The following is a 72,089-nucleotide window of genomic DNA, read 5'->3' as shown; positions in this document are numbered from 1 at the left end:
TGAACTCATTCATCTAAAATGAACAATGCACATTACCCATCAGCGGCAATACTAGAAGGCAATAGATAGACTCAAAATATGATGGCATAATAAAGTCTGATGATCTAAAGGAAGATAATTTGAAAAGGCCTTCAAGTTATTTGCATGTTTACCCAGCTTGGAGATGTGTCACTGGTGCCCAACCCTATGTGAGCCACATGCTTTACATCTGTAGGGAACCCAATTTCCATCTCATGTTCCTTTTGAGCTGCAGGAGAGCAACAGTTCATGTGTGAGTAGGAATTACATTCATTAATTTCTGTGATGTCTCATAGCCATAAGCACAATACTTTGAGTAGAATGATGTATCAAATCATTCATAAAATGGGTCCATAGCTCAGTGGTAGAGCAATTGACTGCAGATCAATAGGTCACCGGTTCGAACCCGGTTGGGCCCTAATTGTTTTTTTCTATTTTTTTTTTGAAGTTGTTCTTCAAATGGGAGGGGTTGGGCCCTGATTGTTTTTTTCTATTTTTTTTGAAGTTGTTCTTCAAATGGGAGGACCGAGGAACAAGAAAGAAAGATGGGATTATTATTACCAAACATGTGCGAGAATATCCTCAGCCCTTTGAAGATTCCTTTCATCTTTACCGCCATTTGTGAGGGCCTACACAAAGAAAAGCTCCTACAAGAATGGAAATGTCCAATAAGATGACAGATGCATTCAGAACAACTGTATGCTAGGATTTAAGCTGTTTTTCGCCTTCTCAGGAAATTCAGCTCGACGTGTACAGAAGAACAGAAGATAGCTTACCTCAAGACTCAAGAGCAAGTGCTTTCAAGCTGCCCGAAAGCTCCGAAAAGCTGACTTTATTTCTGAATCTTCAGAACCAGTTTCACGCTGTAGAGGAATCAAGAAAGCAAGCTAGAGCCTGATGATGGTGATGAAGAACAAGGAGTTTGGTTTGGAGGGAGGAGGGAGGAAGAGGGAGCTAAATCTTCTGAGAGGGTAGCATGACGACTGCTTAAATATGGTGGCAAGTTAGTTGGCTGCATTTCTTCTTCTTCTTTTTTTCCCTTTTTTATTCTCTAGGGGCCAATTCATGCCTGCTGACTTGTTGCTGTTTTAGCTGTACTTGGATTGTGTTCCTCTGCTAATCATTTCCTTGTACTTTGATGTTCTACTATAAAAAATAGGAAACTCAAACTGTTAGTATCAGAATATTCTTAACAAGAAGTTGAATTTTATTTTCCTGCATTAGTTTTGCAGAGCTTGTTCTGGAAAAAGGCTGGCTGTTTACTACACACAACTTCGATGTTCTATGATAAAAAATAGGAAACTCAAACTGTTAGTATCAAAATACTCTTAACAAGAAGTTGAATTTTCTTTTCCTGCATTAGTTTCTCAGTAAACTGAATGTTTTGCAGAGCTTGCTCTGGAAAAAGGCTGGTTGTTTACTATACATACAACTTGACCTCTCCACTGTCAAATTCTTTAAAGTTTCAGACCGAATTAATGGTTGCCCATGTCTGTCAGATTAAGATCAGGCATGTGGCTCATGGTCCTTAATCCTAGTGCCTTGAAAGGACATTATGTAGTCTTGCTGGTATTAGGTAGCATTGAGGTATGCAGTTAAGAGCACAACAGCAACCTTGGACCAGCTGAAATGGCACCCACAGCTCGTTTTGTACTTGGTATTTGATATTGCTGAACTAGAGGTTCTATCTAAGAGAAAGAAGATAGTAGACCTTCAGCTATGAAGTGACCTCCTTTCTTGCGAAGCAAACATCTGACCTGTTTCTTTTGCGCATGGTGATGTGTCCCATTCCATCCATCCAAGATATGTGTCTGAAGATGATTTTCTACAAATATTTGTTCTTGATAGCTTACTTTTATGCCAATAAAACTTATGTTATCTTCTTTGCTTATGCGAGTGTGCGATGAAATTTTCTAACCATGCAGCAAGTGCAGCATCAGAAACCAATCTCCAGAGGTTGCTTGTCTTACCAATTCTGCAACAGATAATACCATCATTTGCAGGCTCAGCCGGAAAAGGACATCACTACTACTCTGCAAACCAGAACCTGATGTCAATGTCCATTTGCAATATTTCAGAACTCCCACCATTTTCTTAACTCCACGGAAGACATTTTCATCAATGCAGAAATACCAGGTGTCCTTTTAGCCTAATAAAAGAGAAAAAAATAGAAATACCAGGTGTCCACCACCACCTGTCATTCTGGATCAAACCTAGTGACAAGAGCCACCGTATTTTCCTGAGTTTTTGCGGCACACAAACCCTCAATTATGGCGCATATAAAATGCCGCAATGGGCTACGAACTCATCGGTGCAAGCCAAACAAGTTAACAGTTTCTATAAGGACAGAAATGGGCACAGCTAAGCACTTCCTTTTCTTATCTAATAAACATATTTCGGGAGTGTTGCAGACATGTCGTGTGGATAAGCTGTTGCCTGTTGGATCGGGGGATCGGCGCAGAAACATATGTCTATGTGCATTGGTTGGCCCAGATCGGACAGGATCTGGTCATGCCTCGCACCTACCCCGATCGGCACCGTTGCGGTCTGGGAGCTGTTGAGATCGTGGCATGATCGTCATGTGATCGGCGAGGAGCTGTTGCGGTCTTTGGAGCCGGCCTGTCGAGTCAAAAACAAAGATCCTCAATTCCTCGTGGAAGTTGGAGATCTTCTCGTCGTCGGTTATAAAGGTTCAGAATCCGTTTTGGAGAAGAACTTTGATATGAAACTTCTTTTTTTTTACGGAACGGTTTGATATGAATCTCGGGAGAAGGGTAAAGTGAAGGCTCGCCGATCACGATAAGATTCCGGTGGAGCCCATGCGCTCCATGCGATGCTTCCCTTTACATATGGCAAAGGACCTGTTTTTTTGAAATATAAAAACGAGGACTGTCGTGATTTGTTTTTTGTGACGCCAACTCGCCGAACCACGCTTGGGGTCAACCCATCTCGTTTCCCCCTCGTTCTCTGCCCTGTTTTCAGGGAAAAAAAGAACTCGAAAGAAAAGTGCAATTGCCATCTCCTCCCAACTAGTAACACTTCTAAGAACATCCCTAAAAAAAATCTTCTAAGAACAGCTTTGATCCCTTAGGAGCATCTACAGCCAGGCGTCTCAACACCCTCCCAAACGCCTGGGTGGACGTCATAAAAATCCAACCCAGACGGGCACCACAAACGGGTCTCAAACGTCCGGGGTGACCGGCACACCTCATATCCAGCCCAAATGTAGGATAGATATGGGGATATCACGACGAGTCCGGGCGTGTCCACCATGTCAGACTCGACATGCCTATCCCACGATAAATTGCACCAAATTCACCGCCTCGATCTATTAAATCCATTTGCTCTCTCCTCTCTTTTTCCTCCTCCGCGCTGGACGCCTCGTAGCTTCGCCACTACCCTTACTTCGCAGCCGTTGCCAGCCTCAACGCCGTTAGCACCGGCACAACAGTCCTCCCTACTGTTCTCGCCACTGCGGACATCGTCACCGGCTCGGATTCCACCACGGTACGGTACGCCCGGTAACTATCGGCTACCCCTTTGTGCTCTGTGTGTTCGACACATTATCAGACCCAATTTTTTGTGATTTATTCGTTGGGAAAATGTGGATGCCGATGCTTCGTCGGACAAGGAGTATAGACGGGTGGAGCTTGATAAAATGATTGAAGATGAGTTCTTCGATTTGTCAGATTCGGACGAAGAAATGGACATGATCATGCTCATGATCATGCAAGAAGAAATGGACCGGCAGGTGAAGTATAAGTGATCAATTGGGATAGGGTCTCCGGAGCACGTCTATTGCGCAAGGACTACTTTGCTCTGGACCAACTTTCCTGGATGATCTATGGTTTCGTCATTGTTTTTGTATGCGCAAACCATTGTTTTTGCGTGTTTTGGAGGTAGTGGAGGCACACAATGACTAATTCAAGCTCAGAAGGGATTGATGTGGCCAACTATCTTTCTCTACTGAGCAGAATGCACGGTTGCTCCAAGCATGCTTGCACTTGCTACTGGCATGGATGTCGTTGGTGAGATGATCCGAATGAGGGAGAGCACATGCGTGGAGACTACTGTCAGGTTTGTCCGCGCTGTGGTGCATGTGTTTGGAGCAGAGTATCTGAGGGAACCAAATGTGCAGGACACAAAGAAGTTTTTTGCCTATTGAAGAGGCCAGAGGGTTTCTGGGAATGCTCGGATCAATTGATTGCATGCATTGACAATAAAAGAACTGCCCCAAAGGTTTGCGGAGAATGTATCAAGGTCACACCAAAGAGGTCACCATCATACTAGAAGCAATGACATCACATGCCTTATGAATTTGACATGTTTTGTTTGAAATGTCAGGTTCTCACAACGACATCAATGTGATTCAACGATCTCCCGTGTTTAGGAGGCTTTGTATGGGGAATCGTTGTCGTGCAACAACGCTGTCAATGGCTGTGACGATAATATGGGATACTATCTTGCCGATGGCATCTATCCTCAGTGAGCGGCGTTTCTGAAGACCATATCAGAACCACAAGGCAACAAACAAAGCCATTTTGCAACAATGCATGAAGCAGCTAGGAAGGATGTGGAGAGGGCATTCGAGGTGCTTGAAACTCGTTGGGGAATTGTTCATGGAGCTGCAATGATGTGGAAATTGAAAACTTTATGGCAGTTGATGACGTGTTGTGTTATTTTGCACAATATGATTGTCGAGAATGAGGGTTATGGTGCGGCCCAAACTAATGATTTTGAAGCGTCTTGAGAACAAATTCAAATTCCGAAAAATCAAGATGCAAATCAGCTTATGAATTTTGTGCAGATGCATCAGAATCTTCATGATCATGAAGTGCACGCGCTACTTAGTGATCTTGCAGAGCATATGTGGGCGCACAACGAAAACTAAAGAGTTGTGCAATTAAAATAAATTTTATGTAAGAACTACATATTTTTGGTACCAATATTTGTTATTTACATGCAACATTGGCGTGTATGATGGCATGATGTATTTGAGAGTCCGGATTTGAGGTATGTGGCTGCCGGGCACGACATATGAGGGTGGTTCGGCTGCATCCGCGAGCGTGCGCAGGCGCGTGTGCGGATGTATAGGTGTTGGATTTGCCAAGTCGACCTATAGATGCTCTAAACTTTAATACACCATCTAAATTGGTCCCTCGACTGACAAATTCATCTTATCCCAAAGATTGAATGTAATTTTACTTTTATGTATGAGTGTGTTTGTAAGGACATGTGATTTTTAATAGATGGCCTTAAGCCTTTAACACTTCATATTTCATAGTAGCTTTCAAACCACAGCACCGCCGCACATCTACCATGTCATCAGTCACCTTTATAAAATCTATACTTTACTCACAAAATGTATAAAATGTATGTTAAATTAATACTCCAGAAAACTAATGTCTAAGTATTTACAAAAAACTTTTAGGCCATGAAATAAAAATAAAAATAAAATAGTTAAAAGTAGGCAATTTTATTAAAATTAAATTGTCAGGGTTCTAGAATTTTGAGTTCTCTAGAAATTGATGATAATCATGAAGATATTTTTGGCATCACGGCCCAAGTGTAGGTGACGAATCGTTTAAATTTGTTTCTGAACATTCAGCACTCAGAAACCACTTTGAGGTTTTCTTTAAAACACTAGAGGACGTAAGTTACGTGATATTAGTTGGAGGAGTAAGGGCATCTCCGACGCCGAACATCAAATGTGAACATAAATTTGGAAAGTTGATTGAAGTTTTGAATTCCCCTCTTCTAGAGGAACACAAAAGAAAGGTTCCCCATGGGCCCGAAAAGGCTAGTATTGATTGCTCAAGCTGTTCAAACTCTAAACATTGTGACAAATTAATAAAAAGCTCGTGAGGTTGTCTCAGAACAAAAAAGTTCAGCACTGAGCGGTAGCTGGTTCTCGATGATTTTCCTCTGATATTTTTCTTTTACGTTTTATACCGAATTTTCTTCTGAGGTTTTTATTTTCTCCCTTTTCCTAATATTAATTTCTCTTTTCCTTTTTTTAATAAACAAACAGTTTTTTATATTACATGGATCTTTTTTAAATATACAAATACTTTTTGATAATAAATAAATAAATATGATTTTGCAACAGCGCATCTATGAATCTTTCAAAAAATCTGAGCCAACAGTTTTATTTACGGATAACCGAGCCAGCAGCGGGAGCCCCTAGTCGGCGCCTTCAGCGCCCGTTTGACAACTTGGCGCCTGCACGTTTTTTGATTGGGCCATTTTCGAATCTGGCCCATTACCTGCTGACAAAGGAAAACGTCAAAAAACAATACCGCGAGAGCTGGGGTTCGAACTCACCACCTCAGATGTACACACTAACGCTACACCCACTGGACCAAGCTCATCTACGCGACTATTAACAGAAAACAGTTCTAATTATTGCTTTTAATAAAACGTTAACTGAAATTTAAAAATTACTTGAAAAGTTCATCGGTTTTGAAAAAAGTTCATCAATTTTTAAGAAAAGTTCACATAAAATTGAAAAAAGTTTATCGATTTTAAGAACAGTTCACAATTTTTTTTAAAAGTTCATCGATTTGAAAAAAGTTCATCTAATTTGAAAAAATAGTTCATCGAGTTTGAAAAATAGTTCATCAATTTTGAAAAAAGTTCACAAATTTGACAGGAAAAATTCATCAATCATGAAAAAAGTTCATCAAAATTTAAAAAAAGTTCATCGAATTTGGAAAGCAATTCATCAAGTTTTAGAAAAAAGTTCATCGAACCAGGAAGAAGAAAATACGAAAAGGAAGAAAAAGGAAAGAAAAAGTTGAAGTGATATAAGAATGGGAAAAATGAAAATTAAAACAGGAGGTTGTGTGGCGGGGTGGTTGGTGCATTTCGCCTCAAAACAGCAGGTCTCCGGTTCGAGTCACCATGCCGCATTTCTTTTGCTTGTCTGAAAACAGAAGAAAAAAGCTACAGTTTGAAACAGATAAATGGGCCAGCCCAGCTAACACCACTGCAGGCGCCGGTTAGGAAAATTGGCCCTTAACCGGCAGAACCTATTTAACGCCCGTTAGCGTCAAAAGGTTGACCTTTCGCTGAGGCGAGCCACCGGGTGGGCCGGCCCATGTACAAGGTTCGCGTTTTATCCGTTCGCTACAGCTTCCTTCGTTGTTTCCTGCGTTTTTATCGTTTTTTCTATCTTTTTTTGCTTCCGGTTCTTTGCAATGTTTTGTCCGGCCTTCACTGGTTTTGTTCTTTTTTTTTTGTTTTCGTTCCTTTTTCCTTTCGTTTTTTTCTTTTTCGTTTATTTTCTGTTTTTTATTTCTTCTTCTCTTCCTGTGTGTTATATACAAAGGTTACCTGCTATTACAAAAATATTCATCATATATGAAAAACATGTTTACTCATACATTATGAAAAAGTTCACTATGCATTACAAAAATGTTCATCGTGTATTACAACAATGTTCGTCGTACATTTAACAAAATGTTCACTATATATTAAGAAAATGTTCACTGTATTTAAAAAATGTTCATTGTGTACTTAAAAACTGTTCAGCGTATATCACAAAAATGTTCAATGCGTATTTACAAAAATTCAGTGTATATCACAAAAAGTGCAATGTGTATTTAAAAATTGTTCATCGTATATTTAAAAAGATGTTCAACGGTTGAATTTATTGATTTTTTTAATCTACCGATGCGATTAGTTCTTCAATACTCTCGCACCACTCTGATCGCTAATAATCATCAGCTCAACTGGTAAGTAAGGCTGACTCTCTATCGTTGGTTGCGAGTTCGATTCTTTGACTAAGCATCATTTTTTTGCTAATTCAATGTAATCGACAGAATGGGCCGGCCCAATTCGATTCACTTCCTGCGCGAAAGCTCCTCCTGTTGACGCACGCGAGCGTCAGCTAGGAGCACTCAGGGTTTGCCGCCAGCAGCTGCTGTTTTTTTTCCGGATATGGCAGCTACCTGGGCTGGCCCATGAATAGAACCTCCCGGAGGCGGAGCAAGCCAATGGGCCCACTTCGTACGTTGAATGGGTCGCATCTCACATCGAGTACTATTTTTAGGCCCATAAGCGGTGCTGCTCTCGTCCTCTTCTCCCGTCTCTCTCGTTCCCCTTCCCCCCCATTCCTCCTCCACCATTCCATTCCCCCCGAACCATCGCAAGGATCGTCGCCCTCCTCCTCCTCCTCGCCAAGGTGAGCGCTCTCCCCCTCCGCTGCCTGTACCGCCTCGCCACGTTATCGATCGAATGTTTGACGATCTGCTCGATCGTGTTGCTCGAAACCTCGACGTGATGCGATCGATGCGGCGCATGCCGTCCGCGCGCGCGCGGTTTGTAGACCTTGTTGGTTCATAGGCGATGCGTGACCTATCGCGTGATACGTGGATCGCCGCGTGTGTCTGGGATCTAATCGACATTGGTTCGACGACCCCCGGCGCCGGCCTGTAGGGGCTTAGCCGCCGGGCCGCTGGGCGTGCGGTGTCTGTTCGGCCATGCATGCGTGGTTCTGACCTCCCGGACACGCGTGGGATTCTGGTGCCATGCACCTGTGCTGCGATCTCAACCCCTTGGAGATTAGAACGGGACGACGCATGTTGAATCGAAAGGACATTGTTACATGACGACGCGCCGAGAGAGCAAGTGGTGGATGCGGGGTATACAATTGGTCTTTGTGGAGTAGTCATAGAACCGTTCGGCAATTTTTTTGGACTGAACTTCCTTTTTTTTAATACTCTACTTGATTGATTCATTGCGTGCTTAAGGCTCTTTTTATTTCTGATCAGGGGATATGAGAGGTTCTTTCTAGCCATGATCAGCCATATAAATATCGATTATGATGCCATGATGGCCCTTAAGCTGTTCCTACCTTGCGCTTAATTATGTGCCAAAAGCGGACATTTGAACAAGATTAGCAACATTCAAGAAATGTTAGGGAGGGGGTGAGGGGATTAGGGTACTGTTTCCATTATGTGTCGAGTGTGGAGAAGTGAATGAATGGGCTTGCCACCTTGAGTGGTGCCTGCGTATGATCGCATGTATATATAGGTTTACATATACAGAGGGGGGCGCAGCGCGCCGGTGAGATCGTGCGGGTGATCGTGGGATCATGCACGAGGACGTGCTAGAGAGCTGGGTCAGGGGGTTTGACCTATACAACTAACACCCCGCCGCAGTTGAAGCATCCGGGGGCCGGATGCACAAACTGGAACGAAAATCCTGAAAAGCTGCAGTTGGGAGACCCTTGGTGAGCACGTCCGCGAATTGCTGCTTGGTCGGGACATGTAGGACACGGAGCTTGCCGAGCGCCACTTGCTCGCGCACGAAGTGTATGTCGAGCTCAATGTGCTTCGTGCGCTGGTGATGAACTGGATTGGCGGCCATGTACACCGACGAGATGTTGTCGCAGAAGACCACGCTGGCTTTCGGCAGTGGAGCGGAGAGCTCGGCGAGAAGTTGGCGGAGCCAGCAGCATTCCGCAACAGCGTTCGCGACGGCGCGGTATTCGGCCTCCGCACTCGAACGAGAGACGGTGGCTTGGCGCTTGGACGACCAGGAGACAAGGGAGTCGCCGAGGTAGACGGCATAGCCAGACGTCGAGCGGCGCGTGTTGGGGCAGCCGGCCCAGTCCGCGTCTGAATAGGCGACGAGGTCGAGCGATGAAGCGCGATGAAGATGAAGTCCGTGCATGGTGGTGCCGTGGAGGTAGCGGAGCACGCGCTTGGCCAGAGCAAGATGGGGCGCGCGCGGATCATGCATCACCAAGCAGCACTGCTGAACTGCGTAGGCAATGTCCGGGCGTGTCATGGACATGTACTGGAGCGCGCCCACGATGCTACGGTACTCGGTCGGATCCGAGACAGGCGCACCCGCAAGCGCCGAGAGCTTGGCGTGCGTGTCGACTGGCGTGGCCACCGGCTTGCAGTTCGTCATGTTGGCTCGTTCCAGGAGTTCTTCGGCATACTTGCGCTGGGACAGGAAGAATCCGTTCGCCGTGCGAGTGACGGCGATGCCGAGGAAGTAGTGGAGCGGGCCGAGATCCTTCATAGAGAACTCACTGGAGAGCTGTCGTTGAAGGTGCTGTAGCAGGGACGTGGACGACGCCGTGAGCACGATGTCGTCGACGTACAGTAGGAGGTAGGCGGTGCCGGCACCACTCTGTAGGACGAACAGTGAGGTGTCCGCACGCGAGCTGACGAAGCCGAGCTGTTGCGCGTACGTCGCGAACCGGGCGAACCACGCCCGCGGTGCCTGCTTGAGGCCGTAGAGCGACTTCTCGAGGAGGCACACGTGCTCGGGGCGGTCGGCGTCTACGAAGCCTGCAGGTTGTTGACAGTAGACGCGCTCGGCGAGGCGCCCGTGCAGGAAGGCGTTGTTGACGTCCATTTGATGGACAGGCCAGTCGCGCGTAGCAGCAATGGTGAGGACGACACGGATCGTGGCCGCCTTGACGACGGGAGAGAACGTCTCATCAAAGTCGACGCCGGGCCGCTGAGAGAACCCGCGCACAACCCACCGCGCCTTGTACTGCTCGAGGGAGCCATCCGCCTTGAGTTTGTGGCGAAAAAGCCACTTGCCGGTGACGATGTTGGCGCCGGGAGGGCGCGGGACGAGCCGCCAGGTTCCGTTCTCCATCAGCGCCCTGTACTCCACCTGCATAGCAGCCAACCAACACGGATCTTGCAAAGCAGCACGCACCGATCGAGGAATGGGTGAGATGGTGGTGTTGGTTGCAGTAGCGGAAAGGCCGTCGGCGTATTTAGGGTTGGGCTTGAAGGTACCGGCCTGAGCGCGTGTGGTCATGTTGTGGGTGGGAATGGGCGTGGCGCGGCGTCGAGGACGCGGCGACATGGACGGGGAGGGAGACGAGCTGGTGATGGGCCGAACAGGTGTAGGTGTGATCGGGTCGTCAGCCGGGGTTGTGGGTTCAGAGGCCGGGGTTTGGGGCATGACGGCAGGGGGTGTCGATGGCGAGCATGGTGCTGCTACGGGAGCAGGAGCGAGAGGAGTGCTGGGTTTTGCGGTCCGTGGGGTGCGGGGTCGACGGGGAACGAGTGGGAGATGAAGTTCATCTTCTAGAGAGGGCGGTGGGTCGGCGGGCGATGCGCGAGCCTGATCAAGGAAGGGGAAGCGTTGCTCGTCGAAGACGACGTGGCGTGAGATAACCACGCGCCCGGTGGCTGGGTTGAGACATCTGTACCCTTTGTGATCGGGGGCGTAGCCTAAGAAGATGCATGGCGCTGATCGCAGCGCGAGTTTATGGGCTGTGGTAGCTGTGAGGTTCGGGAAACAGAGGCACCCAAAAACTCGCATGGCCGCGTAGTCTGGGTGAGCTCCATAGAGGAGGAAGGGGTCTGGTCGTGGCGAGGCCGGCAGGGTCGCCTGTTGAGGAGGAAGGTGGAGGTTTGTAGGGCTTCAGCCCAGTAGGAAAACGACATGTGTGCGTGGGTGAGTAGGGCGCGAGCTATGTCATTCAGGGTGCGCAGCGCACGCTCGGCGCGTCCGTTTTGGGGGGACGTGTACGGGCATGACATGCGGAGCGTAATCCCGAGCGAGGCGAAGAGTGCGCGGGAGGCAGCATTGTCGAACTCCTTGCCGTTGTCCGTTTGGATCTTGAGAACAGGTAGGTTAAAGTGATGTTTGGCGAATGTGATGAAGTTGCGTATGGTGGGGAGGGCGTCGGATTTGTTGCAAAGGGGGAACGTCCATGCAAAGTGACTGTAATCATCGAGCAACAGTAGATAATATTGATAGCCAGAGTTACTAGGTACAGGGGGCGTCCAAACATCACTGTGTACAAGCTGAAAGGGAAAGAAAGATACATGCGATGACGAACTAAAAGGAAGCCTAGTGCTTTTGCCGAGCTGACACGCCTGACACACGCCGACGATGGTGGTAGCTTGGTCGATGGCAGAGGGATGCAAGGTGCGGTCGAGGGCGTCGACAGCGGGGTGACCGAGGCATTGGTGCCACAGGTCACGCGAGACCACGGCGAGAGCGTGGTGAGTGTGGGTCGGTGGCGTGTACGGCATGGGGTAGAGCTCGTCGCCGTCATCATTACATCGGAGGATCACCTTCCTCGTTCTTCGATCCTTAAGAGAAAAGCCAAGATCGTCAAATTCTACATTAACCGGATTATCACGGGCTAGGGCTTTGACGGACAGTAGATTTTTGATGAGATGGGGAGAAACGAGTATGTTGTTGAGGTGGAGTGGGGAGGTAGAGGTGGGAATGGTGGTGTGACCGGTGTGCGTCACTGCAAGCGAGGAGCCGTCGCCGACCACTATGCGGTGTGTGTAACAAGGGGTAGCAGATGAGAGGATACCTGACGACGAAGCCATGTGCGAGGAGGCGCCGGTGTCCAAGTACCAGTCGGTGCTCGGTGGAGACGGCTGCTGCTGCTGCATCGACATGTTGTTGAGCGCCGCTATGAGAGCGCTCTGGTCCCAAGCCGGAGTCGTGGTCGGAGGCGGGTGCGCCGGTGGCCCGTTGTAGAGCGGGTGAGGAGGCACTGCAGGGTACCACACAGTTGGTGGAGCAGTGTTGGGGATGCCGGGCGCAGTCGCATGGTGTGTAGCCGAGCCGGCGAACGGTGAAGCCCCGCCGGGCCTGGGACCGAGGATGCCGGAGCCCGGAGCATGGGGCCGCCAGGGCATGGGCCATGCATGCACCATGCCTATCCGGGGGCGGGGGCAGGAGCAGTAGGGCGAGGGGCTGGTGCCCCGTCGGAGTTGGTGTGCCCCGCCCCGCCGGAGTTGTTGTGCCCCGCCCCGCCGGAGTTGTTGCCCCGTCCACGTCCACGACGCCCGCCGCCGCCGCCGTTGCGGTTGGTGCCACCGCCCTGCCCAGCCCCTGCGTGGCCCCCCGTGTTGGAGTTGGAGGGGGCCCGAGCGGCATGGAGAGCGGTCTCGGTGGTGGTGCTGTCGGCGGCCAGGCGGCTCTCCTCGAGAAGAAGAAAGGTGCGGCAGCGAAGGAACGATGGGAAGGGAGTCTGCATGGTGAGGATGGGCACGGCGTACCTGAACCGAGGGTGGAGCCCGCGGATCATATTGGGCACTTGGTCGCAGTCGTCGACGGCGGCGCCGAGCTCGGCGAGACGGTCGGCGCAGTCCTTGAGACGCGCGAAGAAGGAGATGATGGAAGAACCCCCTTGCTCGATGCACCTGAACTCGGTGGAGAGAAGCACCACCTGATGCTCGGCGTTCTCCAGGAAGAGGTTGCAGATGGCGGCCCAGACGGCGGCGGCCGTGGCGCCGCGCTGGTGGATGAGGCCGAACACCTCCGCTCTGACGCAGTTGTACAGCCAAGAGACGATGTGTGCATCGTCCTGGAGCCAGGTCGGATCGCCTGGACGCGGCGGCCCGGTGATGTGGTCTCCAACGGCGTGCTTCTGGAACATCACCTCGAAGAGAGTGCGCCAATGAGAGAAGTTGGGAGGGTTCAGCGAGAGCACGATCGGGACGTGCTGGTTGATGAAAACGCCTGCCAGAGGAGAGAGAGCAGGGGAGGGACATGGAGGTGGAGGCGCCGCATCCGGGACGAAGAGAGCCCCGCGGTTGAAGACGGACAGGGTGAGGAGGGTCGGGTTGGGTGGCTGGCTGGTCACCGGCGTGACCGGCGTCCGCGGAGTGCCGTGGCCGGGACGGGGAGGTGGGGGAGGTGGTGGAGTCGACATGGCGACGGGAGGCAGTTGGGGAGGAGAGAGGGCAGCGGAAGAGGTCTAGAGACGGAAGAAATATCCAGCGTCTGATACCATATGGAGAAGTGAATGAATGGGCTTGCCACCTTGAGTGGTGCCTGCGTATGATCGCATGTATATATAGGTTTACATGTACAGAGGGGGGCGCAGCGCGCCGGTGAGATCGTGCGGGTGATCGTAGGATCATGCACGAGGACGTGCTAGAGAGCTGGGTCAGGGGGTTTGACCTATACAACTAACACCGAGGAAAGCGATTAAGAACTAATAGAAGTTTTTTTAAGATTTACGGAGTAAAAGTTAAGTCAGCAGAGCGATTTAAGGCCAGAGGCCAACAATCCAGTGCTGATTCTCGATTATATTTCTATGTTTACATCTTACAGCCCAGCCCTTCATATCAATGATTATATATACCCGTTTACACTGCTCAGTTCTCTCCAAAGATTTGCCACTCTCTTTTTTTCCACCTTGCCACATGCAGTCTTAGTTTCTTTTCTTGTGATGCACTAATGCAGATGACAGAACCACCGTTTTTGCCGCGTGAGAGGCTTTTTAAGGAGCAGCAGTATTTCCAGAGCTTGAGCAAGCACACTCATCTGAAAGGGCGTTACGATGCGATCACCTCCGTCGGCATCCCCCTTGCGCTCGCTGCCTTGAGCCTGTTCATGATTGTAAGTTTGGAGCTTTATGTGTTCACGATCATGATTGTAATTGTTTTTTCTGCTCTTGTTTCCGTTTAGCCGGTGACCCGTATCTTGTTGTGTGAACAGGGTCGTGGTGTCTACAACATGTCTCACGGAATCGGGAAAAAGGAGTGACCGTCAGTGGCTTCGCTGCTGGGTCGGTACTTTGACATGGGAGCGGTTCTTTGAAAGGATTTTGCTGTTCGAAGGTTATGAGCCCGTAACGTCTATTTAAGTTGCACAAATAAAGCTACAGTAAAGTTCCATCTGTGGATGGATTTCTAGTTCTCCTTTCGTTGGTTCTTGCGGGCACCTGGTGTCAGCGAACCGATGCTGAATTGGCAGCAACAATGTTCAATTATCGGCAATGTTGCTATGTGTTCTCTTTTAACCTGTGGTATACTATACAAGTCTTTCAGGCGATCATGGTGTATTTTATGTTCGATCTGTTTGCAAGCTAGTTCATGCACATTTCAAGCTGAAGCGCTGTTGGGCCCAGTTCAGTCTTGCATGAGCCTGTGGACACCAAATATATGACGTTTAAGCAGTTCAAAATATATTTCATAATCTTTTTTAAACAACTACTCCCTCCGTCCTATAATATAAGAACGTTTTTTACATACACAACAGAGTCCCATCAACAACTACAGCAGTTAACGATAACATCAGTAACTAGATCTAGAGCTCCTTGTCATCGTCATCGTCGTCATACTCGACAAAGGCCTGTCCCACGACTTTATCATCGTCCTCGTTGTCCTCTTTATACTCAACAAAGGCCTGTCCCGTGGCTTCATACTGCCGAAGGATGTCGTCCTCGCAGTCCCGCGCCGCCTGCAGGGACTTGAAGAGGGTGACGGCGGAACGGCGGTAAGCCTCCCGGATCTCAGGGTCGACGGCGGTCCAGCTGTCGATACGCTCGTGGTCGACCGGGCGGATGGGCTTGCGGGGCGGGAGCGCCATGAGCGAGTTGATGTACTCCTGTCTGACCAGCTCCATCTTCTTCCCGTTCTTGAAGACGATCACTCTCCCCTTCTCGCTGGCTCCAGCCTCCGGCGCCTTCTCGGCTTCCGTCACCGCACCCTTCGATTCCGCGAGATCCGACTTGCTGAAGTCCATCGCCTCCAAGCTATCTATGGATGTCGATGTGTGGCGGAGGCTGTTTGATTGTGGTGAACTAAGCGGGAACGGGGTTATTTATAGCTTCTCATCCGGGTACCGAGTCGGCCGGGATCGCGGGTCTTTGAACTCTCAGTTGCGTTCTCTGTCTCTGATCCGGCTCGGGAGTCCGGATTGCGCACGCCCCTAGACCGCAAATCCTATACGGCGCCCTCAGTGCCCGATATAGGTTTATTAGTACAGGGCGCATACCCCCGCCTCCACGATGGGCCAGCCCATTTCAGTTTTATGGAGCGCAAAAAGGGAAAGGCCCAGGTAGGATTCGAACCCGCGCCGCCGGGATTCAGTACAAAACGCACTAACAACCCCAGCCACTAAACTTTCCGTGATACTGCGTAACTTCTTCCCTCTTTTATTCTTGCCAGTTCTTTTTTTATTTTCGTTTTATTTCTTCTTCTTCTTTTCTCTTTTTCTAATTCGACGCAAAATGTTCACCGGATTTTCTGAATGATTTTTTTTTCTAATTGGATGAACGTTTTTTAGAAACCGGTGAACTTTTTTTCAAAATCGGTGAACTTTTTTTAAATTCGATGAACTTTTTTTGAAGTCGGTGAACTTTTTTTCCAATTCGATGAACTGGTTGTTAAATTCGTGAACTTTTTTTGAATTTTGCGTACTTTTTTTTCAAAACCAATGTACTTTTTTCAAACCGGTGAACCTTTTTATCAAATTCGATGAACTTTTTCTAAAATTGATGAACTTTTCTTGATGGATGAACATTTTTTAGAAATTCGTGAACTATTTTTTTTAAGTTTGTGAACTTTTCTTTCATTCATGAACATTTTCGAATTTGCGAGATTTTTAATTTTTTCGGATTTTTCGATATTTTCCTTTTTCAAGAGTCAACGGTTGACCGGTCAACTGTCGACCGATCAACCGCGATCGACGGAATGAGACGATCTGTGCGCGAGCAGCGAACGAGGCGATCTACCCGGGAGATGCGAACGAGGCGACTTGGGCCGGCCTAGTTCGAGGGCGCGTTGGCGCCAGTACCTCAAACGGGCGCTGAAGGCGCCCTTTAGGAGCTCTCCCCCTGGACCCTGACCTCGGCCGTTGTGGGCCAACTGGGCTTACCGCCATGCCTCTTACAAAAAATTTGTAATATGAAGATATATAGATAGAAAAACGTGATTCTCAAAAAAAAAGATAGAAAAATGCAGGATTTTTTTGAACACGATATAGACGCAGGCGCTCATACATACCCACATACAGCACCCGTGAATGCACGCACGCACACCCTACCTTTATGAGTACATCCGAAAGACTAAGGCAGGACATCATCTTGAGATCGACGAAATCGCCACAGACGTTGTCGTAGTCGACGGGAACGTCTCCTTTCACATAAAATCCCGTGGAATGCCAAAACGCAGAATCGTACAATGAGTGTCAATGGATGGTGCACGGGGAAAACACAGGAGCTTTAGAGGATCGAGAAGAGAGAACAGGGAGATAGTGTGTGAAGATGCATCGGGCTTCTCCAAAGAAAAATTAAAAGGGGTTTGAGCTTATGTTGATATACCTATGGAATGAGGGGCATGGAAATGGATTCCATAGGAATTTAAGAACTACAATCCTATGATTCAATGGTCTTCCTTAGGATTCAAATCCAAAATTCCACAAAAATTCTTCAATCCAAAGGGACCTTAACCGGTTATACTTTAAGTGGTAGTGTACACCAGTAAAATTTGTCACTCATTGCCACTAAATGTTGCCATCGGACCAACGGAATGTTGGTCAGCCAGTCAACCCGACAAAATGTTTACCTGGTTTATATAGGTTCTAGAAGGTCCTAAACAGGTCATTTGTTTTCCTTTCTTTCATGTTGCTTATCTACTGGTTTACTTCTTATATTATGGGTTTTTTTTGTTTTACTATTTACATTTTGCTCATTATTATTTTTCTGATTTTCTTTTTCATATTTTTTCTTCGGGGTTTTCTTTTATTTAAAAAAGTTTATGTTCTTCACTAAAAAAATGTCCACTAAGTTTCGCCATTTCAAATATAATTCAAAAAAATTTCCCTAAAAAAATGGCTATGGTTTTCTATATATGTGCAAGCAAGAAAAACCTGAAGAAAAGAAAACCACACCGGAGAGAGGACGCTCCGTAACGAACGCATGCGCTAAAATGCTGAAAGTACTCTGTCACCTAAAGGGGGTGAATAGGCGTTTTATAAAATTTTACGGATTTGGCTTTATCCTAATGCGAAAATTAAACTATGCGGATACTTTTCAAGCACAAATCCTAAATAGACTAGCTCAACTAAGTACATCAACAACTTATTCTCAAAAAGATATGCACTTACGGAAACTAGGAATCCGAAGTAGGCAATACAAGTTTACATAGACATGGAAATGAATGATAAAAGCAAGCACAAGTAAGCAATACAAGCTTACACAAGTTATATCAAAAGATACGATAATGAATGATACAAGCTAGCAATCCATATTAGGCATAAGTTATATCAATAGTAGAAAGTATGAATTGCGAAAAGTAAAGAGACAAGACACAATGCATATGTTCGCGGAGTTCAAGTATCCACCGATACAATAGTCTCCGTTGGTCGGGTGGGTGTTACCACGTAGGCACACCAACACCACAAAGTCTCACTTTCCTCTCCTTGAGATATCACCATAACGTGTGATATGGCTAGCTTCTTCCTTCACTCTGAAGATGGCAAGCTCCAGAACCACTTCACAAACCCAACGAAATTAACTCGGGCCTCTTCACAATCTCCATAAATGGGTCACCGACAACAATCCACCAAACTGTCTAGGAGCGGTGGCTCCAAGAGTAACAAGCTCATGAGCTCTCACTCGAACAAATTGACACAATGAGGTTAAACCAATGCAACAAATACAAAGCAAGAAATACACCAAGATGATGATACCTTCTCAGTCAAGCTTGGAGACGGCACCGTCGGCTGCGACAGTCGCTTCATGCTTGGAACCGACAAGAGGGTCTCCTTCACCATGAACTAGTCATGGTTTCGCAACCACACGAACATCCACGTAGGTGGCATCCACGCCTTCAATTTTAAGGCAAGGCACCGCCTCTCTTTCACTATCCATCGTCTGTAGACGTGACACCGCCAGCCGCAGCTACCGCCTATACATATGATCCATGATGATCCGACGGACTATGCCTCTGTTTTGGAGATGACACGCCTTTTGGAGCATGTTAGACTTTGATTTCAACCGATGGCTGTGCTCTGTGATTCAGCTTGTAAGACTACCATCTCTCTGTTAATATAGACACATTACCTTGCTTTCCTTGCTCTACTTTATGTAGGTTGCATGTTTGCTGTCTCGGTGATACTTTTGCAATAAGTTACTTCACTCAAGGGCACACTGTTGATGCCATACAAATTATCAAATTTGATGCACCTGGAGATGATGCGCTTATGTGCCAAAAGGGGACATTTGAACAAGATTAGCAACATTCAAAAAATGTTGGGGTGTGGTTGTGGGGAGGTGCTGAGGTAGGGTACTGTTTCTACTGTGTGCCAAGTAGAGCAATTAGGAACTAATAGAAGTTTTTTTAAAACTTCAAAGTTAAGTCAGTAGAGCGATTTGAGGCCAAAGACCAACAGTGCTGATTCCTTATTACATTTCTTATGTTTACACCATACAGCCCAGCCCTTCATATCAATGATTATATAAAACCCTTACACTGCTCAGTTCTTTCCGAAGATTTGCCCCTCTTTTTTTTTCACCTTGCCACATGCAGTCTTAGGGCGTGTTCGGTAGTTGCCCACGGCCGCAAAATCCTCAAATCCGTCACCCAAATCCAGCCGCCAGCTTCCCACATAAAGAGCAATTTGATAAAATGACACACTTTTCCTCGTACTTTGATCCAATGGCACGCCTTTCTTTTTATTAGATTAAATAGCACACTTTTCATTCATAGCTGGATAAAATGGCACAAACTGAGTTTTTCCTCCTTTTCCAAGTCTGAGCCCACACGTCATAATACTTTGGACGAATTTGCCCTTCTGTCTGGTCAACCGGTTCGATTGAAACAGAGGAGAGGAGACTATCGCCAAAAAAGATCAGAGGAGACGAGACGATCCAGAGGAACGATCAAAACAGAGACGAACGATCCGGAGGAGACTCACAGGTTTCGTCCCATCCCGTCTCTCCCTTCATCTCTCGCTATATATATATCTCCCTCTCTCCTTCTAATTCGATTCAATAAGCATGTAATTAAAGCTAAATTTCTTCAGGACCGGGCATCAATACAAGCTGAATTTCTTCACAGGAAGAAGCATCCGTAGCTTTTAGACAGCTGAACGAGCAATCAAAATTAAAAGCTAAATTCAGGCCTGCGGCATGAGTTTCATTAGCTAGACTGCTAAAGCTAGCACTACAGCGGCGAGCAGCTACAGCCAACTACAACAGCGAGCAGCTACGAACACGCGCTACAGTCAGGACTCGAACACGTCCAGCGAGGGACCTGGACTACGACGCGCTGCAGGGAACTTGAAGTGGCGGCACCCTTCTTCTCCCACATGGCGAGGGAGCGGCCGGAGCGTGGTGGACGGCGGCGCCCTTCTTCTCCGACACGCCAAGGGAGCGGCCGGAGTGCGGCGGACATCAGAGCGTCCTCCACAGGAACGGGCGCGGCGCGGTGAGGTGGTGGCGCCGGGGAGTAGCGGCAAGGATTCATAGCTGTGGGGAGGAAGCACACCGAACCAGTAGCGGCGAGGATTCATAGCTGTGCTTGGCTCCGAACCAGTTGACCAGTCAGAAAGGGTAAAATAGTCCAAAATATTATGACTTGTGTGCCCAGGCTTGAAAAAGAAGAAAAAAACTCAGTTTGTGTCATTTTATCCGGCTATGAATTCAAAAGTGTGTTGTTTAATCCAATAAAAAGAAAGGTGTTCCATTGGATCAAAGTACGAGAAAAAGTGTGCCATTTTATCAAATTGCTCCTAAACTCCTGGAGCTACCGATCTGTTCGGCGCGGCAACTTCTCGCAGGCAGCGATCGATGAGGCCAAAAGGCCAGAAGGTGCTTATTCGGCCCATTTTAGCAGGCCTCCTTTCTCTTCGGCATGGGCATACGTGGGCTACTGTGAAATGAATTTGATTTTTTTTCTTCAGAGACACGGACGAGGTACTCGAGGAGGCAGAGAAGGAGGTCGGGGACAAGCTCGTCGACGCAGCCTGCGTGCTCCGGTCGTTGGGGACGGCGGGGTCGATCTCCGGTCGGGGACGGCTTCGAAGAACTTCGGTCGGCGCGGCGGGGAAGAGCTCCGGTCGGGGACGGCGGGGTCGAGTTCCGGTCAGAAGGGAGGCGGAGGAGGGCGAGCGCGGCGGTGGGGAGGGCGGTCGCCGGTTCCCGCGCCGGTTGGGTGGTCGTGGCGGCGCGCTAGGGTTCGTCGCGAGCGTGGAAGGGAACAGGGGAGCAGTGGATCGAGTCGAGGGAGGAGACGAGCGCTGCCTCGAAGCGGTACCTACGGTCACTTCACGGTGGCAATCAGTTGTAAACTGAGCCAACTCTCGCTTCCCAGTTTTCATGGAGCCAGCTTTTCCAAGCTCTGCGACTCCGTCAATTTTGCATGTAGTCCAGAGCCAGCTTCTCGGCCCAATAACCAGGATTGGAACCGTTCGGCTGGACTCCAAGGCTGGATACGAGGATTTCAGAAGGCAGAGGGCTCCTGAACACGCCCTTAGTTTCTTTTCTTGTGATGCACCAATGCAGATGACAGAATCGCCGTTTTTGCCACGTGAGAGGCTTTTTAAGCAGCAGTATTTCCAGAGCTTGAGCAAGCACACTCACCTGAAAGGGCGCTACGATGCGATCACCTCTGTCGGCATCCCCCTTGCACTCGTTGCATCGAGCCTATTCATGATTGTAAGTTTGGAGCTTTGTCTGTTCATGATCATGATTGTAACTCATCCGCAAAAAAATCATGATTGTAACTGTTTTTTCTGTTCTTGTCTCCGTTTAGCTTGTGACTTGTATCTTGTTGTGTGAACAGGGTCGTGGTGTCTACAACACGTCTCACGGAATCGGGAAAAAGCAGTGACCGTCAGTGGCTTCGTTGTTGGCTCAGTACTTTGACATGGGAGCCGTTATGTGAAAGGATTTTGCTGTTCGAAGGTTATGAGCCCGTGGCATGTTTTTTAGTTGCACAAATAATAATGCTATCAAAGTTCCATCTCTGGATGCATTTCTAATTCTCGTTTCGTTGGTTTTTGTGGGCACCTGATGTCAGCGAACCGATGCTGAACTGACAGCAACAATGTTCAACTATCGGCAATGTCGCTATGTGTTCTCTTTCAACCCGTGGTATACTCGGACAAGTCTTTCAAAGGATCATGGTGTATTTTATGTTTCAGTTTTGATATGAATGCAAGCTAGTTCATGCACATTTCAAGCTGAAGCCCTGTTGGGCCCGGTTCAGTCTTGCATGAGCCGGTGGACACGTGGGGCCAGCACGCATAATTGCATAATAGTGCGTAGCAAAATGTATTTTATAATCTTTTTTAAACAAACTACAACAGAGTCCCATGAACAACTACAGCAGATAATAACAACGATACATCAGTAACACAGATCTATTGCCGGAGTCATCCACTTGAGTATTGTAATACCGCGAGAGTAGATATTTGTATCCCGTTTTGCGGTCATTTGTCTTAAACCTTCTCTTTTAATCAATGAAAATGGTAAATTTTTTGTCTTGTTTCAAAAAAAAAAATCTAGAGCTCCTTGTCATCGTCTTCATCATCATCGTGGTCGTCGTCATACTCAACGAAGGCCTGTCCCGTGGCATATCGTCGGCGTCGTCCTCTTCATACTCAACAAAAGCCTGTCCCGTGGCTTCATACTGCCGAAGGATGTCTTCCTCGCAGTCCCGCGCCGCCTGCAGGGACTTGAAGAGGGAGACAGCAGAACGGCGATAAGCCTCGCGGAACTCAGGGTCGAGTGTGGTCAAGCTGTCGATAAGCTCGTGGTCAACCGGGCGGATGGGCTTGCGGGGCGGGAGCGCCATGAGCGAGTAGATGCACTTCTGGCTGACCAGCTCCATCTTCTTCCCATTCTTGAAGACGATCACTCTCCCCTCGTCGCTGGCTCCAGCCTCCGGCGCCTTCTCGACTACCGTCACCGCAGGCTTCGATTCCGCGAGATCCGACTTGCTGGAGTCCATCGCCTCCTTGATCTACCTTCCTTCACCTCTCTCCAAGCTAAAGCTATCTATGGATCGTCTGTTGGATTGTGGTGAACATAGAGCGGGGGCGGGGTTATTTATCACCTCTCATCCTGGTACCGAGTCGGCCGGGATCGCGGGTCTCTGAATTCAGGTACGTTCTCTGTCTCCGATCCGGCTCGAGAGTCCCGAGTGCGCACGCCCCGGCGATAACCTCTTTTTTTTGAGGAAACGCCCGGTGATAACCAGCCCTGGACCCTGACCTCGGCCGTTGTAGATGGGCCAACTAGGCCTAGCGCCATATACCCCTCCAAAAGAAATTGCAATATTTTTTTGAGATGAAAAAAAACACAGGAAACGCATGATTGAGATGTCACATGTCGTGAAATCCTGTGGGATGCTAAAACACAGGAATCTTGCAATAAGTGTTAAAATGGATGGTGCACGGGGAAAGAACACAGGAGCTTTAGAGGATCGAGAAGAGAGAATAGGGAGACAGTGTGTGAAGATGCATTGGGCTTCTCCAAAGAAATTAAAAGAGATTTGAGCTCATGTCCATATACCTATGGAATGTGAACCAATCTGTGGTTGGATGGTTAGAGGGACTGTGATATCCCCAGACCAGCAGGGTTCAAGTCCTGGTGCTTGCATTTATTCCTGGATTTATTTCAGCATTTTCGATGATGCGCATTCAGTGAGAGGAGACGTTCCCGTCGACGACGAAGTGCCTACGGTGACTTCGTAAATTTCGAGATGATATGCTGGCTCAGTCTTTCAAAGGTGCTCATAGGGGTAGGGTGTGCGTGTGTACGTTCATAGGGGTGAGTGTATGTGCGTGTATATGAGCGCTTGTGTCTGTACTGTGTTAAAAAAAATAACCATGGAATGATAGGAAATTCCATAAGAATTTAGGAACTCCAATCCTATGATTCAAAGGTTTTCCTTAGGATTCAAATCCAAAATTCCACAAAAATCCTCCAATCCAAAGAGAGCCTTAACTGCTTATACTCTGAGTGATAGTGTACACCAGTAAAATTGGCCAAACCGACAAAACGTTTTCCTGGTTTCGATAGGTTCTAGAAGGTTCTAAACAGGTCATTCGGTTTCCTTTTTTTCGTGTTGCTTATCTACTGTTTACTTATTATTATGGGTTTTTTGTTTTATTATTTATATTTTGCTCATTATTATTTTTAGGGTTTTCTTTTTAACATTTCTTTTATTTTGGGTTTTCTTTTCTTTTAAAAAAGTACATGTTTTAAACCAAAAAATGACCACTGAGTTTTAAAAATGTCCATGAAAGTTTAGAAAAATGTTATGGTGTTAAAAAAATGTTTGCCATTTCAAATATGGTTCAAGATTTTTTTCGTAAAAAGTGGCCATGGTTCTTTAATATGTGCAAACGAGAAAAGCCTGAAAGAAAAGAAAACCACACCAGAAACCGGGGACGCTCTGTAACAAATGCTTGCGCTGAGAAGGTGAAAGTACTCAGGTGTCGCCTAAAGGGGTGAATGTGGGCTTTATAAACTTTTACGATTTGGCTTTATCCTAATGAAAATAAACTAGGTGAATACTTTTCAAGCACAAATCCTAAATATACAAGCTCAACTAAGTGCATCAACAACTTATTCTAAACAAGCTATGCACTTAAGGAAACTAAGAATCACAAGTAGGCAATACAAGTTTACAGAGATATGAAAATGAATGATAGAAGCAAGCACAAGTAAGCAATGCAAGCTTACGCAAGTTATATCACAAGATATGACTACTAATGATACAAGCTACTAGCAATTTATATTAGGCAGAGGGAGTACTTCTTTTATTACTCTTCATGGCAGGCAACTCTGAGGTGACTTGCTTTTTTTATTCGGATCATATAGTATCTGATGGCGTCTCAATAAGCCATTAGCTATTATGAGGTGTTGAAGATAGCAAGGTAATTAGTTAAAATAACTGCAGATGGTAATTAAGCAATAACATATGCTATGAACTAACTTAGTGAAATCCATTTATTTTTGGGTACTTACTTAATCCCTGTTTTTCTCCTTGATCTTTTCACCTTTACATTTTCAAATCTGCTTGACAAGTGAGGAAAAAAGCTTATAGGTTAAACAATGTTTTCAAGTGTTCATCACTACAGATTGACCTAGGAAGTGAAGATTGAACTATATCAGGCCTTGTTCGGTTACACCCCTCCACAAGAGGATTGGAGGGGATTTGGGGAGGTTTTGACTTGTAGAGGATTAAATCCACTTCAATCCCTGCCAAATTCCTCTCAACCGAACACAGCCTCAAGGGGGCATGGCGTGGATATCTTAGCTCTCAGTTCTGGATCACCATGCCACTGCATTCTATAAATCAAATTTTGTTTAGTTGTTCCCCTGGTGATCTTGTTTGTTGTGGTTGGTGCTTCAGGTTTATTCCTCCTCCCCTCTTTCACCAGATTTCCCCAATATGGTCGTTTCACACAGCCAAGATATGTAAAGCTACAGGAGGGTGCGATTGGCTATGTTGATGTGCTTGTTTTTCCTATATGCAGGTTTGCCTTAATTTATTTGATCTATCATGTCATTGCATTTTGCAGGTCCAGGTTTAAATATAACATGTCCTACCCTATAATAATGCTACTCTGTCTACTCTAGGATCACCCTAATTAGTTGATGAATAGATAAATTCATATATCTAACATGTCATCTGCTGCTTGATATTGTTGCTGGTACGTTTAAACGTACAGCTTGTTACTCATCATGACATGATAATGTGTTCTGCCATGCCCTCACTCCTTTTCTCTCCCAACAGTACTTTCAGTGCAGTACACAGAGGACAACCTGAAGAAATATATCCACCAAGATGATGATACCTTCCCAGTCAAGCTTGGAGACGGCAATGTGGGCTGCGATCATGGTTTCGCAACCACACAAACATCCAGGAAAGCTATGTATAGGTTTTCGGCACATGACTTTGTTTTCGTTCCATGACAAATTAAGAGTATGTTGGGCCAACAAAAAAGTAAATTAAGAGGCGGAGGCAAGTGAGAGTGTATGGGTGTGTTCCCGCAAACAAAAAAAAAGAGAGTATGGGTGTGAATTACGGAAATTGGCTATGATCCTAGGTGCATATAGACCCATTGTCTAAATACACATTTTGAAAATTTGACAAATTTCGAACAAAAATCCCGTGTGTATATCCGGACATTCTATGTGCGTGCACAAAGTTTTCGGTAAAAAACGAGGTTTTTTGTGGCTTGTGTAAAAAAGTCAATTTCGGATGCTTCATTATAACTATTCACGAGGCATTTCTTTATCTTTTTTACACAAACCACAAAAAAGTCGTTTTTCACCGAAACTTTGTGCACGCACATAGAATGTCCAGATATACCCGCCGGATTTTTATTCCGAATTTTTCAACTTTTCAAAATGTGTATTTAGACAATGGGTGCATATGCACCTAGGAGCCAAAACACCGCTGTGAATTAGACGTTCTCCGTTGGAATGTAGTATAGCTCACTTGAACCTAACATACCATTGGTAGCTTAGTATCTCTGGTACCAACTGAGCACTGAATAGTCTGAACTGAATACTTAGTTCACTAGTACGGGCCTAGTTCTTCCCTTGGTTAAAATTTTGGATGATAGAGAGAGCGGTGCTAGTTCATCTCTGATACGAGCAGAGTACTGAACTTCGAAGCGAGCTAGTGAACCGAGCACACAATAAAGCAGCGAGTAGAACACATACTCCAGATCAAACTATAGCCAGAAACCGCAGGCAACCATATCCACAAACAGAAGTAACATAATCCACTTTTTTGTTGAAGATAACTATGCTGATAAATCTACAGAACATATCTTCTAATCAGTCCCACATTCGCACAAAGACTTGAACTCATGAGCCAAAAAGCACTTGAGATTGACAGCATGCTCCTGCACTCTATCCTGCAGTATGAACATATGATACACTCATTAGGCTCAGTTAAGCAAAAAAAAAGCATAAATGCAACTTCTTTGCATAAGTGTCAGTTCTCAAGTTAATAAATCTAGTTTTGTACGATTGTAGGCCTTAAAATTTTAAGGAAGCTGCCATTCATATCAACATATATAGGTTGGCAGATTGCATCCCCTTTACCAAACCAGACCCTTAACACCACATCAGGGAAAATGAAACTCGGGTTAGAGTGAATAGTGTTGCTTTTATCTTAGGAACCCGAGAAAAAGGAAAAATCACATTCTGTACAACATGTGCTGGCATCCACAGGAGCATGTCAGATTCACACCTTGGCTACTACATGTGTGAAAAAAATAAGATTCTGAATCCAGTGTGTGGAACTTTCCAATGGAAAACCATACAGTTATGAGCAGCATCAACACTTCAACAGTCATATCAAATAATAATGGAAGGATTGCCCTGATGCACATCTATAAAATATTTAAAATGGATCGTGGCACAAATCAATTGAAAATGAAGATGTCATGATATTTGCTCGCCTATGTGTTACAGAAAATGGAACTATATTTCGACGAATACCAACAACAGAAAATCTGGATGTCTCGTCGGTAACTGAACTTAGAAACTGTACAACATTATCATCACACAATGATCTCATCAGATACCCTAGCAGAACTCTGACAGATAAATTAATTAATAGGACTAGCACGCATGATTAAAACTTCCAATTGTTAAAGGAAATGCAACAAAATTAATCGTAGCACATCCACAAAAAACAAGCATGTATATACTACATATTCATAAAACCTCTATTTTCACCAAGTTGTGCATATATATAAGATGGTATTTGATATATTGGTACAAATTAATATCCAGATTCAGTCAAGCACACACACATAGCCATTGGCTAGCAAGAAGAAATAGAGTTGAAGGCAAAGGCAGCATCACTTACATGGAGGCAATTGAGTGCCAAGTTTAGCCACTTCCTTCTTCAACCACAAACCACGGAGTCTTGATTCATAGCATAGAAAAAACTCTCGACTTGATGCATCCTTCAAAACATCGGAGGCAAGGACCTTGATCTCGTCGGATACATCATCCATGCCATGCAACACCTCCATGCACCTTGAGATTGAGTATTGTTGTCCTTGATTTGATGCTTTCTGTTCCATGGTTTCTTCAGTGCTTAGTATCGATGTGATGCTCTTATATTTCTTCTTGGGTCTTCCACCTTGTGATCCACCATTTCCACTCCCTGATTTGGCATGATCTTCACTTTTTTGCTCGAAGGAAAGTAATGGGGCCTCGTCATCATCATTGTCAATAACAGGATTTGTAACCGAGGGCGTGTTCTTCACAGAGGTAGTTGCCCTCCTGAACGATAATGGGGCCTTGACATCATACTTGTCAAACAAAGTAGGATTCACAACCGAGGGCCGGTCCTGCACAGAGGTACTTGCCCTCTCGAAGGATAACAAGGGCCCATGTTCTTCACCAGCACTCCTGAAGGATAATGGGGCACAAATATCAGGATTCACAAATGAGTGCCTGTTCTTGACAGAGGTAATTGCCCTCTTGAAGGATAACCTGGGCCCATGTTCTTCACCATCCCTCCTAAAGGATAATGGGGCATTGTCACCAATGTTGCCGAAAATATCAGGATTCACAAATGAGCGTTTGTTCTTCAGTACAGAGGTACTTGCCCTCTTGAAGGATAACCAGGGCCCATGTTCTTCGCCAGCCCTCCTGACGGATAATGGGGCATTGTCACCAATGTTGCCGAAAGTATCAGGACTCACAAATGAGCGCCTGTTCTTCAGTACGGAGATACTTGCCATCTTGAAGGATAACTGGGGCCCATGTTCTTCACCAGCCCTCCTAAAGGATAATGGGGCATCGTCACCAATGTTGCCGAAAATATCAGGATTCACAATGGAAGGTATGTCTTTCACAGTACTGACAGTCGTATTTGCCCTCTCGAAGGATAATGGGGCCTTGCCCTCATCATCATCACTGTCCAAAAAAGCAATTGCCACCTGGGAGGTTTCTTCTGCAGATCGGGAAGTAGACATACCTGCGAGTTCAGCTCAGCCGTGTGAGCAAACAGCAGGTGAAACACTCTACCAATTCGGAACAAACGTACTAGTACAAGGCACGAGGATGGATCAAGAAATAGAGCAGCTCGTGTACACATCGCATCGTCTGAGGGGTGACGGCTAAACCGTGACCGAATTAGGGTTTGCGTCGTCTTGGTGAATCAAAACAGCGGCTACGCATAGGGCTAATCCTTTCCGCCGCAATCATAGCCCATTTTGCTAGAGAGAGGGAGAGAGAGAGACGCACCTAGGTGCCGAGCCGCGTCCGCTGTCAGCCCCGGAGCCGAGCAGAGCTGGGCGTCGCGTATCACGTGTCACGCTCGCCCTTCGGCAAGACGGCGGCGGGTAGGGGCGGGTGGATCCGGCTCATCCGTATTCCCACTTCATCCCACGGCTGTTTTTCTTTTCTTTTCTAATCTAATCATCTCCCCTCCTGATTTTAAGGGGGTGGGGCCGGTCCTTATTTTGTTTCAATCAAATCAAGACACGTGCACGGGAGCACGGATGGGCACACACCGGGGGAGCATGCAAGTCTCGTCCGGGGTGGAGAGGGGAGCTAGGGCTCACCGCTGATCTGTCTGGTCTGCTTCTCGACCGAGACGGTTCATATTTTGGTGGGCGCAGGAGCGCTACTCTGCGCCGGTCGACCGGCCAGAGCGCTGGAATGGTCCCCTCCCGAACCGTAGGATTATGTCACTATCAGGGCGTCTTGTTAAAGATGATCTAAACGTTCTTATATTTCTCTAAGGAGGGAGTATTAGAACTGTGTGTCTCTCATTTCCAAAAAAATGTGTCTCTGAAAGAATCATTAGCAACAATAAAAATTTTAAACTCCGACAATGGTTTAGTGGCTTATGGGTGTTTACAATGTAGCGACTTCGTCAATCTCAAGATGATGTGCCGGCTCAATCTCTCGGAGGTGCTCATAAGGATAGGGTGTGCATGTGTGCGTTTATAGAGGTGAGTGTATGTGCGTATATATGAGCATATGTGACTGTACTGTGTTAAAAAAGAGGGAAGGGAGGGTTTGTGCGCTATCAACCTTGATATGCATAAAGCTTATGATAGGGTTGAGTGGTCTTTTTTGAAGGATATTATGCTAAACTGAGTTTCCTGATAATTGGATAAATTATGCAATGTGTATCCACTATTGGATACCGGACTCGGTTTAATACGAAAGAAAGCGAGAGTTTCAAGCCTGCGAGGTTTATGACAGGGAGATCCCTTATCTACTTATTTGTTTCTATCATGTACGGAGCATCCGCCTACTCTATTGATGCACGCAGAGGAGAATGGAAAAAAAATCGTGTGTGCAGATGCCCCACAGTCACCAATCTTCTCTTCTCTAATGATTCATGAGGGCTAATATGCACAATGCTAACACTTTGAAGTCAAATTTGGATTTATATTGTGTTGCTTGGGGGCAAATGGCTTAGGGTGTGTTTCGTTGCAAAGTATTCTCAATGTATTTCAAGAATACTACAATTTATTTAAAAACTATGGCTTTAAATACTTTCAGGTGTTTGGATCTAATAAAAATTATAGTATTATAAACTATAGTATCCACGGAACTGTAGTTCTTTTGCAGTACTAAATAAAGAGGTTGGGACCTCTTTTTAAAAACTGAGAAACGCAACAAAGGCCTTGTGTAGTGTTGGCCTACTGCAACACTATATACTTTTGATTGCCAAACATACACTATTTTTGCAATACTTAAAAAGATTATTGGTTTCATAAACTACCGCATTCATTATCATTGGTATAAAAAACAATAGTATCAAAATATTGAGGTTTGAATAAGACATTGCTTCCAAACAGAGCCTTACTATCTTTTTTAGTCCAATATACAAGCGTCGAGGTTAGAGAACAAATCTGTACCACTCTGAATATCTTGACCCTGGCCCTTGGTGGCAGATACTTAATGTTGGGTTGGATAAAACTGATTGTTTTCCAGTATTTGATTGATCATATTATTATGAAAATCAATGGTAGGAAGGAAAAAATATTATTTGTTGGAGGGAAGGAAATTCTTCTTAAGTATCTTGTTCAAGCTATCTCCACCTATGCTATGTCGGTCTTTAAAATTTATAAAAATGATTTGCAAAGTAATTATTGATGTGATGTCGCATTTTTGGTGGTGTGGGGGGGAGGGGGGCGAGGACAACCAGAGGAGGATAGATTGGGTAGCTTGGTGGAAAATGAATGTCCAATGAATCAAGGAGGGATGGGCTTTCGTGGTATTCACTATTTCAATGTGGCGATGCTGGCAAACAGGCTTGGCGTCTCCTCGAGAATCCAAACTCTTTATGTGCTACTATATTGAGAGTAAATACTTTTCTAATGGCGATTTACTGAATGCGAAAGTACTCTTTAAGCACCATGAATACAAATCACAAAGCATGATGTAGGGTATTACCTCATCCCGGGGGTTCGAACCTTGGTAGCCACCTTGTGCGAACTCCTCTCTAGTACTTCTGGCTGAGTTCACCACCCTACCGAGGGTACTGGCGTTTTTGCAAACCGTCACTCCCCATGATCACCATCAGCGAGCCAGTGGATGCGCCTCGCTTCCTGGCACTAGTGCCCAGTGGCGGAGAGGGGGCTCCTGGTGCCTAATCTTCGACTAGTAGATAGGTTGGGGTTTTAGTCCTCACCGGGGCAATGCTTATTCTTTGTGCCAGTCTTTCGGGCTCCGATCCTCCTCAAGTTCGGCGGCAGAGGGACGAATTATATGAATTGGACGAAGTCCGGCATAGATTACTGATAGTTCCTTGGGGCACCAAGGTTAGGATTTCTCGTTGTGTGTACGTGGCGACAAGATTTAGTGTTAGGTTCTTCAGATTGATTCAAGAGTTCAATGGCGACAATTGTGGCTCTGTGGCACTGGTCCTTAGGGGCACGCACACGAAAACTTCTCGCCTGTCATCGACAAGGTCAGACCGACTTTGGTGTGGGGGGTGACAACAGTGCTTTGGTGGCTCGTCCTGACGGCGGTAGTGGTTGTTTGGTGGTCCAGGGACCCCCAATGTATTTTTTATTATGTTTGGGGTGCTTTGTAATTCTGGTGAACTTTTATAATAGATTTGAATCCTATCCATAAAGGTGAAACTTCTAAAAATTTAAAAGGCACTTGATACGTCTCCAATGTATCTATAATTTTTTATTGTTCCATGATGTTTTATTATCAATCTTGGATGTTTTATAACCATTTTATATCATTTTTTGGTACTAACCTATTGACATAGTGCCAAGTGCCAGTTGATGTTTTTCTCATGTTTTTTACATCGCAGAAAATCAATACTAGACGGAGTCCAAATGCCACGAAACTCCACGATGATTTTTTATGAGCCAGATGGAAGATGTTCGGGCCTGGTTGCACTTGGGGGAGTCCCGAGGAGGGGACAACCCACCAGGGCGCGCTAGGAGGCCCAGGCGCGCCCTGGTGGGTTGTGCCTGTTGGGGAACGTAGTATTTGAAATTTTTTGCCTACGATCACGCAAGATCTATCTAGGAGAAGCATAGCAACGAGCAGGGAGAGCGTGTCTACATACCCTCGTAGACCGAAAGCAGAAGCATTTCGAAACGCGGTTGATGTAGTCGAACGTCTTCGCGATCCAACCGATCCAAGTACCGAACGCACGACACCTCCGCGATCTGCACACGTTCAGCTCGGTGACGTCCCTCGAACTATTGATCCAGTTGCCGAGGGAGAGTTCCGTCAGCACGACGGTGTGGTGACGGTGATGATGAAGTTACCGGCGCAGGGCTTCGCCTAAGCACTATGACGATATGACCGAGGTGTGTAAATAAAGGAGTGAGGGAGGAGGCGGCTGGCCTAGGGGGCGTGCTACCTCTTGAGCACTGCGTTGGTTTTCCCTTGAAGAGGAAAGGGTGATGCAGTAAAGTAGCGTAAGTATTTCCCTCAGTTTTTGAGAACCAAGGTATCAATCCAGTAGGAGGCCACACACGAATCCCTCGCACCTACACAAACAAATAAATCCTCGCAACCAACACAATAAAAGGGTTGTCAATCCCTTCACGGTCACTTACGAGAGTGAGATCTGATAGATATGATAGGATAATATTTTTGGTATTTTTATGATAAAGATGCAAAGTAAAATAAAAGGCAATAAAAATAACTAAGTGTTGGAAGATTAATATGATAGAAAATAGACCCAGGGGCCATAGGTTTCACTAGAGGCTTCTCTCGAGAGCATAAGCATTACAGTGGGTGAACAAATTACTGTTGAGCAATTGACAGAATTGAGCATAGTTATGAGAATATCTAGGTATGATCATGTATATAGGCATCACGTCCGAGACAAGTAGACCGACTCCTGCCTGCATCTACTACTATTACTCCACACATCGACCAATATCCAGCATGCATCTAGAGTATTAAGTTCATAAGAACAGAGTAATGCTTTAAGCAAGATGACATGATGTAGAGGGATAAACTCATGCAATATGATATAAACCCCATCTTGTTATCCTCGATGGCAACAATACAATACGTGCCTTGCTGCCCCTACTGTCACTGGGAAAGGACACCACAAGATTGAACCCAAAGCTAAGCACTTCTCCCATTGCAAGAAAGATCAATCTAGTAGGCCAAACCAAACTGATAATTTGAAGAGACTTGCAAAGATAACCAATCATACATAAAAGAATTCAGAGAAGATTCAAATATTGTTCATAGATAAACTTGATCATAAACTCACAATTCATCGGTCTCAACAAACACACCGCAAAAGAAGATTACATCAAATAGATCTCCACAAGAGAGGGGGAGAACATTGTATTGAGATCCAAAAAGAGAGAAGAAGCCATCTAGCTAATAACTATGGACCCGAAGGTCTAAGGTAAACTACTCACACATCATCGGAGAGGCTATGGTGTTGATGTAGAAGCCCTCCGTGATCGATGCCCCCTCCGGCGGAGCTCCGGAAAAGGCCCCAAGATGGGATCTCACGGGTACAGAAGGTTGCAGCCGTGGAATTAGGTTTTTGGCTCCGTATCTGGTAGTTTGGGGGTACGTAGGTATATATATGAGGAAGAAGTATGTCGGTGGAGCAACATGGGGCCCACGAGAGTGGAGGGCGCGCCCAGGGGGGTAGGCGCGCCCCCCTACCTCGTGCCCTCCTGGTTGATGTCTTGATGCCCCGAAGGTTTCATTCTGTTTGGACTCCGTTTGATATTCTTTTTCTGCGAAACTCTGAAATAGGCAAAAAAACAGCAATTCTGGGCTGGGCCTCCGGTTAATAGGTTAGTCCCAAAAATAATATAAAAGTGTATAATAAAGCCCAATAATGTCCAAAACAGAATATAATGTAGCATGGAACAATAAAAAATTATAGATACGTTGGAGACGTATCAAGCATCCCCAAGCTTAATTCCTGCTCGTCCTCGAGTAGGTAAATGATAAAAACAGAATTTTTGATGTGGAATGCTACTTGGCATAATTTCAATGTAATTCTCTTAATTGTGGTATGAATATTCAGATCCGAAAGATTCAAGATAAAGGTTTAATATTGACATAAAAGTAATAATACTTCAAGCATACTAACTAAGCAATTATGTCCTCTCAAAATAACATGGCCAAAGAAAGTTCATCTCTACAAAATCATATAGTTTAGTCATGCTCCATTTCCGTCACACAAGAATGCTCTCATCATACACAACCCCGATGACAAGCCAAGCAATTGTTTCATACTTTAGTAATCTCAAACTTTTTTCAACCTTCACGCAATACATGAGCGTGAGCCATGGATATAGCACTATGGGTGGAATATAATATAATGATGGGGGTTATGTGGAGAAGACAAAAAAGGAGAAAGTCTCGCATCAACGAGGCTAATCAATGAGCTATGGAGATGCCCATCGAATGATATTAATGCAAGGAGTAGGGATTGCCATGCAACGGATGCACTAGAGCTATAAATGCATGAAAGCTCAAAAAAAGAAACTAAGTGGGTGTGCATCCAACTTGGTTGCTCACGAAGACCTAGGGCATTTAAGGAAGCCCATTGTTGGAATATACAAGCCAAGTTCTATAATGAAAAATTCCCACTAGTGTATGAAAGTGACAAAACAAGAGACTTTCTATCATGAAGATCATGGTGCTACTTTGAAGCACAAGTGTCGAAAAAAAGGATAGTAGCATTGTCCCTTTTTATTTTCTCTTTTTTTGGGCCTTCCTTTTTTTGGCCTTTCTCTCTTTTTTTATTGGGACAATGCTATATGAATGATGATCATCACACTTCTATTTATTTATAACTCAATGATTACAACTCGATACTAGAACAAAGTATGACTCTATATGAATGCCTCCGGCAGTATACCGGGATAACAATGAATCAAGAGTGACATGTATGAAAAATTATGAACAGTGCTTTGCCACAAATACGATGTCAACTACATGATCATGCAAAGCAATATGACAATGATGAGCGTGTCATAATAAACGGAATGGTGGAAAGTTGCATGGCAATATATCTCGGAATGGCTATGGAAATGCCATAATAGGTAGGTATGGTGGCTGTTTTGAGGAAGATATAAGGAGGCTTATGTGTGAAAGAGCGTATAATATCATGGGGTTTGGATGCACCGGCGAAGTTTGCACCAACTTTCAATGTGATAAAGGGCAATGCACGGTACCGAAGAGGCTAGCAATGATGGAAGGGTAAGAGTGCGTATAATCCATGGACTCAACATTAGTCATAAAGAACTCACATACTTATTGCAAAAATCTACAAGTCATCAAAAACCAAGCACTACGCGCATGCTCCTAGGGGGATAGATTGGTAGGAAAAGACCATCGCTCGTCCCCGACCGCCACTCATAAGGAGGACAATCAAAGAACACCTCATGTTTCAAATTTGTTACATAACATTTACCATACGTGCATGCTACGGGACTTGCAAACTTCAACACAAGTATTTCTCAAATTCACAACTACTCAACTAGGACAACTTTAATATCACTACCTCCATATCTCAAAACAATCATCAAGCATCAAACTTCTCTTAGTATTCAGCACACTCATAAGAAAGTTTTTTACTAGTCTTGAATACCTAGCATATTAGGATTATCTAAGCAAATTACCATGCTGTTTAAGACTCTCAAAATAATATAAGTGAAGTATGAGAGAATAATAGTTTCTATAAAACAAAACCACCACCGTGCTCTAAAAGATATAAGTGAAGCACTAGAGCAAAAACTGTATAGCTCAAAAGATATAAGTGAAGCACATAGAGTATTCTAATAATTTCCGAATCATGCGTGTCTCTCTCAAAAAGTGTGTCCAGCAAAGATGATTGTGGTAAACTAAAAAGCAAAGACTCAAATAATACAAGACGCTCCAAGCAAAACACATATCATGTGGTGAATAAAAATATAGCTCCAAGTAAAGTTACCGATGAAAGTAGACGAAAGAGGGGATGCCTTCCGGGGCATCCCCAAGCTTTGGCTTTTTGGTGTCCTTAGATTATCTTGGGGTGCCTTGGGCATCCCCAAGCTTAGGCTCTTGCCACTCCTTGTTCCATAATCCATCAAATCTTTTACCCAAAACTTGAAAACTTCACAACACAAAACTTAACAGAAAATCTCATGAGCTCCGTTAGCGAAAGAAAACAAAACACCACTTCAAGGTACTGTAATGAACTCATTCTTTATTTATATTGGTGTTAAACCTACTGTATTCCAACTTCTCTATGGTTTATAAACTATTTTATTAGCCATAGATTCATCAAAATAAGCAAACAACATACGAAAAACAGAATCTGTCAAAAACAGAACAGTCTGTAGTAATCTGTAACTAACGCAAACTTCTGGAACTCCAAAAATTCAGAAAAAATAGGAAGACCTAGACAATTTGTTTATTGATCAGCAGCAATTGGAATCAATATTTTATCACGTTCTAGCGATTTTTAAAAATTATTTTCATGAACAGAAAGTTTCTGCAATTTTCAGCAAGATCAAATAACTATCATCCAAGAAGATCCTATATGTTTAACTTGGCAAACACTAATTAAAACATAAAAACACATCTAACCAGAGGCTAGATCAAAGATTTATTCCTAAACAGAAGCAAAAATCAAAAAACTAAAAATAAAATTGGGTTGCCTCCGAACAAGCGCTATCGTTTAACGCCCCTAGCTAGGCATAAAAGCAAGGATAGATCTAGGTATTGCCATCTTTGGTAGGCAATCCATAAGTGGCTCTCATGATAGATTCATATGGTAATTTTATTTTCTTTCTAGGAAAATGTTTCCATGCCTTCCCTTAACGGAAATTGGAATCTAATATTCCCTTCCTTCATATCAATAATTGCACCAATCGTTCTAAGGAAAGGTCTACCAAGGATAATAGGACATGAAGGATTGCAATCTATATTAAGAACAATAAAATCTATAGGAACATAATTCCTATTTGCAATAATAAGAACATCATTAATTCTTCCCATAGGTTTCTTAATGGTGGAATCCGCAAGGTGCAAGTTTAAAGAGCAATCATCAAAATCACGGAAACCTAGCAAATCGCACAAAGTCTTTGGAATCGTGGAAACACTAGCACCCAAATCACACAAAGCATAGCATTCATGATCTTTAATTTTAATTCTAATAGTAGGTTCCCACTCATCATAAAGTTTCCTAGGGATAGAAACTTCAAACTCAAGTTTTTCTTCATAAGATTGCATCAAAGCATCAACGATATGTTTAGTAAAAGCTTTATGTTGACTATAAGCATGTGGAGAATTTAGCACGGATTGCAACAAGGAAATACAATCTATCAAAGAGCAATTATCATAATCAAATTCCTTGAAATCCAAAATAGTGGGTTCATTAATATCTAAAGTTTTGATCTCTTCAATCCCAGTTTTACCAATTTTTGCATCAAAATCTAAAAGCTCCGAATTTTTGGAACGCCTTATAGGTAAAGGTGGATCATATTCAGTCCCATCATTATCAAGATTCATATTGCAAAACAAATATTTAATAGGGGACACATCAATAACTTTTAGATCTTCATCTTTATTTTCATAGAAATTAGAAGAACACGCTTTCATAAAGTAATCTTTCTTAGCACGCATCATAGCGGTTCTTTCTTTGCACTCATCAATGGAAATTCTCATGGATTTGAGAGACTCATTGATATCATGCTTAGGTGGAATAGATCTAAGTTTTAAAGAATCAACATCAAGAGAAATTCTATCAACGTTCCTAGCCAATTCATCAACTTTAAGCAATTTTTCTTCAAGCAAAGCATTGATTTTTTTTTTGTGAATTCATAAATTCTTTAACACTAGTCTCAAATTCAGAAGGCATCTTATTAAAATTTCCATAAGAATTGTTGTAGGAATTACCTTAATTATTAGAGGAATTACTAGGATAAGGCCTAGGATTAAAGTTTCCTCTTTACGCGTTGTTACCAAAATTATTCCTACCAACAAAATTCACATCCATAGATTCATTATTATTCTCAATCAAAGTAGACAAAGGCATATCATTAGGATCAGAAGAAACACTCTTAGTAGCAAATAATTTCATAAGTTCATCCATCTCTCTACTCAAAACATTAATTTCTTCTATCGCATGCACTTTTTTACTAGTAGATCTTTCAGTGTGCCATTGAGAATAATTAACCATAATATTATCTCGGAGTTTAGTAGCTTCTCCTAAAGTGATTTCCATAAAAGTGCCTCCTGCGGCCGAATCTAAAAGATTTCTAGAAGCAAAATTCAATCCGGCATAAAAAATTTGTATGATCATCCATAAATTCAAACCATGTGTAGGACAATTACGTATCATTAATTTCATCCTCTCCCAAGCTTGTGCAACATGTTCATGATCAAGTTGCTTAAAATTCATAATATCGTTTCTAAGAGAAATGATCTTAGCGGGAGGAAAATATTTAGAGATAAAAGCATCTTTGCACTTATTCCAAGAATCAATACTATTTTTAGGCAAAGACGAAAACCAAGCTTTAGCACGATCTCTAAGCGAAAAAGGAAATAGCTTTAATTTAACAATATCATTGTCCACATCTTTCTTCTTTTGCATATCACACAAATCAACGAAGCTATTTAGATGGGTAGCGGCATCTTCACTAGAAAGGCCGGCGAATTGATCTTTCATGACAAGATTCAACAAAGCAGCATTGATTTCACAAGATTCGGTATCGGTAAGAGGAGCAATCGGAGTGCTAAGAAAATCATTATTATTGGTATTGGTAAAGTCACATAATTTAGTATTATCTTGAGCCATCGTGACAAGCAAGCAATCCAACACACGAGCAAACAAGAAGCGAGCGAAAAAGAGGCGAACAGAAAAGAGAGGGCGAATAAAACGGTAAGGGTGAAGTGGGGGAGAGGAAAACGAGAGGCAAATGGCAAATAATGTAATGCGGGAGATAAGGGTTTGTGATGGGTACTTGGTATGTTGACTTTTGCGTAGACTCCCCGGCAACGGCGCCAGAAATGGCTCGTTGTCGGGAAATCAAATCTTGACTTGACTTGGTGTGAGCCTCCCCGGAAACGGCGCCAGAAATCCTTCTTGCTACCTCTTCAGCACTGAGTTGGTTTTCCCTTGAAGAGGAAAGGGTGATGCAGTAAAGTAGCGTAAGTATTTCCCTCAGTTTTTGAGAACCAAGGTATCAATCCAGTAGGAGGCCACGCACGAGTCCCTCGCACCTACACAAACAAATAAATCCTCGCAACCAACGCAATAAAGGGGTTGTTAATCCCTTCACGGTCACTTACGAGAGTGAGACCTGATAGATATGATAGGATAATATTTTTGGTATTTTTATGATAAAGATGCAAAGTAAAATAAAAGGCAATAAAAATAACTAAGTGTTGGAAGATTAATATGATAGAAAATAGACCCGGGGGCCATAGGTTTCACTAGAGGCTTCTCTCGAGAGCATAAGTATTACGGTGGGTGAACAAATTTCTGTTGAGCAATTGACAGAATTGAGCATAGTTATAAGAATATCTAGGTATGATCATGTATATAGGCATCACGTCCGAGACAAGTAGACCGACTCCTGCCTGCATTTACTACTATTACTCCACACATCAACCGCTATCCAGCATGTATCTAGAGTATTAAGTTCATAAGAACAGAGTAACGCTTTAAGCAAGATGACATGATGTAGAGGGATAAACTCATGCAATATGATATAAACCCCATCTTGTTATCCTCGATGGCAACAATACAATACGTGCCTTGCTGCCCCTACTGTCACTGGGAAAGGACACCGCAAGATTGAATCCAAAGCTAAGCACTTCTCCCATTGCAAGAAAGATCAATCTAGTAGGCCAAACCAAACTGATAATTCAAAGAGACTTGCAAAGATAACCAATCATACATAAAAGAATTCAGAGAAGATTCAAATATTGTTCATAGATAAACTTGATCATAAACCCACAATTCATCGGTCTCAACAAACACACCGCAAAAGAAGATTACATCGAATAGATCTCCACAAGAGAGGGGGAGAACATTGTATTGAGATCCAAAAAGAGAGAAGAAGCCATCTAGCTAATAACTATGGCCCCGAAGGTCTGAGGTAAACTACTCACACATCATCGGAGAGGCTATGGTGTTGATGTAGAAGCCCTCCATGATCGATGCCCCCTCTGGCGGAGCTCCGGAAAAGGCCCCAAGATGGGATCTCACGGGTACAGAAGGTTGCGGCCGTGGAATTAGGTTTTTGGCTCCGTATCTGGTAGTTTGGGGGTACGTAGGTATATATAGGAGGAAGAAGTACGTCGGTGGAGCAACGTGGGGCCCACAAGGGTGGAGGGCGCGCCCAGGGGGGTAGGCGCGCCCCCTACCTCGTGCCCTCCTGGTTGATGTCTTGACGTAGGGTCCAAGTCCTCTGGATCACATTCGTTCCAAAAATCACGTTCCCGAAGGTTTCATTCCGCTTGGACTCCGTTTGATATTTTTTTCTGCGAAACTCTGAAATAGGCAAAAAAAAACAATTCTGGGCTGGGCCTTCGGTTAATAGGTTAGTCCCAAAAATAATATAAAAGTGTATAATAAAGCCCAATAATGTCGAAAACAGAATATAATATAGCATGGAACAATCAAAAAATTTAGATACGTTGGAGACGTATCAGGGCGCGCCAAGCATAGGGAGTCCTACTAGGACTCCCAAGTCCTAGTAGGATTCCCTTTCCTATTCGGAGTAGGATAGAAGGAAAGAGAGGGAGAGGGAGAAGGAAAGGGGGGGCGCCCCCAACCTTGTCCAATTCGGTTTGGGTAGTGGGGAGGCGTGCGCCACCTCTTGGCCCTTCTCCTCTCTCTCTCCACTAAAGCCCAATAAGGCCCATTACTTCTCCCGGTGAATTCCCGTAACTCCCCGGTACTTTGAAAAATATCCGAATCACTCGGAACCTTTCCGATGTCCGAATATAGCCTTCCAATATATCATTCTTTATGTCTCGACCATTTCGAGACTCCTCGTCATGTTTGTGATCACATCTGGGACTCTGAACTACCTTCAGTACATCAAATCACAAAACTCATAATACATATCGTCATCGAACGTTAAGCGTGCGGACCCTACGGGTTCGAGAACTATGTAGACATGACCGAGACTCATCTCCGGTCAATAACCAATAGCGGAACTTGGATGCTCATATTGGTTCCTACATATTGGTTCCTACATATTCTACGAAGATCTTTATCGGTCAAACCGCACAACAACATACGTTGTTCCCTTTGTCATCGGTATGTTACTTGCCCAAGATTCGATCGTCGGTATCATCATACCTAGTTCAATCTCGTTACCGGCAAGTCTCTTTACCCGTTTCGTAATGTATCATCCCGCAACTAACTCATTAGTCACATTGCTTGCAAGGCTTATAGTGATGTGCATTACTGAGAGGGCCCAGAGATACCTCTCCGACAATCGGAGTGACAAATCCTAATCTCGATCTATGCCAACTCAACAAACAGCATCGGAGTCACCTGTAGAGCATCTTTATAATCACCCAGTTACGTTGTGACGTTTGATAGCACACTAAGTGTTCCTCCGGTATTCGGGAGTTGCATAATCTCATAGTCATAGGAACATGTATAAGTCATGAAGAAAGCAATTGCAACAAACTAAACGTCATAGTGCTAAGCTAACGGATGGGTCTTGTCAATCGCATCATTCTCTAACGATGTGATCCTGTTCATCAAATGACAACTCATGTCTATAGCTAGGAAACTTAACCATCTTTGATTAATGGGCTAGTCAAGTAAAGGCATACTAGTGACACTATGTTTGTCTATGTATTCACACATGTACTAAGTTTCCGGTTAAGACAATTCTAGCATGAATAATAAACATTTATCATGATATAAGTAAATATAAATAACCACTTTATTATTGCCTCTAGGGCATATTTCCTCCAGTCTCCCACTTGCACTAGAGTCAATATTCTAGTTCACATCCTCATGTGATTTAACACTCTATAGTTCACATCGCCATGTGACCAATACCCAAAGGGTTTATTAGAGTCAATAATCTAGTTCACATTGATACGTCTCCAACGTATCTATAATTTTTTATTGTTCCATGCTATATTATATTCTGTTTTGGACATTAATGGGCTTTATTATACACTTCTATATTATTTTGGGACTAACCTATTAACCAGAGGCCCAGCCCAGAATTGTTGTTTTTTGCCTATTTCAGAGTTTCGCAGAAAAACAACATCAAACGGGACGGAATGAAACCTTCGGGAACGTGATTTTCGGAACGAACGTGATCCAGAGGACTTGGACCCTACATCAAGAAAGCTACCAGGAAGGCACGAGGTAGGGGGCGCGCCCTCCACCCTTGTGGGGCCCATGTTGCTCCACCGACATACTTCTTCCTCCTATATATACCTACGTACCCCCAAACTACCAGATACGGAGCCAAAAACCTAATTCCACCGCCGCAACCTTCTGTAGCCGTGAGATCCCATCTTGGGGCCTTTTCCGGAGCTCCGCCGGAGGGGGCATTGATCACGGAGGGCTTCTACATCAACACCATAGCCTCTCTGATGATGTGTGAGTAGTTTACCTAAGACCTTCGGGTCCATAGTTATTAGCTAGATGGCTTCTTCTCTCTTTTTGGATCTCAATACAATGTTCTCCCCCTCTCTTGTGGAGATCTATTCGATGTAATCTTCTTTTGTGGTGTGTTTGTTGAGACCGATGAATTGTGAGTTTATGATCAAGTTTATCTATGAACAATATTTGAATCTTCTCTGAATTCTTTTATGTATGATTGGTTATCTTTGCAAGTCTTTTTGAATTATCAGTTTGGTTTGGCCTACTAGATTGATCTTTCTTGCAATGGGAGAAGTGCTTAGCTTTGGGTTCAATCTTGTGGTGTCCTTTCCCAGTGACAGTAGGGGCAGCAAGGCACGTATTGTATTGTTGCCATCGAGGATAACAAGATGGGGTTTATATCATATTGCATGAGTTTATCCCTCTACATCATGTCATCTTACTTAAAGCGTTACTCTGTTCTTTTGAACTTAATACTCTAGATGCATGCTGGATAGCGGTCGATGTGTGGAGTAATAGTAGTAGATGCAGGCAGGAGTCGGTCTACTTGTCGCGGACGTGATGCCTATATACATGATCATACCTAGATATTCTCATAACTATGCTCAATTCTGTCAATTGCTCAACAGTAATTTGTTTACCCACCGTAATACTTATGCTCTCGAGAGAAGCCACTAGTGAAACCTATGGCCCCCGGGTCTATTTTCCATCATATTTAATCTTCCAACACTTAGCTATTTCTATTGCCTTTTATTTTACTTTGCATCTTTATTTCTCTTTATCATAAAAATACCAAAAATATTATCTTATCATATCTATCAGATCTCACTTTCGTAAGTGACCGTGAAGGGATTGACAACACCTATATTGCGTTGGTTGCGAGGATTTTATTTGTTTTTGTAGGTGTGAGGGACTCGTGCATGGCCTTCTACTGGATTGATACCTTGGTTCTAAAAAACTGAGGGAAATACTTACGCTGGTTTACTGCATCACCCTTTCCTCTTCAAGGGAAAACCAACGCAGTGCTCAAGAGGTAGCAAGAAGGATTTTTGGCGCTGTTGCCGGGGCGGCTTACGCGAAGTCAAGTCAAGATTTGACTCCCGACAATGAGCCATTTCTGGCGCCGTTGCCGGGGAGTCTACGCAAAAGTCAACATACCAAGTACCCATCACAAACCCTTGTCTCCCGTATTACATTCTTTGCCATTTGCCTCTTGTTTTCCTCTCCCCCACTTCACCCTTGCCGTTTTATTCGCCCTCTTTTTTCCGCTCGCCTTCCTTTCGCCATGTTAGAATAAAAAAGGGTTGGGGTTTCTCTCCCGAGTTTTAGTACTTTGGACGATCCTTCTATCCTATCTAAACTCATAAATAATGATGTCATGGAAAAACCTGCCGGAGTTATCAATGAGAATCTTAATAATTTTGATGAAGATGATTCCGGAATTTTTCGTTATCTACTCGATGAATCTTTGAAAGATGCTTGGGATAGACTGTTAAGGATACGGGCTAACTATGTGCCCCAATACCAAATTGAAATTTACTTAAAAAGCTTTTATGTTGCCCTACCGTCTTCGTTTAAGCATGTCTTAGATTCCATATTTGAAGAAGGTTTTCTTGAAGGGGATGCCGTAGATACCTATGAAAAGATGAAAACCATATTTGGGCACCCCATGAATGAGAAAGTTGAATCTACATCTCTTTTGCTCTCCTACCAAAACGAAACTATCAAAGAGATAAAAGCTAGCTTAGATACAAATTTCCGTAATGTGCTTAATCTTTCTTCTACCATTAATAGCCATGTGCTTTATCAAAATAGAAAGATTAATTCCATAGATAACAAGTTTGCTCTTTTCTTCCCCAAAACCAAAGATGGCAATACCTAGATCTATCCTTGCTTTTATGCCTAGCTAGGGGCGTTAAACGATAGCGCTTGTTAGGAGGAAACCCAATTTTATTTTTAGTTTTTTTTTACTTTTTGCTTATGTTTAGGAATAAATATTTGATCTAGCCTCTGGTTAGATGTGTTTTTATGTTTTAATTAGTGTTTGTGCCAAGTTTAACCTATAGGATCTTCTTGGATGATAGTTATTTGATCTTGCTGAAAATTCCAGAAACTTTCTGTTCACGAAAATAATTGTTAAAAATCACCAGAACGTGATAAAATATTGATTCCAATTGCTGCTGATCAATAAACAAATTGTCTAGGTCGTCCTATTTTGGCTGAATTTTTGGATTTCCAGAAGTTTGCGTTAGTTACAGATTACTACAGACTGTTATGTTTTTGACAGATTCTGTTTTTCATGTGTTGTTTGCTTATTTTGATGAATCTATGGCTAGTAAAATAGTTTATAAACCATAGATAAGTTGGAATACAGTAGGTTTAACACCAATATAAATAAATAATGAGTTCATTACAATACCTTGAAGTGGTGTTTTGTGTTCTTTCGCTAACGGAGCTCACGAGATTTTCTGTTGAGTTTTGTGTTGTGAAGTTTTCAAGTTTTGGGTGAAAGATTTGATGGATTATGGAACAAGGAGTGGCAAGAGCCTAAGCTTGGGGATGCCCATGGCACCCCAAGATAATCTAAGGACACCAAAAAGCCAAATCTTGGGGATGCCCCGGAAGGCATCCCCTCTTTTGTCTACTTCCATCGGTAACTTTACTTGGAGCTATATTTTTATTCACCACATGATATGTGTTTTGCTTGGAGCGTCTGTATTATTTGAGTCTTTATTTGTTAGTTTGACACAATCATCCTTAATGTACACACCTTTTGAGAGAGACACACATGATTCGGAAATTGTTAGAATACTCTATGTGCTTCACTTATATCTTTTGAGTTATATAGTTTTTGCTCTAGTGCTTCAGTTATATCTTTTAGAGCACGGTGGTGGTTTTGTTTTATAGAAACTATTGTTCTCTCATGCTTCACTTAGATTATTTTGAGGGTCCTACAAAAAAGCATGGTAATTTGCTTTAATTATGATAGGCATTCAAGATTAGTAAAAAAATCTTATGAGTGTGTTGAATATTATGAGAAGTTTGATACTTGATAATTGTTTGAGATATGGAGATGGTGATATTAGAGTCATGCTAGTTGAGTAGTATTTAATTTGAGAAATACTTGTGTTAAAGTTTGTGATTCATGTAGCATGCACGTATGGTGAACCGTTATGTGATGAAGTCGGAGCATGATTTATTTATTGATTGTGTTCCTTATGAGTGGTGGTTGGGGACGAGCGATGGTTTTTTCCTACCAATCTATCCCCTAGGAGCATGCGCGTAATACTTTGCTTCGATAACTTGTAGATTTTTGTGATAAGTATATGAGTTCTTTATGACTAATGTTGAGTCCATGGATTATACGCACTTTCTTCCTTCCACCATTGCTAGCCTCTCCAATATCGCACACTTTTCGCCAGTATCATACACCCACCATATACCTTCCTCAAAACAGCCACCATACCTACCTACCATGGCATTTCCATAGCCATTCCGAGATATATTGCCATGCAACTTACCACCGTTCAGTTTATTATGACATGCTCCATCATTGTCATATTGCTTTGCATGATCATGTAGTTGACATTGTATTTGTGGCAAAGCCACCGTTCATAATTCTTTCATACATGTCACTCTTGATTCATTGCATATCCCGGTATACCGCCGGAGGCATTCACATAGTCATATTTTGTTCTAAGTATTGAGTTGTAATTGTTAAGTTGGAAGTAAATAAAAGGGTGATGATCATCATTTTTTTAGAGCATTGTCCCAAGTGAGGAAAGGATGATGGAGACTACGATTCCCCCACAAGTCGGGATGAGACTCCGGACTAAATAAAAAAAGAGGCCAAAAAAAAGAGAGAAAAGGCCCAAACAAAAAGAAAATGAGAGAAAAAGAGAGAAGGGGCAATGTTACTATCCTTTTACCAGACTTGTGCTTCAAAGTAGCACCATGATCTTCATGATAGAGAGTCTCCTTTGATATCACTTTCATATACTACTGGGAAATTTTTCATTATAGAACTTGGCTTGTATATTCCAATGATGGGCTTCCTCAAAATGCCCTAGGTCTTTGTGAGAAAGCGAGTTGGATGCACACCCACTTAGTTTCTTTTGTTGAGCTTTCATATACTTATAGCTTGTCACGCCCAATATGCGATACTATCCTAAAGAGACTCGGAAGTCCCACCAAGGATAGAACCGCATATTGAAACGCTTTTGCAAGGTGGATATCATTACATCAACATTACATAATAGAAAGGGATACATACAAGAGGCATACAATGCCACATGAATACAACAACATCATACATAAGAGCAACATCCGACTACGGATGAAACACAAACAGAAGCTCAAACGACATCCACCCTGCTAGCCTAGGCTGCCGACCAGGAACCTAACCCAAGATCGACGAAGAAGAAGGAGAACTCCAACACAAGTAAACATCGCTCTCGCGTCATGATCATCGCAATACCTGTATCTGCAACTGTGGTTGTAGTTATCTGTGAGCCACGAGGACTCAGCAATCCCATTATCATGGGTATCAAGACTAGCAAAGCTTAAAGGGTATGGAAAGGATAAGTGGTGAGGTTGCAGCAGCGACTAAGCATGTATGGTGGCTAACATACGCAAATAAGAGCGAGAAGAGAAGCAACAGAACGGTCGTGAAACTAGTAATGATCAAGAAGTGATCCTGAACTCCTACTTACGTCAAACATGACCCAAAAACCGTGTTCACTTCCCGGTCTCCGCCGAAAAGAGACCGTCACGGCTACACACGCGGTTGATGCGTTTTAATTAAGTCAAGTGTCAAGTTCTCTACAACCGGACATTAACAAATTCCCATCTGCCACATAACCGCGGGCACGGCTCTCGAAAGTTTATACCCTGCAAGGGTGTCCCAACTTAGCCCATTATAAGCTCTCACGGTCAACGAAGGATATTCCTTCTCCTGGGAAGACCCGATCAGTCTCGGAATCCCGGTTTACAAGACATTTCGACAATGGTAAAACAAGACCAGCAAAGCCGCCTGATGTGCCGACAATCCTGATAGGAGCTGCACATATCTCGTTCTCAGGGCAACATCGGATGAGCACTACGTACAACTAAAACCAGACCTCAAGTTTCCCCGAGGGGGCTCTGCAAGTGGCTCTAGTTCGGACCAACACTTAGAGAAGCATTGGCCCGGGGTGGGTTAAAATAAAGATGACCCTCGGGAGCGCGACTCCCAAAGGGAAAAAGGCTAGGTGAGGCAAATGTAAAACCAAGGTTGGGCCTTGCTGGAGGAGTTTTATTCAAAGCGAACTGTCAAGGGGGTCCCATAAATCACCCAACCACGTAAGGGACACAAAATCAAGGAACATAACACCGGTATGACAGAAACTAGGGCGACAAGAGTGGAACAAAACACCAGGCATAAGGGCGAGCCTTCCACCCTTTACCAAGTATATAGATGCATTAATTAAATAAGAGATATTGTGATATCCCAACAAAATTCATGATATCCATGTTCCAACATGGAACAAACTTCTTCATCTTCACATGCAACTAGCAACGCTATAAGAGGGGCTGAGAAAAAGCGGTAACATAGCCAGACAATGGTTTGCTAGGAAGGGTGACAAAGGTTAGAGGTTCATGGAAATTTGGGAGGCTTGATAAGCAAGTGGTAGGTAACGCAGCATAGCGATAGAACGAAGAAACTAGCATAGCAATGATAGTAGTGAGATCCAAGGTGACGGTCATCTTGCCTGAAATCCCGCTAGGAAGAAGAAGGAGTCCATGAAGAAGATGAAGCCACGAAGACGAACGAATCCTCACGATCGCAACAACACGGGAACTATCGAGAAGAAGCACACAACATGGTAAACACACCACACATGAACAAGGCATGATGCTCAACCAAGTATGATGCATGACAAGGCTACATGAAGCTACTCATGGCAAGAGATGATGCATACAAGAACAACACACCAAAGCAAGTTTAAAAGAGGCCGGAAACAACATATGACAATTCCGGTAAGTCCTCGTATACAAATTCCAAAATTGGTCCAGATCTGAATAAACCTTATGTTCAAGTTGTTAAACAGAAAGTTAAGATGCACCAAGATGATCTACACGAAATTCTAGTCAAGTTACATATAAAGTTCATTTAGTTCGGAGCTACGGCCTAGAAGATATGAGCAAAACAAGTTAAACATGGCATTGATGCAAAATGCATTCAAACATCAAACAAACACCTCAAAACAAGGATACAACAAGGTAACCTGAAACTACATGCAAAACTAAGCAAGTTTCATATAGAGCATGCTCAAAACGGAGCAACGGTTCAACACATACACATGAAACAAGTTTAAAGGACAAGTTGTCCAAAACAGCAACTAGGCATCTAGCAAGCATCAAAATAATATGATATAGCACCCCAACATGAAAACAAAAGGCATGGACGTGATTTACAGGTAAAGCATGACAAAACATGAACACTGAGCTATCTCTAGAAATCACTAGAGTATGTTCAAAAGGACATGGCAAGATTGCAAATAATAACAGTTTCACAGACTTGGCAGAAATCACTGCACATGGCAGAAATAACATCAGGTTGCTAAGTTTAGAGCTATCAAACAACCTGTTACAGGATCAGATCATAGCAAACAAAGGCACGGCATGAATCTACTAATTGCATAGAACAAAAGTCCCTTACTGATCACGAGCCAAAAAGGCGCAGAAGATATGATGGCACCCATGTAAACATAGCAAGTTTCATAAACAGATTCAGACTTATCAGAAAAACTGAGCATGGCATAAACAGAATTGTGAAGGCATCATTGCGAGCTCAAAACACTCATCACCAAGAATTTCATGGCATGTGAAGGAATCCAACAGTAAGATGGCATAATTATGAAGCTAATCATGGCAAGGGCAAGTTCATAGGGTGCATGGATCACTAGCAAAACACATGTCGAAACTGAACTTCATGTTAACAGGCTGACAGCAACATTATTTAACAATTTGAGAGCAAGTTTGCAACAAGCTACAGAAGGCTATAAATGCAATCAAGGGCAAGGATGGATAGCGCATAGCATTTATAACAAAACATCCTTAGTGAACATCTCCAGATTATGCATATATTGACTTGTAGAAGCAGGTTATCATGGCATCACAATGTTATAGCTACAGACTTGACAGAAATGACGAAGTCACAGAAATCAGCAACATCATGGAGGCTACTTTGCATGCTTGTGCTAGTCACCACATAGATCCTAAAAATACAAGACAAGCATCTCTGTAAATCTGGCATGATGTAGTTCAAAACACATGTAGAGCTCATGCTCATAGGATGCACACACAAAATGCAACGGAAATAACAAATCAGCAAGTTCTGATAACAGACAGCAGTTAACATCACATAGCACTCTTGCAACGATGATTAGGGCATCAAGATGAACTCAAACAAGCATGGCACAATGGAACAAAATGAAGAGCATCTCACAATGAACATTTTAACATATTACACGCACACAACGGAGTGGTACACATGGAGTTACAGTAGGTCAAAGGTAGCACCAGAATGTAACTATTTCGGGACAGCAGTTTTCTGAAAAACAAAACGGATGAGCGCAGAATACTATTCGACGCACTGGGCGAGGGATAGGACGGCGGGGGCGCGCTCACCTCGCGGGCTTCGGCCCAAGACGGGGAGCTGAGGCAGGCCGGCTGGAGCTGCGTGGGCCGGGGCGCTGGGCCCTGGGGAGGCCGGGCCGACTGGGCCTATGCGAGGCCGGGCCCACGCGGGGCGCTGGAGGCGCGGTGCCCGTCTCGATCCGGCTGGATCCTGGCAGGGACGAGCTCGGCGGCGGCGGATGACGGCGGCTCCGGCGACGCGGGGCAGACGCCGGGAGGCGCGGGACTTGCCGGGGACGGGTGCCGGAGGCCGGGCCTCGGTCGGATCTGGCATGGGGCCGCTGGATCCAGGAAACAGCGGCAACGGTTGAGCTCGGGGGGAGACGAGGACCATGGCGGCAGCGACCTTCGAGGATGGGGCAGAGGTAGGCAGCGACGCGAGGACGGGGTGGCGGATCCGCAGCAGAGGAGGATGGAGGGATCCGGCGGAGGCGGCCGGCGGTGACGAGCCGAGGCGCGTGGAGGGACGACGCGCTCCGGTCGCCGGAGTTGGTCGCCGGCGACGGCGCGAAGGCGGCGGGCGGCGAAGCAAGGGCGGTGGCCTCGGGCGCGGAGCGGGCCAGGCGGCGGCGGGATCCGGGCCCGCGTGGGTCCGGGATGGGCTCCGCGGGCCGGCGGCGGTGGGATGCGTGCGGAGGACAGGTGGCGGCTCGCGGTTGGAGGAGAGCGGCAGCGGGGATGAGGTGGCGAGCTGCCATTGGTCGGGCGACATGGCCGGCGGCGGTGGACGCGTCCGAACGGCGGCGGACATGTCCGGTGGCGCGGAGGAGGTGGGATCTAGGGTTAGACTGCGAAAATGGACGGGGGAGGCCTTTATATAGGTAAAGGGAGCTAGGAGTGTCCAAATGAGGTGCGGTTTTCGCCCACACGATCGTGATCGAACGACCGAGAGCATGGAGGGAGTTTGGATGGGCTAGGTGGGCTGTGTGAAGAGGGGTGTTGGGCTGGAAGACAAAAGGGGCTTTACGGTTACCCGGTTAACCGTTGGGGCATCAAACGACCTCCAAATGGAACGAAATTTGACGGGCGGTCTGTCGGTGCTATACCAAGGCCAGTCGGCAAATCTCGGCCCATTCTGAGAAAGTTTTTCTCCCGCTCACGAAACTAGGTCTGAGAGGGCGGCGGGCGCGTGTGGGAGTGTCGGATCGTGAAACGGACAACGCGGAAAAGGACCGGATGCAAGTTTTGAAAAACATGCAGATGACGACATGGCAAAATGCAACACGCAAGCAAAAGACATGGCAACGACGGCGAATAACTGGAAGACACCTGGCGCATCGAATCCGGGGTGTTACATAGCTCTAGTGCATCCGTTGCATGGCAATCCCTACTCACTCACATTGATATCTATTAATGGGCATCTCCATAGCCCGTTGATACGCCTAGTTGATGTGAGACTATCTTCTCCTTTTTTGTCTTCTCCACAACCACCATTCTTTTCCACACATAGTGCTATGTCCATGGCTCACGCTCATGTATTGCATGAAGATTTAAAAAGTTTGAGAATATCAAAAGTATGAAACAATTGCTTGGCTTGTCATCGGGGTTGTGCATGATTTAAATACTTTGTGTGGTGAAGATAGAGCATAGCCAGACTATATGATTTTGTAGGGATAACTTTCTTTGGCCATGTTATTTTGAGAAGACATGATTGCTTAGTTTGTATGCTTGAAGTATTATTATTTTTATGTCAATATTAAACTTTTGTCTTGAATCTTTCGGATCTAAATATTCATACCACAATTAAGAGATTTACATTGAAATTATGGCAACTAGCATTCCACATCAAAAATTCTGTTTTTATCATTTACCTACTCGAGGACGAGCAGGAATTAAGCTTGGGGATGCTTGATACGTCTCCAACGTATCTATAATTTTTGATTGTTCCATGCTATATTATATTCTGTTTTGGACATTAATGGGCTTTATTATACACTTTTTATTATTTTGGGACTAACCTATTAACCGGAGGCCCAGCCCAGAATTGCTGTTTTTTGCCTATTTCAGAGTTTCGCAGAAAAAGAATATCAAACGGAGTCCAAACGGAATGAAACCTTTGGGAACGTGATTTTCGGAACGAATGTGATCCAGAGGACTTGGACCCTACGTCGAGAAAGCTACCAGGAAGGCACGAGGTAGGGGGGCGTGCCTAACCCCCTCGGCGCGCCCTCCACCCTCGTGGGGCCCACGTTGCTCCACCAACGTACTTCTTCCTCCTATATATACCTACGTACCCCCAAACTACCAGATACAGAGCCAAAAACCTAATTCCACCGCCGCAACCTTCTGTACCCGTGAGATCCCATCTTGGGGCCTTTTCCGGAGCTCCGACGGAGGGGGCATTGATCACGGAGGGCTTCTACATCAACACCATAGCCTCTCCGATGATGTGTGAGTAGTTTACCTCAGACCTTCGGGTCCATAGTTATTAGCTAGATGGCTTCTTCTCTCTTTTTGGATCTCAATACAATGTTCTCCCCCTCTCTTGTGGAGATCTATTCGATGTAATCTTCTTTTGCGGTGTGTTTGTTGAGACCAATGAATTGTGGGTTTATGATCAAGTTTATCTATGAACAATATTTGAATCTTCTATGAATTCTTTTATGTATGATTGGTTATCTTTGCAAGGTTCTTCGAATTATCAGTTTGGTTTGGCCTACTAGATTGATCTTTCTTGCAATGGGAGAAGTGCTTAGCTTTGGGTTCAATCTTGCGGTGTCCTTTCCCAGTGATAGTAGGGGCAGCAAGGCACGTATTGTATTGTTGCCATCGAGGATAACAAGATGGGGTTTATATCATATTGCATGAGTTTATCCCTCTACATCATGTCATGTTACTTAAAACGTTACTCTGTTCTTTTGAACTTAATACTCTAGATGCATGCTGGATAGCGGTCGATGTGTGGAGTAATAGTAGTAGATGCAGGCAGGAGTCGGTCTACTTGTCGCGGACGTGATGCCTATATACATGATCATACCTAGATATTCTCATAACTATGCTCAATTCCGTCAATTGCTCAACAGTAATTTGTTTACCCACCGTAATACTTATGCTCTCGAGAGAAGCCACTAGTGAAACCTATGGCCCCCGGGTCAATTTTCCATCATATTTAATCTTCCAACACTTAGCTATTTCTATTGCCTTTTATTTTACTTTGCATCTTTATTTCTCTTTATCATAAAAATACCAAAAATATTATCTTATCATATCTATCAGGTCTCACTTTCGTAAGTGACCGTGAAGGGATTGACAACCCCTTTATTGCGTTGGTTGCGAGGATTTTATTTGTTTGTGTAGGTGCGAGGGACTCGTGCGTGGCCTCCTACTGGATTGATACCTTGTTCTCAAAAACTGAGGGAAATATTTATGCTGCTTTACTGCATCACCCTTTCCTCTTCAAGGGAAAACCAACGCAGTGCTCAAGAGGTAGCACACATCGCCATGTGATTAACACCCAAAGAGTACTAAGGTGTGATCATGTTTTGCGTGTGAGAGAAGTTTAGTCAACGGGTCTGCCACATTCAGATCCGTATGTATTTTGCAAATTTCTATGTCTACAATGCTCTGCACGGAGCTACTAGATACGTCTCCAACGTATCTATAATTTTTTTGTTCCATGCTATTATATTATTAGTTTTGGATGTTTAATGGGCTTTAATATGCTCTTTTATATTATTTTTGGGACTAACTGTTGGGGAACGTAGTAATTTCAAAAAAAATCCTACGCACACGCAAGATCATGGTGATGCATAGCAACGAGAGGGGAGAGTATCGTCTACATACGCTCGTAGACCGTAAGCGAAAGCGTTGTAAGAACGCGGTTGATGTAGTCGAACATCTTCACGATCCGACCGATCCAAGTACCGAACGTACGGCACCTCCGAGTTCAGCACACGTTCAGCTCGATGACGTCCCACGAACTCCGATCCAGCAGAGCTTCACGGGAGAGTTCCGTCAGCACGACGGCGTGATGACGGTGATGATGTTGCTACCGACGCAGGGCTTTGCCTAAGCACCGCTACGATATGATCGAGGTGGATTATGGTGGAGGGAGGCACCGCACACGGCTAAGGGATCAAAGATCAACTTGTTGTGTTCTAGGGTGCCCCCTGCCCCCGTATAAAAAGGAGCAAGGGGGAGGCCGGCCGGCCCCTGTAGGGCGCGCCAGGAGGAGGAGTCCTCCTCCTAGTAGGAGTAGGACTCCCCTTTCCTACTCCTTCTAGGAGGAGGAAAGGAAGGGGGAAGGGGAGAAGGAAGGAGAGGGAGGAAAGGAGGAAAGGGGGCCGGCCCCCTAGTCCAATTCGGTTTGGGCTAGGGGGGCGCGCGCCCTGCCTCCTCTCTTCCACCACTTGGCCCATGAGGCCCAATACTTGTTCCCCGTATTCCCGTAACTCTCCGGTACTCCGAAAAATACCCGAATCACTGGGAACCTTTCCGATGTCCGAATATAGTCGTCCAATATATCGATCTTTACATCTCGACCATTTCGAGACTCCTCGTCATGTCCCCGATCTCATAATACCGATCATCACCGAATGTTAAGCGTGCGAACCCTACGGGTTCGAGAACTATGTAGACATGACCGAGACATGTCTCCGGTCAATAACCAATAGCGGAACCTGGATGTTCATATTGGCTCCTACATATTCTATGAAGATCTTTACCGGTCAAACCGCATAACAACATACGTTGTTCCCTTTGTCATCGGTATGTTACTTGCCCGAGATTCGATCGTCGGTATCCCAATACCTTGTTAAATCTCGTTACCGGCAAGTCTCTTTACTCATTCCATAATGCACTATCCCGCAACTAACTCATTAGTTGCATTACTTGCAAGACTTATAGTGATGTGCATTACCGAGAGGGCCCAGAGATACCTCTCCGACAATTGGAGTGACAAATCCTAATCTTGATCTATGCCAACTCAACACGTACCATCAGAGACACCTGTAGAGCACCTTTATAATCACCCAGATACGTTGTGACGTTTGGTAGCACACAAAGTGTTCCTCCGGTAATCGGGAGTTGCATAATCTCATAGTCATAGGAACATGTATAAGTCATGAAGAAAGCAATAGCAGTAAACTAAAATGATCACGTGCTAAGCTAAAGGAATGGGTCAAGTCAATCACATCATTCTCTTAATGATGTGATCCCATTTATCAAATGACAACTCATGTCTATGGTTAGGAAACATAACCATCTTTGATCAACGAGCTAGTCAAGTAGAGGCATACTAGTGACACTATGTTTGTCTATTATTGCCTCTAGGGCATATTTCCTTCACTAACCTATTAACCGGAGGCCCAGTGCCAGTTTCTGTTTTTTTGCCTATTTCAGTGTTTCGCAGAAAAGGAATATCAAACGGAATCCAAACGGAACGAAACCTTCGCGAGGATCTTTCTTGGAACAAACACAATCCAGGAGACTTGGAGTGGAAGTCAGAGACGCAACGAGGCGACCATGAGGCAGGAGGGCGCGCCTAGGGGGTAGGCGCGCCACCCACCCTCGTGGGCCCCTCGTAGCTCCACCGACGTACTTCTTTCGCCTATATATACCCTTGTACCCTAAAAACATCTAGGAGAGCCATGAAACCATTTTTCCACCGCCGCAACCTTTTGTACCCGTGATATCCCATCTTGGGGCCTCCTCCGGCGCTCCGCCGGAGGGGGAATCGATCACGGAGGGCTTCTACATCAACACCATAGCCTCTCCGATGATGTGTGAGTAGTTTACCACAGACCTTCGGGTCCATAGTTATTAGCTAGATGGCTTCTTCTCTCTCTTTGGTTCTCAATACAAAGTTCTCCTCGATGTTCTTGGAGAACTATTCGATGTAATATTCTTTTGCGGTGTGTTTGCCGATATCAGATGAATTGTGGATTTATGATCAAGTTTATCTATGAATAATATTTGGTTCTTCTCTGAATTCTTATATGCATGATTTGTTATCTTTGCAAGTCTCTTCGAATTATCGGTTTAGTTTGGCCTACTAGATTGATCTTTCTTGCAATGGGAGAAGTGCTTAGCTTTGGGTTCAATCTTGCGGTGTCCTTTCCCAGTAACAGTAGGGGCAGCAAGGCACGTATTGTATTGTTTCCATCGAGGATAAAAAGATGGGATTTATATCATATTGCTTGAGTTTATCCCTCTACATCATGTCATCTTGCCTAATGCGTTACTCTATTCTTATGAACTTAATACTCTAGATGTATGCTGGATAGCGGGCGATGTGTGGAGTAATAGTAGTAGATGCGGAATCGTTTCGGTCTATTTGACACGGACGTGATGCCTATATTCATGATCATGCCTAGATATTCTCATAACTATGCGCTTTTCTATCAATTGCTCGGCAGTAATTTGTTCACCCACCGTAATATATGCTATCATGAGAGAAGCCACTAGTAAAACCTATGGCCCCTGGTTCTATTCTACATCATATAAGTTTCCGATCTATAATTCTAGTTTACTATTTATTTTATTTTGAAATCTTTATTTTCCAATCTACACAACAAAAATACCAAAAATATTTATCTTACTATCTTTATCAGATCTCACTTTTGCAAGTGGCCGTGAAGAGATTGACAACCCCTTTATCGCGTTGGTTGCAAGGTTCTTGATTGTTTGTGTAGGTACTAGGCAACTTGCGTGTAATCTCCTACTGGATTGATACCTTGGTTCTCAAAAACTGAGGGAAATACTTACGCTACTTTGCTGCATCATCCTTTCTTCTTCAAGGGAATACCAACGCATGCTCAAGAGGTAGCAAGATGGATTTCTGGCGCCGTTGCCGGGGAGATCTACGCTCAAGTCAAGACATACCAAGTACCATCACAAACTCTTCTCCCTCACATTACATTATTTGCCATTCGCCTCTCGTTTTCCTCTCCCCCACTTCACCTTTGCCGTTTTATTCGCCTCTTTCCGTTTGCCTCCTTTCGCTTGCTTCTTGTGTGTCCGTTCTTAGTGTGGTTTGTTGCCATCATGTCTGAAATTGGGGAGGTTATCATTGAAAAGGATAATAGTAACAACGGGGGAAACTTTGATGCTTTTGTTAATCCTCATGAAGAACCTACTATTTTACACACTAAAAAATTTCGGATTGGTAGTGGTAATATTATTGAAAAAGGAGTTATTCAAGATTTCTTTACTTGTGCTGCTGCTTTGCCCACTATGGGAGGGTCTATTCTTCATAGAACTAGTAGTCTTGCAGATGCTATATCTTTGCTCGTAGTTGAACTTGAAAAAAAATTTATTCATATGCATCCTTGCATACAAAGGATTTTTCTAAAATTTTCCAATATTGAGCATTCTTCCGTTAAGCGAGCAGCTACTATCTTTTTAGCACATGAGTTCAGATTTATTATGAAAGAGGCCAATGAAATTTTTGCGCATTATAAGGTGGATGCTGGCCGTCCACCCATAGAAGCTATCCTTTTTAATCAGGAAGACATAATGCGTGTACGATCTTTAGATCATGTTGCTTATAATGAAAATCTTAGAAAGAAGGTTCCTACCAATGTTCTAGTTAATAGAATTTCTGAACTTAATGATAATTTTGCTATTCCGAACAACGGGTTAGGTTTTTCTCTTGAAAAAAGGCTCATGACTTTTTGCCAAAAGAATGCTTATAATGATGAATTGGTTGTGCAATATGAGGGACCAAAGGAGGAACCAATGCCTCCCGAGCATGATCTAGGGGACCTTTGTCCCATTAAATTTAGCCCTTTTGATTACTTTTGCTTGCCACAAAGAAAACTTGCTGCTGAACGTAGGGAATATGAGATGAGTTTTCGCGATTTGCCCTATCATTATTATGGCAATACCTAGATCTATTCTTGTTTTTATGCCTAGCTAGGGGCGTTAAACGATAGCGCTTGTTGAGAGGCAACCCAATTTTATTTTTGTTCCTTTTTAGTAATAAATAATTCATCTAGCCTCTGTTTAGATGTGGTTTTATGTTTTAATTAGTGTTTGTGCCAAGTAGAACCTTTGGGAAGACATGGGTAAAGTCTTTGCAATCTTGCTGTAAAAAGTAGAAACTTTTGCGCTAACGAGATTAGATGCCATTTTTTACTGGAGAGTGCTTTTAGGTTGATTCTTTTTGCAGATGATTCATAGACAAATTCCTCACGTCCACAAATTTATTTCAGAATTTTTGGAGTTCCATAAGTATTTGTTTGATACATATTGCTACAGACTGTTCTGTTTTTGATATATTCTGTTTTTCGTGTGTTGTTTGCTTATTTTGATGAATCTATGGCTAGTATCGGGGGGTATGAACCATAGAGAAGTTGGAATACAGTAGGTTTAACACCAATATAAATAAATAATGAGTTAATTACAGTACCTTCAAGTGGTGGTTTGTTTTCTTATACTAACGGAGCTCATGAGATTTACTGTTTAAGTTTTGTGTTGTGAAGTTTTCAAGTTTTTGGGTAAAGATTTGATGGATTTTGGAATAAGGAGTGGCAAGAGACTAAGCTTGGGGATGCCCAAGGCAAGCCAAGGTAAAATTCAAGGACAACCAAAAGCCTAAGCTTGGGGATGCCCCGGAAGGCATCCCCCCTTTCGTCTTCGTCTATCGGTAACTTTACTTGAGGCTATATTTTTATTCACCACATGATATGTGTTTTGCTTGGAGCGTCTTGTATGATTTGAGTCTTTGCTTTTTAGTTTACCACAATCATCCTTGCTGTACACACCTTTTGGGAGAGACACACATGAATCGGAATTTATTAGAATACTCTATGTGCTTCACTTACATCTTTTGAGCTAGATAATTTTGCTCTAGTGCTTCACTTATATGTTTTAGAGCACGGTGGTGGTTTTATTTTATAGAAATTATTGATCTCTCATGCTTCACTTATATTATTTTGAGAGTCTTTTAAAACAGCATGGTAATTTGCTTTGACTATAAAATTAGTCCTAATATGATAGGCATCCAAGATGGGTATAATAAAAACTTTCATATAGAGTGCATTGAATACTATGAGAAGTTTGATACTTGATGATTGTTTTGAGATATGAAGATGGTGATATTAGAGTCATGCTAGTTGAGTATTTGTGAATTTGAGAAATACTTGTGTTGAGGTTTGCAAGTCCCGTAGCATGCACGTATGGTAACCGTTGTGTAACAAATTTCAAGCATGAGGTGTTTCTTTGATTGTCCTCCTTATGAGTGGCGGTCGGAGACGAGCGATGGTCTTTTCCTACCAATCTATCCCCCTAGGAGCATGCGCGTAGTTCTTGGTTTTGATGACTTGTAGATTTTTGCAATAAGTATGTGAGTTCTTTATGACTAATGTTGAGTCCATGGATTATACGCACTCTCACCCTTCCATCATTGCTAGCGTCTTCGGTACCGTGCATTGCCCTTTCTCACCTCGAGAGTTGGTGCAAACTTCGCCGGTGCATCCAAACCCCGTGACATGATACGCTCTATCACACATAAGCCTCCTTATATGTTCCTCAAAACATCCACCATACCTACCTATTATGGCATTTCCATAGCCATTCCGAGATATATTGCCATGCAACTTTCCACCATTCCGTTTATTATGACACGCTTCATCATTGTCATATTCCCTTGCATGATCATTTAGTTGACATCGTATTTGTGGCAAAGCCACCATTCATAATTCTTCATACATGTCACTCTTGAGTCATTTCCCATCCCGGTACACCGCCGGAGGCACTCATATAGAGTCATATTATGTTCTAAGTATCGAGTTGTAATCCTTGAGTTGTAAATAAATAGAAGTGTGATGATCATCATTATTAGAGCATCGTCCCATGTGAGGAAATAAAAAAACCAAAAAAAGAGAAAGGCCAAATGAAAAAAGAGAAGGCCCAAAAAAAAAGAGAAAGGCCAAAAAAAGAGAAGGCCCAAAAAAATGAGAGAAAGGGAGAGAAGGGACAATGTTAATATCCTTTTTCCACACCTGTGCTTCAAAGTAGCACCATGATCTTCATGATAGAGAGTCTCTTATTTTGTCACTTTCATTTGCTAGTGGGAAATTTTCATTATAGAACTTGGCTTGTATATTCCAACAATGGGCTTCCTCAAAATGCCCTAGGTCTTCGTGAGCAAGCAAGTTGGATGCACACCCACTAGTTTCTTTTGTGGAGCTTTCATACATTTACAGCTCTATTGCATCCGTTGCATGGCAATCCCTACTCCTCGCATTGACATCAATTGATGGGCATCTCCATAGCCCGTTGATTAGCCGCGTCGATGTGAGACTTTCTCCTTTTTTGTCTTCTCCACATAACCTCCATCATCATATTCCATTCCACCTATAGTGCTATGTCCATGGCTCGCGCTCATGTATTGCGTGAAAGTTGAAAAAGTTCGAGGATACTAAAGTATGAAACAATTGCTTGGCTTGCCATCGGGGTTGTGCATGATTTGAGCATTTTGTGTAACGAAGATGGAGCATACCCAAACTATATGATTTTGTAGGGATGAACTTTCTTTGGCCATGTTATTTTGAGAAGACATGATTACTTCGTTAGTATGCTTGAAGTATTATTATTTTTATGTCAATATTAAACTTTTGTCTTGAATCTTTCGGATCTGAAAATTCATGCCACAATAAAGAAAATTACATTGAAAATTGTGTTAGGTAGCATTCCACATCAAAAATTCGGTTTTTATCATTTACCTACTCGAGGACGAGCAGGAATTAAGCTTGGGGAAGCTGATACATCTCCAACGTATCTATAATTTTTGATTTTTCCATGCTATTATATTATCTGTTTTGAATGTTTAATGGGCTTTAATATGCTCTTGTATATTTTTTTGGGACTAACCTATTAACCGGAGGCCCAGTGCCAGTTTCTGTTTTTTGCCTATTTCAGTGTTTTGCAGAAAAGGAATATCAAACGGAATCCAAACGTAACGAAACCTTCGCGAGGATCTTTCTTGGAACAAACGCAATCCAGGAGACTTGGAGTGGAAGTCAGAGATGCAACGAGGCAGCCACGAGGCAGGAGGGCGTGCCCCCACCCTCGTGGGCCCCTCGTAGCTCCACTGACGTACTTCTTTCGCCTAGGTATACCCTTGTACCCTAAAACATCCAGGAGAGCCACGAAACCACTTTTCCACTGCCGCAACCTTCTGTACCTGTGAGATCCCATCTTGGGGCCTTTTCCGGCGCTCCGCCGGAGGGGGAATCGATCACGGAGGGCTTCTACATCAACACCATAGCCTCTCCGATGATGTGTGAGTAGTTTACCACAGACCTTCGGGTCCGTAGTTATTAGCTAGATGGCTTCTTCTCTCTCTTTGGTTCTCTATACAAAGTTCTCCTCGATGTTCTTGGAGATCTATTCGATGTAATATTCTTTTGCGGTGTGTTTGCCGAGATCCGATGAATTGTGGATTTATGATCAAGTTTATCTATGTACAATATTTGGTTCTTCTCTGAATTCTTATATGCATGATTTGTTATCTTTGCAAGTCTCTTCGAATTATTGGTTTAGTTTGGACTACTAGATTGATCTTTCTTGCAATGGGAGAAGTGCTTAGCTTTGGGTTCAATCTTGCGGTGTCCTTTCCCAGTGACAGTAGGGGCAGCAAGGCACATATTGTATTGTTGCCATTGAGGATAAAAACATGGGGTTTATATCATATTTCATGAGTTTATCCCTCTACATCATGTTATCTTGCCTAATGTGTTACTCTGTTCTTATGAACTTAATACTCTAGATGCATGCTGGATAGCGGTCGATGTGTGGAGTAATAGTAGTAGATGCAGAATTGTTTCGGTCTACTTGACACGGACGTGATGCCTATATTCATGATCATGCCTAGATATTCTCATAACTATGCGCTTTTCTATCAATTGCTCGGCAGTAATTTGTTCACCCACCGTAATATATGCTATCATGAGAGAAGCCACTAGTGAAACCTATGGCCCCCGGGTCTATTCTACATCATATAAGTTTCCGATCTATAATTCTAGTTTACTATTTATTTTATTTTGCAATCTTTATTTTCCAATCTATACAACAAAAATACCAAAAATATTTATCTTACTATCTTTATCAGATCTCACTTTTGCAAGTGGATGTGAAGGGATTGACAACCCCTTTATCACATTGGTTCCAAGGTTCTTGTTTGTTTGTGCAGGTACTAGGCGACTTGCGTGTAATCTCCTACTGGATTGATACCTTGGTTCTCAAAAACTGAGGGAAATACTTGCGCTACTTTGCTGCATCACCCTTTCCTCTTCAAGGGAAAACCAACGCATGCTCAAGAGGTAGCACTACTCTAGCTAATTGCTCCCATTTTGAATATGTATCTAGGTCGAGACTTAGACTCATCTAGATCAGTGTCAAAGCTTGCATCGACGTAACTCTTTACGACGAACTCTTTATCACCTCCATAACCGAGAAACATATCCTTATTTTACTAAGGATAATTTTGACCGTTGTCCAGTGATCCACTCCTGGATCACTATTGTACCCTCGTGCCAAACTCATGATGAGGTAAACAATAGGTCTGCTACATAGCATAACATACTTTATAGAACCTATGACTTAGGCATAGGGAATGACTTTTCATTCTCTTCCTATTTTCTGCCGTTGTCTGGTTTTGAGTCTTTACTCAACTTTACACCTTACAACTCAGGCAAGAACTCCTTCTTTGACTGATCCATTTTGAACTTCTTCAAAATCTTATCAAGGTAGGTATTCATCGAAAGTCTTATCAAGCATCTTGATCTATCTTTATAGATCTTGATGCCCAATATGTAAGCAGCTTCACCGAGGTCTTTCATTGAAAAATTCTTATTCAAGTATCCTTTTATGCTATTCAGAAATTCAGTATCATTTCAGATCAACAATATGTCATCCACATATAATATCAGAAATGCTACAGAGCTCCCACTCACTTTCTTGTAAATACGGGCTTCTCCAAAAGTCTGTATAAAACCATATGCTTTGATCACACTATCAAAACGTTTATTCCAACTCCGAGATGCTTGCACCAGTCCATAAATGGATCGCTGGAGCTTGCACACTTAGTTAGCATCCTTTGGATCAACAAAACCTTCTGGTTGCATTATATACAACTCTTCTTCCAAAAATCCATTCAGGAATGCAGTTTTGACATCCATTTGCCAAATTTCATAATCATAAAATGCGGCAATTGCTAACATGATTCTAATGGACTTAAGAATCAGTACAGGTGAGAAGGTCCATCGTAGTCAACTCCTTGAACTTGTCAAAAACCTTTCGCAACAAGTCGAGCTTTGTAGAAAGTAACATTACCATCAGCGTCGGTCTTCTTCTTGAAGATCCATTTATTCTCTATGGCTCGCCGATCATCGGGAAAGTCAACCAAAGTCCAAACTTTGTTCTCATACATGGATCCCATCTCAGATTTCATGGCCTCAAGCCATTTCGCAGAATCCGGGCTCATCGTCGCTTCCTCATAGTTCGTAGGTTCGTCATGGTGAAGTAACATGACTTCCAGAACAGGATTACCGTACCACTCTGGTGCGGATCTTACTCCGGTTGACCTACGAGGTTCGGTAGTAACTTGTTCAGAAGTTTCATGATCATCATCATTAGCTTCCTCACTAACTGGTGTAGGAATCACTGGAACTGATTTCTGTGATGAACTACTTTCCAATAAGGGAGCAGGTACAGTTACCTCATCAAGTTCTACTTTCCTCCCACTCACTTCTTTCGAGAAAAAATCCTCCTCTAGAAAGGATCCATTCTTAGCAACGAATATTTTGCCTTCAGATCTGTGATAGAAGATGTACCCAACAGTTTCCTTTGGGTATCCTATAAAGACACATTTCTCCGATTTGGGTTCGAGCTTATCAGGTTGAAGCTTTTTCACATAAGCATCGCAGCCCCAAACTTTAAGAAACGACAACTTGAATTTCTTGCCAAACCACAGTTCATATGGTGTCGTCTCAATGGATTTAGATGGTGCCCTATTTAACGTGAATGCAGCTATCTCTAATGCATAACCCCAAAACGATAGTGGCAAAAAGAGACATCATAGATCACCATATCCAATAAAGTACGGTTATGACGTTCGGACTCACCATTACGCTGTGGTGTTCCAGGTGGCGTGAGTTGTGAAACTATTCCACATTGTTTCAAATGAAGACCAAACTCATAACTCAAATATTCACCTCCACGATCAGATCGTGGAAACTTTATTTTCTTGTTACGATGATTTTCCACTTCACTCTGAAATTCTTTGAACTTTTCAAATGTTTCAGATATATGTTTCATTAAGTAGATATACCCATATCTGCTCAAATCATCTGTGAAGGTCAGAAAATAATGATACCCGCCGCGAGCCTCAACACTCATCGGACCGCATACATCAGTATGTATTATTTCCAATAAGTTAGTTGCTCGCTCCATTGTTCCGGAGAACGGAGTCTTAGTCATCTTGCCCATGAGCCATGGTTCGCAAGCATCAAGTGATTCATAATCAAGTGATTCCAAAAGTCCATCACCATGGAGTTTCTTCATGCGCTTTACACCAATATGACCTAAACGGCTGTGCCACAAATAAGTTGTACTATCATTATTAACTTTGCATTTTTTGCTTCAATATTATGAATATGTGTATCACTACGATCGAGATCCAATAAACCATTCACCTTGGGTGTATGACCATAGAAGGTTTTATTCATGTAACAGGATAACAATTATTCTTTGACTTGAATGAATAATCGTATTGCAATAAACATGATCCAATCATATTATGCTCAACGCAAACACCAAATAACAGTTATCTTAGGTTTAACACTAATCCTGAAGGTAAAAGGGAGTGTGCGATGGTGATCTTATCAAACTTGGAGTCACTTCCAACACACATCGTCGCCTCGCCCTCAACTAGTCTCTGTTCATTTTGTAACTCCTGTTTCAAGTTACTAATCATAGCAACTGAACCAGTATCAAATACCTAGGGGCTACTATGAACACTAGTAAAGTACACATCAATAACATGTATATCATATATATTTTTGTTCACTTTGCCATCCTTCTTATCCGCCAAGTATTTGGGGTAGTTCCATTTCTAGTGACCATTTCCTTTGCAATAGAAGCACTCTGTTTTAGGCTTGGGTCTAGCATTTGGGCTTCTTCATGGGAGTGGCAGCTTGTTTGCTATTCTTCTTGAAGTTCCCTTTCTTTCCCTTGCCCTTTTACTTGAAACTAGTGGTGTTGTCAACCATCAACATTTGATGCTTTTCTTGATTTCTACCTTCGTTGATTTTAGCATCACGAAGAGCTCGGGAATCGTTTTTCGTCATCCCTTGCATATTATAGTTCATCATGAAGTTCTAGTAACTTGGTGATAGTGACTTTGTCAATCACTATCTTATCTGGAAGAGTAACTCCTACTTGATTCAAGCGATTGTAGTACTCATACATTCTGAGCACATGCTCACTGGTTGAGCTATTCTCCTCCATCTTGTAGGCAAAATACTTGTCAAAGGTCTCATACCTCTCGACTTGGGCATGAGTCTGAAATACAAATTTTAGCTCTTGGAACATCTTATATGTTCCGTGGCATTCAAAACATTTTTGAAATCCCGGTTCTAAGCCGTAAAGCATGGTGCACTAAATTATCAAGTAGTCATCATACCGAGCTTTGCCAAACGTTCATAACGTCTACATCTGCTCCTGCAATAGGTCTGTCACCTAGCAGTGCATCAAGGACATAATTCTTCTGTGTAGCAATGAGGATAATCCTCAAATCACGGACATAGTCCGCATCATTGCTACTATCATTTTTCAACATAGTTTTTCTCTAGGAACATATCAAAAAATAAATGGGGAGCTACATCGTGAGCTATTGATCTACAACATAGTTACGCAAATACTATCAGGACTAAGTTCATGATAAATTAAAGTTCAATTAATCATATTACTTAAGAACTCCCACTTAGATAGACATCCCTCTAATCATCTAAGTGATCACGTGATCCAAATCAACTAAACCATGTCTGATCATCACGTGAGATGGAGTAGTTTTCAATGGCGAACATCACTATGTTGATGATATCTACTATATGATTCATGCTCGACCTTTCGGTCTCAGTGTTCTGAGGCCATATCTGCATATGCTAGGCTCGTCAAGTTTAACCCGAGTATTCTGCGTGTGCAAAACTCGCTTGCACCCGTTGTATGTGAACGTAGAGCTTATCACACCCATGTTGGAGAACATAGTAATTTCAAAAATTTCCTACGCACACGCAAGATCATGGTGATGCATAGCAACGAGAGGGGGAGTGTTGTCCACGTACCCTTGTAGACCGACGGCGGAAGCGTTATCACAACGCGGTTGATGTAGTCGTACGTCTTCACGATCCGACCGATCAAGTACCGAACGTACGGCACCTCCGAGTTCTACACACGTTCAGCTCGATGACGTCCCTCGAACTCCGATCCAGCCGAGTGTTGTGGGAGAGTTTCGTCAGCACGACGGCGTGGTGACGATGATGATGTTCCACCGACGCAGGGCTTCGCCTAAGCTCCGCAACGGTATTATCGAGGTGTAATATGGTGGAGGGGGGCACCGCACACGGCTAAGAGATCTCAAGGATCAATTGTTGTCTCTGGGGTGCCCCCCTGCCCCCGTATATAAAGGAGCAAGGGGAAGGCAGCCGGCCAAGAGGAGAGGTGTGCCATAGGGGGGAGTCCTACTCCCGCCTACTCCCACCGGGAGTAGGACTCCTCCTTTCCTTGTGGGAGTAGGAGAAGGGAAGGGGGAAGGAGAAAGAAGGAAGGGTGCGCCCCCCTTCCCTAGTCCAATTCGGACCAGACCATGGGGAGGGGTGCGGCCACCTTTTGAGGCCTTTCTCTCCTTTCCCGTATGGCCCATTAAGGCCCAATACGAATTCCCGTAACTCTCCGGTACTCCGAAAAATACCCGAATCACTCGGAACCTTTCCGAAGTCCGAATATAGTCGTCCAATATATCGATTTTTACATCTCGACCATTTCGAGACTCCTCGTCATATCCCTGATCTCATCCGGGACTCCGAACTCCTTCGGTACATCAAAACTCAATAAAACTGCCATCGTAACGTTAAGCGTGCGGACCCTACGGGTTCAAGACTTATGTAGACATGACCGAGACACGTCTCCGGTCAATAACCAATAGCGGGACCTGGATGCCCATATTGGCTCCCACATATTCTATGAAGATCTTTATCGGTCAGACCGCGTAACAACATACGTTGTTCCCTTTGTCACCGGTATGTTACTTGCCCGAGATTTGATCGTCGGTATCTCGATACCTAGTTCAATCTCGTTACCGGCAAGTCTCTTTACTCGTTCCGTAACACATCATCCCGCAACTAACTCATTAGTCACAATGCTTGCAAGGCTTATAGTGATGTGCATTACCGAGTGGGCCCAGAGATACCTCTCCGACAATTGGAGTGACAAATCCTAATCTCGAAATACGCAACCCAACAAGTACCTTTGGAGACACCTGTAGAGCACCTTTATAATCACCCAGTTACGTTGTGACGTTTGATAGCACACTAAGTGTTCCTCCGATAAACGGGAGTTGCATAATCCCATAGTCATAGGAACATGTATAAGTCCTGAAGAAAGCAATAGCAACAAACTAAACGATCAAGCGCTAAGTGATACGTCTCCAACGTATCTATAATTTTTGATTGTTCCATGCTATTATATTATCTGGTTTGGATGTTTATGGGCTTTATTTTACACTTTTATATTATTTTTGGGACTAACCTATTAACCCGGAGCCCAGTGCCAGTTCCTGTTTTTCCCTTGTTTCAGTGTTTCGAAGAAAAGGAATATCAAACGGAGTCCAAACGGAATGAAACCTTCGGGAGAGTTATTTTTGGAACGGAAGCAATCCAGGAGACTTGGAGTGTACTTCAGGGAAGCAACGAGGTGGCCACGAGGCAGGGAGGCACGCTTGCCCCCCTGGGCGCGCCCCCCACCGTCATCGGCCCCTCGTGGCTCCCCTGACCGACTTCTTTCACCTATATATATCCATATACCCTAAAAACATTAAGGAACATAATAGATCTGGAGTTCCACCGCCGCAAGCCTCTGTAGCCACCAAAAACCAATCGGGACCCTATTCCGGCACCCTGCCGGAGGGGGCAATCCCTCTTCGGTGGCCATCTTCATCATCCCGGCACTCTCCATGACGAGGAGGGAGTAGTTCTCCCTCGGGGCTGAGGGTATGTACCAGTAGCTATGTTGTTTGATCTCTCTCTCGTGTTCTTGAGTTGGTACGATCTTGATGTATCGCGAGCTTTGCTATTATAGTTGGATCTTATGATGTTTCTCCCCCTCTACTCTCTTGTAATGGATTGAGTTTTCCCTTTGAAGTTATCTTATCGGATTGAGTCTTTAAGGATTTGAGAACACTTGATGTATGTCTTGCCGTGCTTATCTGTGGTGACAATGGGATATCACGTGATCCACTTGATGTATGTTTTGGTGATCAACTTGCGGGTTCCGCCCATGAACTTATGCATAGGGGTTGGCACACATTTTCGTCTTGACTCTCCGGTAGAAACTTTGGGGCACTCTTTGAAGTACTTTGTGTTGGTTGAATAGATGAATCTGAGATTGTGTGATGCATATCGTATAATCATACCCATGGATACTTGAGGTGACACTGGAGTATCTAGGTGACATTAGGGTTTTGGTTGATTTGTGTCTTAAGGTGTTATTCTAGTACGAACTCTATGATAGATCGAACGGAAAGAATAGCTACGTGTTATTTTACTACGGACTCTTGAATAGATCGATCAGAAAGGATAACTTTGAGGTGGTTTCGTACCCTACCATAATCTCTTCGTTTGCTCTCCTATATTAGTGACTTTGGAGTGACTCTTTGTTGCATGTTGAGGGATAGTTATATGATCCGATTATGTTATTATTGTTGAGAGAACTTGCACTAGTGAAAGTATGAACCCTAGGCCTTGTTTCCTAGCATTGCAATACCGTTTACGCTCACTTTTATCATTAGTTACCTTGCTGTTTTTATATTTTCAGATTACAAATACCTATATCTACCATCCATATTGCACTTGTATCACCATCTCTTCACCGAACTAGTGCACCTATACAATTTACCATTGTATTGGGTGTGTTGGGGACACAAGAGACTCTTTGTTATTTGGTTGCAGGGTTGTTTGAGAGAGACCATCTTTATCCTACGCCTCCCACGGATTGATAAACCTTAGGTCATCCACTTGAGGGAAATTTGCTACTGTCCTACAAACCTCTGCACTTGGAGGCCCAACAACGTCTACAAGAAGAAGGTTGTGTAGTAGACATCACTAAGCTAACGGAATGGGTCAAGTCAATCACATCATTCTCTAATGATGTGATCCCGTTAATCAAATGACAACTCATGTCTATTGCTAGGAAACTTAACCATCTTTGATTCAACGAGCTAGTAAAGTAGAGGCATACTAGTGACACTCTGTTTGTCTATGTATTCACACATGTACTAAGTTTCCGGTTAATACAATTCTAGCATGAATAATAAACATTTATCATGATATAAGGAAATATAAATAACAACTTTATTATTGCCTCTAGGGCATATTTCCTCCAGTCTCCCACTTGCACTAGAGTCAATATTCTAGTTCACATCGTCATGTGATTTAACACTCTATAGTTCACATCGCCATGTGACCAATACCCAAAGGGTTAACTAGAGTCAACAATCTAGTTCACATCGCCATGTGATTAACACTTAAAGAGTACTAAGGTGTGATCATGTTTTGCTTGTGAGAGAAGTTTAGTCAACGGGTCTGCCACATTCAGATCCGTATGTATTTTGCAAATTTCTATGTCTACAATGCTCTACACGGAGCTACTTTAGCTAATTGCTCCCACTTTCAATATGTATCCGGATTGTGACTTAGAGTCATCCAGATCGGTGTCAAAGCTTGCATCGACGTGACTTTTTACGACAAACTCTTTACCACCTCCATAACCGAGAAATATTTCCTTAGTCCTCTAAGGATAATTTTGACCGCTGTCCAGTGATCTACTCCTAGATCAAAATTGTACTCCCTTGCCAAACTCAGGGCAGGGTATACAATAGGTCTGATACACAGCATGGCATACTTTATAGAACCTATGGCTGAGGCATAGGGAATGACTTTCATTCTCTCTCTATCTTCTGCCATGGTCAGGATTTGAGTCCTACTCAACTTCACACCTTGCAACACAGGCAAGAACTCTTTCTTTGACCGTTCCATTTTGAACTACTTCAAAACTTGTCAAGGTATGTACTCATTGAAAAAACTTATCAAGCGTCTTGATCTATCTCTATAGATCTTGATGCTCAATATGTAAGCAGCTTCACCGAGGCCTTTCTTTGAAAAACTCCTTTCAAACACTCCTTTATGCTTTCCAGAAAATTCTACATCAACAATATGTCATACATATATACTTATCAGAAAAGCTGTAGCGCTCCCACTCACTTTCTTGTAAATATAGGCTTCACCGCAAGTCTGTATAAAACTATATGCTTTGATCAACTCATCAAAGCATATATTCCAACTCTGAGATGCTTGCACCAGTCCATAAATGGATTGCTGGAGCTTGCACATTTTGTTAGCACCTTTAGGATTGACAAAACCTTTTGGTTGCATCATATACAACTATACTTTAAGAAATCCATTAAGAAATGTAGTTTTGACATCCATTTGCCAGATTTCATAAAATGTGGCAATTGCTAACATGATTCAGACAGACTTAAGCATCGCTACGAGCGAGAAAATCATATCATAGTCAACACCTTGAACTTGTCAAAAACCTTTTTCGACAAGTCTAGCTTTGTAGATAGTAACACTACTATCAGCGTCCGTCTTCCTCTTAAAGATCCATTTATCTTCTATTGCTTGCCGATCATCGGGCAAGTCAACCAAATTCCGTACTTTTTTCTCATACATGGATCCCATCTCAGATTTTATGGCCTCAAGCCATTTCGTGGAATCTGGGCTCATCATCGCTTCCTCGTAGTTCGTAGCTTCATCATGGTCCAGTAACATGACTTCTAGAATAGGATTACCGTACCACTCTGGTGCAGACCGTACTCTGGTTGACCTACGAGGTTCAGTAGTAACATGATCTGAAGTTTCATGATCATCATCATTAGCTTCTTCATTAATTGGTGTAGGTATCACTGGAACTGATTTCAGTGATGAGCTACTTTCCAATTTGAGAGAAGGTACAATTACCTCATCAAGTTCTATTTTCCTCCCACTCACTTCTTTCGAGAGAAACTCCATCCCTAGAAAGGATCCACTCTTAGCAACAAAGATCTTGCCTTCAGATCTATGATAGAAGGTGTACCCAACAGTTTCTTTTGGGTATTCTACGAAGACGCACTTCTCCGATTTGGCTTTGAGCTTATTAGGCTGAAACTTTTTCACATAAGCATCGTAACCCCAAACTTTAAGAAACGACAACTTGGGTTTCTTGCCAAACCACAGTTCATATGGTGTCGTCTCAACGGATTTAGATGGTGCCCTATTTAGCATGAATGCAGCTGTCTCTAATGCATAACCCCAAAACGATAGTGATAAATCGGTAAGAGACATC

At 43.7% G+C, this 72,089-nt stretch overlaps 3 protein-coding genes and 1 non-coding gene across 4 annotated transcripts in view; 2 read left to right on the top strand and 2 right to left on the bottom strand.

The window, feature by feature from the left end:
• Positions 1 to 1,656, bottom strand: part of LOC109783127 (CRIB domain-containing protein RIC10) — a 2,586-nt gene extending 930 nt beyond the window's left edge. Inside the window, exons 1-4 of the mRNA XM_020341729.4 lie at positions 795 to 1,656; positions 580 to 665; positions 153 to 247; positions 1 to 13 (exon numbers count right to left, since the gene is read on the bottom strand). The exon at positions 1 to 13 is cut by the window's left edge and continues 75 nt beyond it. Coding sequence (XP_020197318.1) covers positions 1 to 13; positions 153 to 247; positions 580 to 637 — 166 coding nt within the window. The 5' untranslated portion in view covers positions 638 to 665; positions 795 to 1,656. The remainder of the gene's footprint in view (positions 14 to 152; positions 248 to 579; positions 666 to 794) is intronic.
• On the top strand, positions 366 to 437 carry TRNAC-GCA (transfer RNA cysteine (anticodon GCA)). The gene has a single exon. It is a non-coding gene; the product is annotated as a tRNA-Cys (tRNA).
• Positions 1,657 to 13,981: 12,325 nt separating the features above from the next.
• Positions 13,982 to 14,830, top strand: LOC109783126 (uncharacterized). The gene is made up of 2 exons (XM_040393967.1): positions 13,982 to 14,373; positions 14,473 to 14,830. Exons 1-2 carry the CDS (start codon positions 14,212 to 14,214, stop codon positions 14,518 to 14,520), a joined length of 210 nt encoding a protein of 69 aa, XP_040249901.1. The 5' UTR covers positions 13,982 to 14,211; the 3' UTR covers positions 14,521 to 14,830.
• An 11,604-nt stretch (positions 14,831 to 26,434) lies between these two features.
• On the bottom strand, positions 26,435 to 29,105 carry LOC141025336 (uncharacterized). Its single transcript, XM_073500641.1, has 3 exons — positions 28,997 to 29,105; positions 27,606 to 28,727; positions 26,435 to 26,643 (listed from the first exon to the last, which is right to left on the bottom strand). Coding segments are annotated over exons 2-3 (1,122 nt in total). The 5' UTR covers positions 28,726 to 28,727; positions 28,997 to 29,105; the 3' UTR covers positions 26,435 to 26,641.
• Positions 29,106 to 72,089: the final 42,984 nt, after the last annotated feature.

This window comes from Aegilops tauschii, chromosome 6 (assembly GCF_002575655.3).
Source record: "Aegilops tauschii subsp. strangulata cultivar AL8/78 chromosome 6, Aet v6.0, whole genome shotgun sequence".
Taxonomy (NCBI): domain Eukaryota; kingdom Viridiplantae; phylum Streptophyta; class Magnoliopsida; order Poales; family Poaceae; genus Aegilops; species Aegilops tauschii.
The sequence above is the reverse complement of the archived record's forward strand: the minus strand, read 5'-3'. Positions and strand labels throughout refer to the sequence as shown.

Coding starts and splice junctions, on each gene's coding strand:
- LOC109783126 (XM_040393967.1), top strand. CDS start 14,212: ATGCAGATGACAGAACCACCGTTTTTGCCGCGTGAGAGGCTTTTTAAG. Junction 14,374..14,472: donor CCTTGAGCCTGTTCATGATT/GTAAGTTTGGAG, acceptor TTGTGTGAACAG/GGTCGTGGTGTCTACAACAT.
- LOC141025336 (XM_073500641.1), bottom strand. CDS start 28,725: ATGTCTACTTCCCGATCTGCAGAAGAAACCTCCCAGGTGGCAATTGCT.